At 35.9% G+C, this 72089-nt stretch overlaps 4 protein-coding genes across 5 annotated transcripts; 2 read left to right on the top strand and 2 right to left on the bottom strand.

Annotated features, from left to right (window-relative positions):
* Positions 1-36133: 36133 nt before the first annotated feature.
* Positions 36134-38846, top strand: LOC113288619 (acyl-CoA-binding domain-containing protein 3-like). Its single transcript, XM_026537710.1, has 4 exons — positions 36134-37038; positions 38116-38221; positions 38324-38436; positions 38518-38846. Exons 1-4 carry the CDS (start codon positions 36236-36238, stop codon positions 38579-38581), a joined length of 1086 nt encoding a protein of 361 aa, XP_026393495.1. The 5' UTR covers positions 36134-36235; the 3' UTR covers positions 38582-38846.
* A 533-nt stretch (positions 38847-39379) lies between these two features.
* Positions 39380-40195, bottom strand: LOC113285974 (thiol protease SEN102-like). 2 transcript variants are annotated; one of them, XM_026534707.1, is made up of 3 exons: positions 40088-40195; positions 39719-39972; positions 39380-39586 (listed from the first exon to the last, which is right to left on the bottom strand). In XM_026534707.1, exons 1-3 carry the CDS (start codon positions 40134-40136, stop codon positions 39584-39586), a joined length of 306 nt encoding a protein of 101 aa, XP_026390492.1. In that variant the 5' UTR covers positions 40137-40195; the 3' UTR covers positions 39380-39583. The 2 variants fall into 2 exon arrangements, with proteins under 2 accessions (XP_026390492.1, XP_026390491.1); XM_026534706.1 differs by having other exon boundaries at positions 39380-39972.
* A 358-nt stretch (positions 40196-40553) lies between these two features.
* LOC113288620 (molybdate-anion transporter-like) lies at positions 40554-44539 on the top strand. Its single transcript, XM_026537711.1, has 8 exons — positions 40554-40924; positions 41297-41465; positions 41972-42230; positions 42473-42561; positions 43149-43334; positions 43412-43497; positions 43587-43671; positions 43855-44539. The coding sequence occupies exons 1-8, from the start codon at positions 40554-40556 to the stop codon at positions 43987-43989; spliced, it is 1380 nt and encodes a 459-aa protein (XP_026393496.1). The 3' UTR covers positions 43990-44539.
* Positions 44540-44716: 177 nt separating this feature from the next.
* Positions 44717-48636, bottom strand: LOC113288621 (probable prolyl 4-hydroxylase 9). The gene is made up of 8 exons (XM_026537712.1): positions 48353-48636; positions 48092-48253; positions 47431-47588; positions 46404-46506; positions 45752-45847; positions 45254-45319; positions 45056-45175; positions 44717-44893 (listed from the first exon to the last, which is right to left on the bottom strand). The coding sequence occupies exons 1-8, from the start codon at positions 48476-48478 to the stop codon at positions 44807-44809; spliced, it is 918 nt and encodes a 305-aa protein (XP_026393497.1). The 5' UTR covers positions 48479-48636; the 3' UTR covers positions 44717-44806.
* Between the last annotated feature and the right edge of the window lie 23453 nt (positions 48637-72089).

Raw genomic sequence — 72089 nt, forward strand, 5'->3', positions numbered from 1 at the left:
TAGATTGAGTTTGACTGTCTAGTTGATTCTCTAAAAAGTATATTGGAGTTTGTCCATATAGATTGCTAAGCGAAATATTGGGTGTGGTTGTTGTACCCCCGCTTTTTCAGAGTTCACATACAATGTTTATATCGATTCAAGGTTATATATTATAAACTCTCATTTCAATCATTGAAACATTCTTAGAGGATGTTATATAGTGGTTATTCACACACTATTTTTCATCAAAGTGATTTTCAAGAGATTGAAATAATCAACATGACTTTCGTCACGAATAAAGACGAACTTGGCCAAAGCGAAAGCTTACCAACACATATTTCGAGAAATAGATAAGCGAGATAAACTAGGCTCTAAATAGCAAATGTGTATAATCGAAGTCTATATAGCAATACGACTTTTGTCTCAAGATAGCTGATAGAATAGATATACTTTTGAGTGATAGATAAGTTCAAGTCTCCACATACCTTTTTGTAGATGAAGATCCACCAATTCCTTGAGTATTTCTTCGTCTTTGCATGATGAACGCCGTGGAGTCTAGAGCTCAACTACACTTACTATCCTAGTCCGAGACTTAGTTATAATTATACTAGAAATCAAGACTTATAGTTTTGGCAACTAAACTTGACAAACAAGCCTGAGATAGCAACGTTTGCGAGTTCGGCCGAGCTGTGCTCTAACAATCTCCCTCTTTGTCAATTTTAGTGACAAAACTATCAATACATATGGAATACAAAATAAATAAACTTTGCAGCTTATCTTCCACATGTGTGATCACCTTGGTTCGTCAACATTACTCAAAATATTCGTCACTTTCAAGTACTCCAATGATTCCAAAGATACTCAAATCAGCATCACCGTTGTTGGAGATCCATAGCCATAACAATGAGAAAACAAAAGCTCTCAATCATTGTTACACAGTGTCATAGTATTATTACACAACATCAAAGTTCAATTGTATCACAACTTTGACAATAACACTATGGTGATATGTATCACTCCCTCTTAGTCAATACTTCATCTCACATGAAAACCACTCCCCCTTACATAATGAACCTAAAACCTTATGCATTTGTAGTGTGAACTACATATTAATTATCCCCCTTTTTGTTAATAAAATTGGCAAAGGTACGAAAACTAGTGGGATCCTAATGAAATATCCATAGAGACATTTCATGACCAAGAGAAAGTACATATCAATGATACAATCATATAGCCTAAACTAAATGCATTCATCAAGGATTTTATAAAGATACACGATAACCCCTATAATATTCCACAGCCGCACTCCCCACAAAGATTTGGCAATTAAGCACAAGTTTAATTAAGAACTCTCCCCCATAAAATGTCATTCCCGAAAGAACAACAAGAGCGACCTTACTTTCACAAGAAAAGAAGGATTTATTTGGACATTAACAAATCACATAAGAGTATGAATTTGTATCCAAAAAAATCAACTAAATTAACCACAAGAGAACCCATGATTAATTCAATCAGAAATGCTCACATAAGAAAACTTGCGGAGCCGCACAGTATATACATAAAAATATGGATCAGGTAAGATCAATACTGCGGAATAAACAAAGATTCATTCTATTCTTCATCACTATTTTGACAATGACATATAATATACTTAATCTTTGTAAACAAAAGCTCATTCTATCTTCCATCAATATTTCCATAATGACATAATAGACTTATCTTTTGTTTGTCAAAAGTTCATTCAATCTTTTATCAATACTTGCATATCGACATATGAAGGACTTAACTTTTGACCACGTACGGGACAATCATAGTTCAGGGACGCAAACACAGATATCCCATAACAAGTTGCAATATACGAAATCATAAAGATTAATACTGCAAAAACCATCTTCCAAACAAACTTTAGAATTTAAATAAATAAATCTAAAAACATTGAAGATGAAAATGTTGGACATAGCTATGTGTAATCACAATAATGGATATTCCAAAGCCTAGTAATCCTTCTTAAAAAACACAAGAATAAATTCTCGTAAGAAGTTTCCTAGACATTGACCATAAATTCCTTTATAATGGTCTTGTCTTATCTTATCCTTGGAAACTAACTTCTTTGACGAAGATAAAATCTTACATACCTCAGCGGTCTTTTGAACAAGTTTGAGCTTGTTTGCTAATCGATTTGCTCTTCATTGAAGTTTGTTGACATGCTTCAATTTGTTTTTATACATGAAACACTTTGACATTTCATGTACTTTGAGCGAATAATAAGAGCATGTCAACCTGGAATATGATTCAGGCATCTGAGATGTGCAAGCTGCTAGACATATAATAGAACCTGAAAAGTTAGATAGAGAGTTTCTAACGGAAAGGTCATCTTTTTCTTCCAGATTGGTTGAGTTCTCTTCTGAAAGAATATCAATATTGATGTATGTATTGCTACAATTGTCAAAATCAATATTTTCACAAAGAAGTGCAACACTTGATTTTTCGTCTTCATTGGAATCATAGTGATTAGAAATTTCATCAAGAGTTGCAGCAAGACCTTTGTTCCCAGTGTATTTTCTACGGTTCAGACACTCATTTGCAAAATGACCAAAACCTTTACACTTAAAGCAATGTGGCATATCCTCGTCATTAGTCTCGTCAATATCCCTGTTTTTAGGAGGAACACGATTGTGAGGTTTAACTGATGACCTAGGTTTATCTTTGGAGAACCTTTTACTTATCTTCAATAAAAGGTCTCTAAAATGTCTTGTGATCAAAGAGACTGGCTTGTCAAGATCTTCACCTGATGAATCAGTCTCAGAAAGATCATCTTCAGAGATGCAAAAACTTTTCCTTTTGTCAAGTAATTTAGTGTTTTTTTGTGCTTTGAAAGCAACATTCTTTCTAGATTTGGATGTATGCTCATGATCAAAGATCTTTAACTTCCCAACCAACGTATTTTTGGAGAGAGCATCAAGGTTATTTCCCTCAACGATGGCATGCTTCTTAGAATCGTATCTAGATGGCAGCGATCTGAGAATTCTCATCACAATGTCCTTTTCAGGAGTAGTCTTACCTAATGCAAAGGATGATTAACAATTTCAGACACTTTGTGATTAAACTCATCAAATGAATCTTCATCTACCATACGAAGGTTTTCCCAACCGAAATTTAGGTTTTAAAGCATGGCTTCCTTTTCACTGGTATTTCCTTCAAATACGGTTTCTAAGATATCCCAAGCATCTTTAGACCGAGTGCACGTAGTCACATGGTGCTGAAGATCTGGGGTAATGGCATGAATGATGGCATTCAAACCGTCGGAATTTTTATTTGTAGCAAGAATCTCATCAGGGTCATATACACCAATATCCTTTGGAACGGTCGCATCTCCTACTGCAACAACGGGAGCATCATAGCCATTAACAACACGTACCCATGTTTGAAAATCACGATCTTGAACAAAAGCACGCATAACGACTTTCCACCACAAGTAGTTTGAGCCAACGAAGACTGGTGGCACGTTTATGGGGATAAAATTTTTCTCCATAAATTCAGATCGCTGCAAACACAGACTTATAAGGTCTTTATACATGTTTGCCTGCTCTGATACCAATTGAAAAAGCGGGGGTCTAACTACCTCACCCAATATATCGGCTTAGCAATCTATATGGACTAACTCCAATATACTTTTAAGAGAATAAACTAGACATTCAGACTCAATCTTAATAAAAAGTATATCAAAGAGTTATATCTCAATCTCTCGATTAAATCCCAACTCAAAAATATAGAAATCTGCGAGTCTGATTGAATATAAGAGAAACAACTTAAACGGTACCAAATACCAATGTTCAAGGATCAATCAACTTCAATCAACAACCAAAGTTTGGATTTACCAATTTGATCGATACATTGCACAACCTGTGATATTTCAATTAAATAACAAAATATAATCTGGAAAAGAAATAACATTGTTAGAGCACTACTCGGTCGAACTCGCATGTGTTGCTATCTCAAGCATGTTTGTCAATGTAGTGATCAAAATTATAAGTCTTGATTTCTGACCTATTTATAGATGTCTCGGACTAGGACATAGTTTGTGTAGTTGAGCTTAGACTTCACGGCGTTTATCACTTGAAGACGAAGAACTACTAAGGAGAGCTTGTGGAACTTCATCGACAAAAGGTATGTGGAGACTTAAACTCATCTATCACTTGGAAAGTCTATTTCTACTCTATCTCCTATATTGAGACATAAGTTGTATTACGATATAGTTTTCTATATACACATTTGAGATTTCGAGTTGAGTATTTATCGCTTAAATATTTCTCGAAATATGTGTTGGTAAGCTTTTGCTTCGACCAAGCTCATCTTATATCATGAGAAAATTCCCGAGCAACATCTTACATGGTTAGTGTGATACAATCATTTGGTGTAAGACTTGGAATGTTTCGATAATGATTATTTCAATAACTTGAAAATTGCTTTGATGCTAATAGTGTGTGAAAACGGTTATTGTCAGTATAGAAGAATGTTTCAATGATTGAAATAAAGAGTTTAGAATCGTGTAACCTTCTTTGGATATAAGCATAGTGTGTTCGCACATTAGTGTATAAGTCCAAAACCGGGAACCTAAAGTATGCATACTTGTGTGTATACAAAAAGGTTGTAGGAGACTGGGTAAGTATGTGTACCCGTACACATACTGGCGGAAGTTCACGTCCATGATTTTCTGCTGATTTTAAAAACCAAAACAAAACTCATCCGGTTACCTAAGTACGCGTACCCGTACGCATACTGGCGGAAAGTTCACGTCCGTGAATTTCTGCTGAGTTTCTAAACTAAAAGAAACTCAAATCCGGTTACTTAAGTACGCATACCCGTACGCATACTTAAGTGGTTACCTTCTAAAATCGGTAGTGTACATGAACTTGAACATTTATCAATAAGGAATGTAATCTTTACAAACCGTGTCTATAATGTTCATGTATTGATTCGAGTGAATCAAACCGATTTTGCTTCAATTGTGTTCTTGTATAATTCTATGAGAATATAGCAACTGAACAACTCTTTATCTAGTTTGATTTGAGTCATTTGAACTAGTTATGGTTAAGATGAATAAGGTTGATATGAGAGTAATCATATGGCTAACCTCGGTTAACTATTTGTGAACCAACATGGAGTACACGTTTGGGTACGGTTACATAAACCTAAATGAGGATACATTTCATTTGTGTGTAACAAGCTAAGTTCGATCTAACGGTTGAAAGATATTAGCTTGGTTGAATCAGGTTTTTCATCTAACGGTGAATATTGAATGCTTTGTTACCATGGTAACTTGGATTGCAAACCCTAATTTGAAAACTATATAAAGGAGAACTCTAGCAACTGGGAAACCTAATCCCCACACCTCATGTGTGTTACTAGTTGCATAACTAGAGTCGATTCTCCTTTAACCTTAGGTTTCTTCTCAAGACCCTGTAGGTTAACGACTTGAAGACTTCATTGGGATTGTGAAGCCAGACCCAACTATTCTCTTTGTAGTTGTATGATCTGATCTTGCTGTTTTGATCGTGATTGAGTGCAATTGTAAAATTGTCTTGAGATTTATATTTCCGATAGGAAAGATAGAAAAGTAGTCACAAACACCTTCGTCTCATCGTTTGTGATTCTGCAATTACTTGTTTCGCTAGTCGATTAAGTTTATTGTGAAGTGATTAATAATACTAGGATGTTTTTCGGGAATATAAGTCCAGTTTATCAATTGGTTCCTGTTCACCTTGATTTATCAAAAGACAAAACAAAAACTCTTGGGTATTTCTGTGGGAGACAGATCTATTCAATCCTATAGACTTTTCTGTGTGAAACGAATTTGTTTATAAAGTGTTCGACTTTGGTTCGTAGAAACTCTTAGTTGTGGGTGAGACGTAAGGAGCGCAACTGTACCTTTAATCAGTGTGAGATTGATTAGGGTTCAACTACAGTCCAGTCCGAAGTTAATTGGTATTAGGCTAGTGTCTGTAGTGGCTTAATACAGTGCGGTGTTCAAACTGGACTAGGTCCCGGGGTTTTTCTGCATATGTGGTTTCCTCTTTAACAAAATTATGGTGTCTGTGTTATTTCTTTTATATATTATATTGTGTTATATAATTGAAATATCACAGGTTGTGCGTTGAGATCAATCAATTAGAATATCCAACCTTTGATTGTTGATTTACATTGATTGATACTTGAACATTGGTCTTTGGTACCGTTCAAGTAATTCCTTTTATATTCAATCGGGCTCGCAGATTTCTATTTGTTGATTCCGGATTAAATTACGAGTTAGAGATATTTAAACTATTTGATACACTTTATTCTAAATTGAGTCTGATTGTCTAGTTGATTCTCTAGAAAGTGTATTGGAGTAAGTCCTCTCAGATTGCCAAACGAATTGTTGAGTGTGGTTGTTAGACCCCCGCATTTTCAATTGGTATCCGAGCAGGCAAACACGTTTAAGACCTCATAAGTCTGTGTTTTTAGCGATCTGAATATGGACAGTAGTGTTATCTCAATAAATGCACCACCAGAACCAGGGATTTTAGAATTCTCTTTCATGAATGATTTAATGAAATCTGTAGAAGAAATTCTATCTAAACCTCCTCCACGTTTAAAATCCCTTGAAGCGTTTTTAGGGCTTGAAAAGAAACTTGAAAGCTTATCTTTTGATGTTGAGTTATACCTCCAGAAAGAACAAGAATCTCTTGACAAGCTAAATCAAGTTATGATGAATAATACTCATGTAGAGGCTGATATTAATTTACTAATTAGTGAGAGCAATGCTCTTCCTCTGTGTAATCCACTTGGTTGTAGTAAACTAAATGTATTATCAGAGGAGTTTAAATCTCATTCATCTGACGATATCACCTCAAAGCATGAATCAGTTCTTTGGTCAATTCCTGATACACTGTGTCATGATATGCTTACTGCTGTAAACATGTCAGGATGTCTTCTTACACCAAAATATTTTCCCTGCGCAGTAATAAACATTATTTGCATTTTAAAATGAGACATCAGGGACTCAAAGTTTTGTGTATCTCTCTAAAGTCTTTTGGAAAACTTGTAAAAACAGATTCTTGGATGTTTCTCAACTTTGTTGAATGCAAAAGTAGTTGGAAAGAAACTCTTTCTTGGTTTCATGGTGAGCAAGACATTGTTCACCTCAACACAACTTGATTGTGTTGATAGTGCATCCTCACCAAGTAATGCCCTGTTATGTATACGGTGAAGGAAGCAAAAGAATTGGGGCACACATATTATGTTGGGTATAATTTTGAATGTTTACTATCGTTTTAGAATTCGATCGGATTCTTCTAAAAAGGTATGTCTCTAAATTTGAGCAAGTTTTATGATGATCTATGTACCTTGTGTATCATTCATGTCTACCTAACTTGATTTGCGTTTAAGGTTCTTAAATGTTCCGGTTTGAAGATAGTTGTTCGGGATGTTTTGGCCTTCATGGTACACTTCAGGTATGCATACTAGTTTAAAATTATTTTTTGTAATAAAATCCAGGGAAATTCGTTTGCATACCAATTTGCATACTGAAAATCCGCTTGCATACCCGAATGCATATTGGCATGTAGGCGTCGATATTCGATAAACTTGTTTTGGTCGTATCTTCTTCGTCCGAACTCGGAATGACCTCATTATTTTTGCATTCTCTTCCTCTTTAAAATCTCTTCGAAATGGAAATCAGAATTATTGAATTTGGATGAGTTAAGATTGGTATTTGTCCTGTCTCTTGTTTTTGAATGTTTTGCTCTGTTTCGTCGCACTTGTTCCACTTCTCTTGGACTTTGACACTTGGATTCTTGGAGTAATACTCTTCTAAGATCATTTGTAGCTTTAACAAGAATGTTGTTGGTGAATCACAAAGATGGAAGTTCAAGAATGGGCAGTAGTACGCATTGTTATGGGATTCTTGAATGTTCACAATCATCTTATGTGAACTATGGTGCATGGTCATTAATGACTTTGTATGTTCTTCTTTATTAAGAAAATCTTTTTATATGTCTTTGGTAGCTATTCTTGGTGTAAATCCGTGCGAAAAAGATTGATTATACCCTCTAAGGACAAATCATCTTATATGTGCATTACGAGTTTGTCTTGATGTCTAGTAAATCTTCTTAGAGAATTTATTTATTATGTTTTTAGAAGAATAACTAGGGTTTGGAATAGCCATTATTGTGAGTACACATAGCTATGTCCAGCAATTTTCATCTTCAATGTTTTTTAGATTTATTTATTTAAATTCTAAGTTTTTTGGAAGATGATTTTTGCAATTATAATATTTATGATTTTATATATTGCAAATTGTTATGGGATATGTTGTTTACGTCCGTGAACCTGTGATTGTCCCATACTTGTTCAAAATTTATCTCTATTATGTCAGTATGAAAGTATTGATAGAAGATCAAATGAATTTTGACATTACAAAAGTTAAAGCCTTTTATGTCATTATTTTGATGGAAGAAAGGATAAAGCTTTTTTTCACAAGGATTAAGTCTATTAAATGTCATTGTGCAAATAGTGATGAAAAATAGAATGAATTCTTGTCTATTCCGCAGTATTGGTCAATCTCCGATCCACATTTTTGTGCATATACTGTGTTGCTCCATAAGTTTTCTTATGTTTGAGCATGAACAATTGAATTGATCATGCTCTTGTAGTCAGTTTAGTTGTTGCTCCATAAGTTCTCTTATGACAAGCATAACCAATTGAATTGATCACTTTCTTGTGGTTAATTTAGTTGTGTAATTCCGATTGAATTAGTCATGGGTTTTCTTGTGGTTAATTTATTTGTGCATTTCGATTGGATTAATCATGGATTCTCTCGTGGATAATTCAATTGAATATTTTGGATACAAATTCATGTTTTCATGTGATTTGGTTTTATCTAAAAGAAATTCTTCTTTTCTTGTAAAAGCAAGGTCGCCTTTGTTGTTCTTTCGGGAATGACATTTTATGGGGGAGAGTTCTTTTTGAACTTGTGCTTAATTTCCAAATCTTTGTGGGGAGTGCGGCTGTGGAATATTATAGAGGTTATCTTGTATCTTTATAAACTCCTTGATGAATGCATTTATCTTGGATCTATGATGGCATCTAAATAAGTTGATATGGTATTCTCTTTTGGTCATGAACTATCTCTATGAAAATTTCATGAGGATCCCACTAGTTTTCGTACCTTTTCCAATTTATATTGACAAAAAGGGGGAGAATTAATGTGCAGTGTGATACTACAAATACATATGGTTTACGGATCATTATGTAAGGCGAAACGGTTTTCATGTTGAGATTAACTATTGACTAAGGGGGAGCGATACATATCACCATAGTGTTATTGTCAAAGTTGTGATATAATTGAACTTTGATGATGTGTAATAATACTATGACATTGTATAACAATGATTGAGAGCACTTTGTTTTCTCATTGTTATCGCTACGGGTCTTCAGCTGACGATGGTGCCAAACTTACAACCTTTAGGATCATGGAGTCCTTGGAAGTGACGAAGATTTCGAGTCGCGTTGAAGATGCGAAGGAGATCAAGCATTTGGATGAGAAGCAACAGTTTTTATTTATTTTGTAATCCATATGTATTGATAGTTTTGTCACTAAAATTGACAAAGGGGGAGATTGTTAGAGCACTGCTCGGTCGAACTCGCATGCGTTGCTATCTCAAGCATGTTTGTCAATGTTAGTGATCAAAACTATAAGTCTTGATTTCTAGCATATTTATAGATGTCTCATACTAGGACATAGTTTGTGTAGTTGAGCTTAGACTTCACGGCGTTTAACACTTGAAGACGAAGAACTACTAAGGAGATCTTGTGGAACTTCATCGACAAAAGGTATGTGGAGACTTAAACTCATCTATCACTTGGAAAGTATATTTCTACTCTATCTCCTATATTGAGACATAAGTTGTATTACGATATAGTTTTCTATATACACATTTGAGATTTCGAGTTGAGTATTTATCGCTTAAATATTTCTCGAAATATGTGTTGGTAAGCTTTTGCTTCGACCAAGTTCATCTTATATCATGAGAAAATTCCCGAGCAACATCTTACATGGTTAGTGTGATACAATCATTTGGTGTAAGACTTGGAATGTTTCGATAATGATTATTTCAATATCTTGAAAATTGCTTTGTTACCAAGGTAACTTGGATTGCAAACCCTAATTTGAAAACTATATAAAGGAGAACTCTAACAACTGGAAACCTAATCCCCGCACCTCCTGTGTGTTACTAGTTGCATAACTAGAGTCGATTTTCCTTTAACCTTAGGTTTCTTCTCGAGACCCTGTAGGTTAACGACTTGAAGACTTCATTGGGATTGTGAAGCGAGACCCAACTATTCTCTTTGTAGTTGTGTGATCTGATCTTGCTGTTTCCATCGTGATTGAAGGCAATTGTAAAATTGTCTTGAGATTTATGTCTCTGTTAGGAAAGATAGAAGAGTAGTCACAAACACCTTCGTCTCATCATTTGTGATTCCACAATAACTTTTTTCGCTAGTCGATTAAGTTTATTGTGAGGTGATTGATAATACTAGGTTGTTCTTCGGGAATAGAAGTCCGGTTAATCGATTGGTTTCTGTTCACCTTGATTTATCAAAAGACGGAACAAAAACTCTTGGGTATTTTTGTGGGAGACAGATTTATTCAATTCTATAGACTTTTCTGTGTGATACAGATTTGTTCATCAAGTCTTCGACTTTGGGTCGTAGCAACTCTTAGTTGTGGGTGAGATCAGCTAAGGGAATCAAGTGCGTAGTATCCTGCTGGGATCAGAGACGAAGGAGCGCAACTGTACCTTGAATCAGTGTGAGATTGATTAGGGTTCAACTACAGTCCAGTCCGAAGTTAATTGGTAGTAGGCTAGTGTCTGTAGCGGCTTCATACAGTGTGGTATTCAAACTGGACTAGGTCCCGGGGTTTTTCTGTATTTGTGGTTTCCTCGTTGAAAAAGCGGGGGTACAACAACCACACTCAATATTTCGATTAGCAATCTGTATGGACTAACTCCAATATACTTTCAAGAGAATCAACTAGACTCAATATTAATAAAGTATATCAACGAATTCTAATATCTCTATTTCACAATGTAATCAGCAAATCGAACAGATAGAAATCCGTGAGCCTGATTATTTTGTGAAATAACTTGAATGGTACCAAAGACCAATGTTCAAGTGTCAATCAATGTAAATCAACAACCAAAGGTTGGATATTCTAATTGATTGATCTTAACGCACAACCTGTGATATTTCAATTATATAATAAAATATAATGCGGAAAAGAAATAACACAGACACTATAATTTTGTTAACGAGGAAACCGCAAATGCACAAAAACCCCGGGACCTAGTCCAGATTGAACACACACTATATTAAGCCGCTACAGACACTAGCCTACTACAAACTTACTTAGGTCTGGATTATAGTTGAACCCCAATTAATCTCACACTGATCCAAGGTACACTTGCGCTCCTTACGTCTCTGATCCCAGCATGATACTAAGCACTTGATTCCCTTAGCTGATCTCACCCACAACTAAGAGTTGCTACGACCCAAAGTCGAAGACTTTAATAAACAAATATGTATCACACAGAAAATTCTATGATAATAGATAAATTCGTCTCCCACAAAAATACCTACAAGTTTTGTTTCGTCTTCTGATAAATCAAGGTAAACAGGAACCAATTGATAACCCGGAATTATATTCCCGAAGAACATCCTAGTATTATCAATCTTCTCACAATAATCTTAATCGACGTGGCGAAATAAGATGTTTTGGAATCACAAACGATGAGACGAAGATGTTTGTGACTAATTTTATATGTTGCCTATCGGAGATAACAATCTCAAGCCAATCGTTGCGATTGTACTCAGCACGATAGAATTAGCAAGATCAGATCACACAACTACAAGAAAGTATTATCGGTCTGGCTTCATAATCCCAATGAAGTCTTCAATTCGTTAACCTACAGGGTCTCGAGAAGAAACCTAAGGTTATAGGAGAATCGACTCTAGCTTATACAGTTGCTAGAGTTGTCCCTTATATAGTCTTTGAAATCAGGGTTTGCAATCAATGTTAGCTTAGTAACAAAGCATTCAATATTCACCGTTAGATGAAAACCTGATTAGATTTAAGCTAATATCTTTCAACCGTTGGATCGAAAACTTAGCTTGTTACACACAAATGAAATGCACGATTTTATGTTTGTGTAACCGTACCCAAACATGTATATTTGTTGGTTCAACAGTAGTTAACCAAATGGTTATCCATATGAGCACTTTCATATCAACTGTATTCCTGTTCACCATAACTAGTTCGAATGACTCAAATGAACTAGTTAGAGAGTTGTTAAATTGTATAAATCTTATATAACTATACAAGACACAATCGAAGCAAAAACGATTTGATTTACTTGAATCGATTCATGAACTTTATAGGCACGGTTTGCAATTTTCATTCCTTAATTAATATAAATGTAAGTTCACAAATAATCGTCTTTAGATATAACCAACTCAAGTACGCGGACTTAGTTCGCGGACTTAAGTTCCCGGAAGGAGTTCACAAACTCCATCAGATATTCTCGGGATGAGAACCTCCGCCAATTCGCGGACTGAGTTCACAGCTCTTGTTCCGGTTTTCCTGATGAACAAAGTACGCATACTTTTGTTCAAAGAATAAGGACTTATACATATATGTGCTGCCACACAATGCTTATATCCAACATTGGTTATATAATATAAACTCTCATTTCAATCATTGAAACATTCTTAGGGGACGTTACATAGTTGTTATTCACAAACCATTTTTCGTCAAAGACATTTTCAAAGTGATTCTAACATAACATGACTTTCGTCACTAGGTAAAGATGAACTTGGCCTAAGCGAAAGCTTGTCAACATATATTTCGAGAAATAGATAAGCGAGATAAACTCGGCTCGAAATAACAAATGTGTATAATCAAAGTCTATATAGGAAAACGACTTTTATCTCAAGATAGGAGATAAAGTAGATAGACTTTTGAGTGATAGATAAGTTCAAGTGTCCACATACCTTTTAGCCGATGAAGTTCCACCAGTTCCTTGAGTAGTTCTTCATTTTGTATGATGATCGCCATGGAGTTCTTGAGCTCAACTACACTTTCTATCCTAGTCCGAGTCTTATCTATAGTAGAGAAGAAATCAAGACTTATAGTTTTGATCACTAACATTGACAAACATGTTTGAGATAGCAACGCATGCGATTTCGACCGAGCAGTGCTCTAACAATCTCCCCCTTTGTCAATTTTAGTGACAAAACTATCAATACATATGGAATACAAAAATAAATGAATAAACTTTTGTAGCTCCTATTCCACATTCCTAATCTTCAATATTACTCGAAATCTTCGTCACTTCCAAGCACTCCAATGATCCCAAAGGTTGTAAGTTCAGCATCATCGTTGTTGAAAATTCGTAGCTATAACAATGAGAAAACAAGTATTCTCAATCATTGTTATACAGTGTCATAGTATAATTATGCATCATCAAAGTTAAATTGTATCACAACTCCGACAACAATACTATGGTGATATGTATCACTCCCCCTTAGTCAATAGTCCATCTCACATGGAAACCACTCCCCCTTACATAATGATCCGAAAACCATATGTATTTGTAGTGTGAACTACGTATTAATTCTCCCATTTTTTGTCAATAAAATTGGAAAAGGTACGAAAACGGGATCCTAATGAAATTTCCAAAAGAGACATTTCATGACCAAAAGAAAGCACATATCAACTTTTTTAGATGCAATCATAAAGCCGAAACTAAATGCTTTCATCAAGGAGTTTATAAAGACACAAGATAACTCCTATAATATTCCACAACCGCACTCCCCACAAAGATTTGGCAATTAAACACAAGTTCAATTAAGAACTCTCTCCCATAATATGTCATTCCCGAAATAACAACAAGAGAGACCTTAATTTCAAAATAAAAGAAGGATTTTTTTTGGACATAACAAATCACATACGAATATGAATTTGAATCCAAAAGTACTCAATTAGATTAATCACAAGAGAACCCTTAATTAATCTAATCATAAATATACATCCAAATTAACCACAAAGAGTGATGAATTCAATTGATCATGCTCGACATAAGAGAACTTATGGAGCCTCATAGTATATACATAAAATTATGGATCAGCGAAGATCAATACTGCGGAATATACAAGGATTCATTCTATTTTCCATCACTATTCGCACAATGACATACAATAGACATAATCCTTGTCAACAAAATATTTTAACCTATCTTCCATCAATAAATGACATAATAGGCTTAACTTTTGTATTTGTCAAAAGTTCATTCATTCTTTTATCAATACATGCATATCGATATATGAAAGACTTAACTTTTGACAAGGTATGGGACAATCACAGTTCACGGATGCAAACACACATATCCCATAACAAATTGCAATATATAAAACCATAAAGATTAATACTGCAAAAATCATCTTCCAAACAATTTTAGAATTTAAACAAATAAACCTAAAAACATGAAGTTGAAAACGTTGGACATAGCTGTGTGTAATCACAATAATGGTTATTCCAAACTCTAGTTATTCTTCTAAACAAAACAAGAGAAAAGAATATTTACTATGCAAATAAAATCAAAAAGCTAAAAAACAAAACAGAACTGAACTGAAGCCGAACACGAACTGAAGTCAAATAGACGGTTCTAGATCCTCATGAGTCTTGAGATCTTTGAGCTTGTGATTGACAACATCCTTTGCATCTTCAGAGAATAGATTCTCTTTGAGAAGATCATTGATGTGAGATTTTATGAGACCAACCTTTTTCAACTCAGTTTTTAACACATCAAGACTTTTCAGAGCATCAACGAACTGCAGTTTTGAATCTGTAAAGTATTTAATAAAATCATGAACCACTTTTGCAGAAATCATATCCTATTTCTCAACATCCTCATGAGTATAGGCATAGTAACATGAGGCATTAGGATTATTTTCATCTACAAGGGTTATTTTCTTCCTTCCCTTGGACTCGAAACCAAAACCTTTCTCAAGAAATCCCCTTACAAAATCACCATAGCGAGATCAAGAAGAAGACATTCTTGATAACCCAGAAAAAAACCTAGAGTATGCGTACGTGACTTACGTAACTCAATAGGTCGGGTATTTAAAGGATTTATTAGGGAAGGAATTCTAGGGTTTCCTTAATTTATTCGCGCCAGTCACACGGGTAACCTGTACGATACCAATCTCGACCCAAGAGAAAAACAAGAGTCGTACGCACACTAGTTTGCAGAAAACTCTTTGTAATATGAACAAATAATAATGACTCCAAAAAAGTCTCAAAAGAGAAGCAATTTTGGAGTGCATGAGTGGCACCTTGTTTAACCAAACAATCAAAAAGAGCAAAAAAAATTACCACATCAAACACAAATACTTGTGCAAGTATTTTGAAAACATACTCATGCTAAAGAAGATAAGAAAATAGCTTGAGGATCCTAGAATACTATTGACACAAGTATACATGAGCATATCTTTCAACCAGGACTTTGTGTGAGAGATTTCAACCTTGTGATCAATTGGCACAAGTATGAGCTTTTATCTCATCAAATGAATATTGTTTTTGGTTAGACCCTTTTCTTATGTACTTATGAAGAGGCCTCTTAGTAAGGATTTTTACTATCATCAAACACATAGTAAGGATTTTTACTTGAAGAGTATTGTCTAGATGGAGTACACAGTTTGTTGATGATTTCCTTATATCCCTCAATAATCAATCTTAGTTTGTCATCCATCTGCTCATATCTGCATTCTTCACTTGATAAATGATTCACATTAGGATTAATATTATCTCCATTTCTGATAGGAGAGAGAACAGAAGTTCTTCTTGGACGATATTTGTTAACAAGTCTATTATGCTTTTGTGCATTTGAGGAACTCAACGTACTGACCTTCCTTGTAGGAAACACAGGATGTGAACTAAAACCAGTTGGTGTAGATATACGAATGTCAGTTACACCTTTAAGAATTAAATCTATGGTGTGTTGAAGTTGAATCAACGATTTGTTTTTCAACTTGGGTTTCCTTTTTTGCACTATATTCCCTTTTGAATCACAAAAAAGGCACACTTTATGATCGTGGGAGTGATTAGAGATTTCAGACTTAACATTATCGTTTGGAGATTTCTTTCTTCCAACTGATGTGTGAATCCCCTGCACATTAGTTTGAGTTGGAAGAGAATCGGGAATTACTTCTGAAACTGGAGCTCTTTCAGTTTGAGTAGAAGTAGATGGTATAACAGACTTTTCAGAACATCCTTGAATGAAGAGTTTACTCAAAAGATGTTCAATTTCTAAAGCATCCTTTTTAAGTTTTACCTCAAATAAGATACAAGTTGATCGAACTTCAGGATTTTTCTTATAAAAAGCCTTTTCACTGGAGCCACAGTCTTTTACTACACCAAGAAGGTTATTGACATATTTTCTTAACTGTTTGAATCTGTCAGCTTGAATTCTAACAAGATTTAGAATTAATTTACTCTCTCTAGTTGTTTTCCTCTTGACCGACAGAGTCAGATTCAATAGAAAAACACATGTCAGTGTTAGTCTGTTTCATTTGAACACAAGGTTCGTCTATAACAGAGATTGAAGGATCTTTCTAATTGATAGACTTAATAGAAACAGGGTCTTTATTTCTGGGGACGCGTTTATCAAAGATAGTACTCTTGTCCATAGAGGTAGATCACTACAAACACATACTTATAAGGTCTTTAAACGTGTTTGCCTACTCTGATACCAATTAAAAAAGCTGGGGTACAACAACCACACCCAATATTTCGATTAACAATTTGTATGGACTAACTCCAATATAATTCCAAGAGAATCAACTAGACTCAATCTTAATAAATTATATCAAAGAGTTCTAATATCTCTATTTCACAATGTAATCAGCAAATCGAATAGATAGAAATCCGTGAGCCTAATTATTATGTGAAATAACTTGAACGGTACCAAAGACCAATGTTCAATTGTAAATCAATGTAAATCAGCAATCTAAGGTTGGATATTCTAATTTATTGATCTTAAAGCACAACCTGTGATATTTCAATTATATAACAAAATATAATGCGGAAAAGAAATAACACAGACACCAGAATTTTGTTAACGAGGAAACCGCAAATGCAGAAAAACCCCGGTACCTAGTCCAGATTGAACACACACTGTATTAAGCCGCTACAGACACTAGCCTACTACAAACTAACTTCGGTCTGGACTGTAGTTGAACCCCAATCAATCTCACACTGATCCAAGGTACAGTTTTGCTCCTTACGTCTCTGATCCCAGCAGGATACTACGCACTTGATTCCCTTAGCTGATATAACCTACAACTAAGAGTTGCTACGACCCAAAGTCGAAGACTTTAATAAACAAATATGTATCACACAGAAAAGTCTACGATAATAGATAAATCTGTCTCCCACAGAAATACCTACAAGTTTTGTTCCGTCTTTTGATAAATCAAGGTGAACATGAACCAATTGATAACCCGGACTTATATTCCCGAAGAACAGCCTAGTATTATCAATCACCTCACAATAATCTTAATCGACCCGGCAAAAAGAAGATATTTTGGAATTTCAAACGATGAGACGAAGATGTTTGTGACTACTTTTATATCTTGCCTATCGGAGATTACAATCTCAAGCCAATCGTTACGATTGTACTCAACACGATAGAATCAGCAAGATCAGATCACACAACTACAAGAAAGTAGTATCGCTCTGGCTTCACAATCCCAATGAAGTCTTCAAGTCGTTAACATACAGGGTCTCGAGAAGAAACCTAAGGTTAAAGGATAATCGACTCTAGCTTATACAACTAGTATCAAAGAGGAGGTGTGGGGATAAGGTTTCCCAGTTGCTAGAGTTCTCCCTTATATAGTCTTTCAAATCAGGGTTTGCAATCAAGGTTAGCTTAGTAACAAAGCATTCAATATTCACTGTTAGATGAAAACCTGATTAGATTCAAGCTAATATCTTTCAACCGTTGGATCGAAAACTTAGCTTGTTACATACAAATGAAATGCACGATTTTAGGTTTGTGTAACCATACCCAAACATGTACATTTTTTGGTCCAACAATAGTAAACCAAATGGTTAGCCATATGAGCACTTTCATATCAACCATATTCTTCTTCACCATAACTAGTTAAAATGACTCAAATGAACTAGTTAGAGAGTTTTGCAATTGTATAAATCTTATATAACTATACAAGACACAATCGAAGAAAAAACGATTTGATTCACTCGAATAGATTCATGAACTTTATATCCACGGTTTGCAATTTGCATTCTTTATTTAATATAAATATAAGTTCACAAATAATCATCTTTAGATTTAACCAACTCAAGTACGCGGACTTAGTTCGCACACTTAAGTTCCCGGAAGGAGTTCACAAACTCCAGCAGATATTCTCGGGATGAGAACCGCCGCCAGTTCGCGGACTGAGTTCACAGCTCTTGTTCCTCTTTTCCTGATCAACAAAATACACATACTTTGGTTCAAGGAATAAGGACTTATACATATATGTGTTGCCACACAATGCTTATATCCAACATTGGTTATATAATCTAAACTCTCATTTGAATCATTGAAACATTCTTAGAGGATGTTATATAGTTGTTATTCACAAACCATTTTTCGTCAAAGCCATTTTCAAAATGATTAAAACATAACATGACTTTCGTCACTAGGTAAAGATGAACTTGGACAAAGTGAAAGCTTACCAACACATATTTCGAGAAATAGATAAGCGAGATAGCAAATGTGTATAATCAAAGTCAATATAGGAAAAGGACTTTTGTCTTAAGATAGGAGATAGAGTAGATAGACTTTTGAGTGATAGATAAGTTCAAGTCTCCACATACCTTTTTGTCGATGAAGATCCACCGGTTCCTTGAGTAGTTCTTCGTCTTTGCATGATGAACGACGTGGAGTCTAGAGCTCAACTACACTTACTATCCTAGTCTGAGACTTAGCTCTAAGTAGACTAGAAATCAAGACTTATAGTTTTGATCGCTAACATTGACAAACATGCTTGAGATAGCAACGAATGCGAGTTCGACTCGTTAATAAAATTTTGGTGTCTATGTTATTTCTTTTCCGCATTATATTTTGTTATATAATTGAAATATCACAGGTTTTGCATTAAGATCAATCAACTAGAATATCCAACCTTTGGTTGTTGAGTTACATTGATTGACACTTGAACATTGGTCTTTGGTACCATTCAAGTAATTCCTCATATATTCAATCGGGCTCGCAGATTTCTATTTGCTGATTGCGGATTGAATTAAGAGTTAGAGATATTAAACTCTTTGATATACTTTATTCTAGATTGAGTCTGACTGTCTAGTTGATTCTCTAGAAAGTGTATTGGAGTAAGTCCTCTCAGATTTCCAAACGAGTTGTTGGATGTGGTTGTTAGACCCCCGCATTTTCAAACACAAACACCAGAAGTTTTGTTAACGAGGAAACCGCAAATGCAAAAAAACCCCAGGACCTAGTCCAGATTGAACACACACTGTAGTAAGTCGCTACAGACACTAGCCTACTACAAACTAACTTCGGCTTGGACTATAGTTGAACCCCAATCAATCTCACACTGATCCAAGGTACAGTCGCGTTATTTACTCTTTGATCCCAGCAGGATACTACGCACTTGATTCCCTTAGTTGATCTCACCCACAACTAAGAGTTGCTACGACCCAAAGTCGAAGACTTTAATAAAAAAAATTGTATCACACAGAAAAGTCTACAAGAATAGATAAATATGTCTCCCATAGAAATACCTACGAGTTTTGTTCCGTATTTTGATAAATCAAGGTGAACATGAACCAATTGAGATACCGTACTTATATTCCCGAAGAACAGCCTAGAAATATCAATCACCTCACAATAATCTTAATCGACTAGCGGAATAAGATATTGTGGAATCACAAACGATGAGACGAAGAAATTTGTGACTACTTTTCTATCTTGCTTATCAGAGAAATTAATCTCAAGCCAGTCTTACGATTGTACTCAAATACGATAGAAACAGCAAGATCAGATCACACAACTACATAGAAAATAGTTGGGTCTGGCTTCACAATCCCAATGAAGTTTTCAAGTCGTTAGCCTACATGGTCTCGATAGAAACCTAAGGTTAAAGGAGAATCGACTCTAGCTTATACAATTAGTATCACATAGGAGGTGTGGGGATTAGGTTTCCCAGTTGCTAGAGTTCTCCTTTATATAGTCTCCAAATCAGGGTTTGCAATCTAAGTTACCTTGGTAACAAAGCATTCAACATGCATTGTTAGATGAAAACCTAATTAGATTCAAGATAATATCTTTCAACCGTTAGATCGAACTTAGCTTGTTATACACAAATGAAATGTAACTTCATTTAGGTTTGAGTAATCGTACCTAAACGTGTACACCTAGTTAGTTCAACAATAGTCAAGCAATGGTTATCCATATGAACACTTTCATATCAACCTTATTCATCTTCACAATAACTAGTTCAAATGACTCAAAAGAACTAGTTAGAGATTTGTTCAATTGCTTAGATCTCATAGAAGTATATAAGAACAAAAACGATTTTGATTCACTTGAATCGATTCATGAACATTATAGCCACGGTTTGCAAAGATTGCATTCCTTAGTTTATATATGTCTTAGTTCACGAATAAACCGTTTTTAGAAAATAACCCACTTAAGTATGCATACCGGTACGCATACTTAAGTACCCGGATTGATCTTGTTTTTAGTTCACAAACTCCAACAGAAATTCACGGGATGTGAACTTCTGGCAGTACGCGACTTAGCTCCGGACATCCTGAACCAGTAAAGTACGCGTACTTTGGTTCAAGGATTTTGGACTTACACAAGTATGAGTTCACATACAATGTTTATATCCATTCAAGGTTATATATTATAAACTCTCATTTCAATCATTGAAACATTCTTAGAGGATGTTATATAGTTTTTATTCACACACTATTTTTTATCAAAGCGATTTTCAAGAGATTGAAATAATCAACATGACTTTCGTCACGAGTAAAGACGAACTTGGCCAAAGCGAAAGCTTACCAACACATATTTCGAGAAATAGATAAGCGAGATAAACTCGGCTCGAAATAGCAAATGTGTATAATCGAAGTCTATATAGCAATACGACTTTTGTCTCAAGATAGCATATAGAATAGATATACTTTTAAGTGATAGATAAGTTCAAGTCTCCACATACCTTTTTGTCGATGAAGATCCACCAGTTCCTTGAGTAGTTCTTCGTCTTTGCATGATGAACGTCGTGGAGTCTAGAGCTCAACTACACTTACTCTCCTAGTTCGAGACTTAGCTATAAATAGACTAGAAATCAAGACTTATAGTTTTGGAAACTAAACTTGACAAACAAGCTTGAGATAGCAAAGATTGCGAGTTTGACCGAGCAGTGCTCTAACAAAGAACATATGTGAGATGATAGTGGTATTTCTGCATAAGAGAAATATTCAAGGCAATCATTTGATGGAGGCGGAATAAGAAGAGTAAAGGAATTAGGGTTAAAACCGTTGGATCCAGGTTCACTTCAGGTATCTTTGTAAACTTAATATTTGTATTTTAAAAAATTAATTAAAATTTGCAAACTTAATATTTGTATTTTAAAAAATTAAGTAAAATTTGGTCACAAACAGTCAAGGCGGCCAATGTCAATCTAAGTACCAAATGCAAAGCTGGACAAATGTTAGGCCAAACACTAAAACCGGTCATAATCTAAGTGCCAAATAACAATAACCCTTTAACTTGAGATGCATGAACATGTTATTCATTAACATAAATAAGATGCATATATTTAAACAGTTAAGTTGATGATACCTAAATATACAAAATAATATAAAATAGAATCAAATAAACTCACCCGACGAAAAAGGAATCTAGCATTATACCTTTTATTATTTATAAAATCCTCTTGCTTCACCATAGCCTATCTCCTTCTGATTCTCTTTAGCTTTTAGTTTTCTCCTCAGTTTTGTCATAAAACTTATATGGATGTAATTACCAATAGTCTCATATTTATTGTTTTATTTTATTTATTGTAATTATCTTTTAATTTTCCCTAACTTTATATTTATTTATGTTTTAGAACTATTATTGGTGACTAGCTTGTAGTTTTTCTTGGTACAACAACACCACCTAGGCAAGGAAACAACAACATAAATAACAAGGTTATTTAGGTCGGATAAAATCCAATCCGGAAAGGTAAATAAAAATATAGGGTATTACTCTGTTAAAGTACCCCTATTTTTTACTTTACATTAAAAAAATACCCCCGTTTTTTAGAAATTTGTTAAAGTATCCTTGCCTTGACCGTTTTATTCAGAAAACGGTAAACGACAGTTAACAGCCGTTAATGCTTAGGTGGCAGCGTCAAAAAGTTTAAAAAGCCCTTAGTATAGCTGAATCAACAGCTTTCTAACCCTTGATTGTACATATCCCTGCATCAATTCCTAACATACATCTAATTCACAGTTCAACTCTGTGAACTTCTTCTCGTTTCAACAACAGAACCCATGAATTTTATCCGTCTCTGTTTCAATTTGTCTCAATCCAGGTTCCAATCTGATTACAACTCCACCATGAGACAAGAATCAAGGTCATTGAGCCACACACTCCACTTCTGCAATAACATACCACATGACAGTACCACCAACACCTTACAGTCCTTCATCAGCACTAGTTGCACCCATTTCCGCTAAATACAAATCCCATAGTTCCATTGCAACCACCATCTTCTAAGCCTGCAACACAATCCCTTCCCGTTCTCTTCCAGTAGTACACAGATTCAGCACAACTCATTTCTTATATGACTGTGGTCCTAACATACATCTAAGATCATTATGTAGCTTCAATCATCCCCAGTTTCAGTTCCCTGCAACTACCAACAATTCAACTACATGACTGATAGGATTTAGGAAAACCTTATATGTAATAACCGCAATCGCACGGTGTCTAACTAGTAGACAGAGGCAAGTACGGGTCGAACCCACAGAGAGCGGTGGAAACACAATAATCAATATCTCTAAAATAAAATAGCAAGACGGAATATTTTTAGATTTTTAGAATTATAAAAACAAAGAAAATAAACTAATAAAATGAATCCAATGGAAAAGCCGGTAACCAGGGTTTTATGTATCCACCACTATTTCTATTCGATTACTGAAACGAAACATAACTCATGAATATTTATTTATCATTCGTTCTATCAACATCACCTATTATATGTATTAGACTCGCAAATATCACTGGGACGCTCTAAGCATGGCACATCAAAATACTAAACAAAAGCATGCACCATCAGATAGCATTAGCGAGAAAGTTATACGAGACTAAATATAGGTTCACAAATAATATTTGGCTATTCTAAGCATACCCCATCAAAGGAATTAACCCAAGCATGAAATATCAGACAATAAGACAAATATATTTGTTATCCTAACAATTATGCACAAAGTTTCTACAAAACCGGTGAAGTGACAACTTATATTTTGATAAGTCGATAAACAATATTAAGAATTAATCATATTCAAATCATAATAGTCTTTTTACTCAATTTTATTCAATTCAAAATAGCCTTAAACTCCGAGTGGTTTCAACATAAATCCTAGTCACGAAAATCTAGCAACACATGACTTTCTCAAAAGCCATAAACATATCAAAATGATTCACCGGATAATCAAGATGGAATGGAAAACACAAAACTTCAAACCCTTGTAGATGGCGCCGCCGCCAGCCTCTATTCCTTTCTCCTATTCTCGGATCTCTCAGCTGCGGCTTCAGTAGCCTGCTCGGCCTCCCTCCTCCTCCTTTTTTTTCTCTTCTCTTTCTCTTCGACTCTTAAAAGTGCCCTCCAAAGAATGCGATAGAAACCTAGTGAACTGCTCAAGCCCAGTCCAATGAACAGGACCCGAACAAATTGCAACATCCAGGCCATTCCAAAGTCAGGATAATGCCTGACTGTCCAACTCCTGACTCCATCATCTTCTTGCCACACTCAGCTACATCTCTATCTTTGTTGTACCAGTTCGTTGCTTCAGCCATCCAATACAATGCTCGCTGCTCTCTAAAATCTGATCACCAATTGCACATGCTCACAAACATGAACCCGTGATGACTGAATCACCATTCACGGCAACATTTTCCTCCATCGGTTTTAGCAGCTCGACCAACTAAATCCGTTTCCTTCTGCTTCTCTTTACTTCGCAGGCACGACATCCTAATTAAATATAGTGTCTCAATTAAACCCAACTGCACCACTGCTTCTTTATGAATTTACCCGTTTCAGACTACCCCCATTCATACATGTACAACATCACCAGCGCCGCTCTTCTGTCGGCCACGAATTCAGAGACCAGCACCACTAACTTCTATATTCGCACGGCGGCGGCAGAAACTATCCAGCTGATTTTCGGGCGTAAACTATCTTCTCCTTGTCGCTGCTGGCAGAGTACGTACTAAGAATCAAATGCAGCAGCACCATGTAACACCACCATTGCCTTCACTGTTGTGCATTTCTTCAACTTCATTTCCGCTTCAAATTTAAACCAGCTAACAACATACAGTCCATCTCCGAGTTCAATCACCACCAGTAATGCATGGCAGCAGCCAAAACTCCATCTCCATTCAGGTCTAATACTTCCCTTGCCTTTCTCGTCTTCGCTGCACCAGCTTCTTAGTTTCTTCCCATCTAACCACTGACTATCCTCCATCGACCGCACAGCTCAATGCCACTTCCCAAGTCCTTTGTAGATGTTGATCTTGCAGTGTGGCTACATAACGAAATAAATGGCCATCTAATAACCTCAAACATCCTTCCCCTGAGTGCTGGTTGCCATCTTCATTCACGTCCTTGCTGTATACTCGATTCTCGTCACAAACCCAAGCCAACCAACGCAGCACCATTCTCCATTATCATTCACCAAAATCGCATCTCCAACCAACACCAGCATGAGAAGTAGACCATTCTCCACTGCCGATTTACTGCGACGGCTTCTCGACTTGCAAAGACCTTCTGCCATGATGATGACTTACAAATCCAACTCATTTCCGAAACTGACCACTCCATTTTTTGACCCCTTTCTGACGTACTGAAACTTCATCTCCTTGCACGTTTGAAACACCAACTAAACAGCATCCATTCTTCAAGAGCAAATTATAATTGATTCTAGCATGCAGTCATGAGCATCTTCATTCTCCCCTTCAAATACGATGTCGTTCATAAGAAAAAGTACCATTCACTCTGGCATATAACTGCTTGCTTGAGAAATGCAAATTTCTTCTTGACTTGAACGAAATGATATGTGGTGGAAGATGTTGGAAAACGATTAATAAAAAAATAATTTTTTAAAGTTTTTAATAAAAAATTATAATTTATTGTTTTATTTTGTGAATGAAACTTTTTAGTCCCACGTCGTGGAGTTTCCAATTTTTAGTAGTTTTAAGAAACTATATAAACCTTTTAGTCCCACATCGGGGAGTTTTTCTTCTTAAGTTGTATTTGTCAATTATATAAAGAAATTCACTACTTTTGTAAAATCTATGGGAAAGGGGTTGCTCTATATTTTAGAGGGACCCCTAAGGGAAAATATTTTATAGCGGTTTTTAAGCATTCGCGATTTTCCTTAACGGTTTTTTCGGAGTTGCCAAGCTCAAGTTGAGCATCTACTACATATGCTAGTAGTAGGTGTATTAGGGTGTTTTATCCTGGAGATATCCGTCCTGTGAGGGCTATAGCATCACTCTTGAGTGTAGCCGGGCGTTAATGTCTTAAGGACAGCGTGTTGAACACGTGACTCACTCTATTTTCCAAAGTTTTGCCTTGTTGTTGTTGCGGAGATACGGGGAGCTTGTTCGTTTCGTCAAAGCAATCACTTCCATTATAAAGGAGCTAAGTATCAATAACTTTTGCTTATTTGATTTTTCTTTGTTTTTGATTATTGCACCCAACAATCTTAAGACATTATTATTTGTAATAATCGAAAACGATTGATTGGTTTGTGAATCATGGATGTTAATTGTGGAGTGAAAAACAAAAACGAATTTCTGGTCAGCTGTAGAGTTTCAATTTTATCTTTTAATCTAGAAGTAATTTCGATGAACCCTTTTGACACAACGTAGTAGACATCCTGATAGTTACCCGCCTAAAATTTCAGAATTTTTGGAGTTGTAAAAGTATTTTTTTGATATTTTACAAAACATAAAAACGTTTCTGAAAAATTCTGACGAGCAGAAAATTGTTGTTAACTAAATTAATTTTTGTGGGGTAACCATGAGTTTTTTGAAACGCTGATTCAAACGAAGTTTGTATATATAGATGTTATCTTCAAAACTCATATTTTACTTTCTGATTTGGAATTGTGATTTGTGAATAAAGGTGTCATCTCCGAGGGACATGGCTAATAGCCGCATGTGGTTGGAAACAAATCTTCCAAAGATGGCAAAGTTGAGAACATCGAACGCAACTCTAAGCATGGTCTTCATGATAAAGGTATATTTCGTAAACCTGAATCCGGAATTACTTTAGTTAAGGGTGAGTGTTATGTTTGTAAAATTTCTGGCCACGCGGCAGTAAATTGTAGACAACATAAAAACCTTAATAAGTAGAAAGTTAATGCTAATTTAGTTGAAACAAACTAGAACGAGTTTGGTGGCATGATGTCGGAAGTTATTTTAATAACCAATGTGAGAGACCAGTAGGTGGACTCTGGAGCCACCAAGAATGTTTGTTGAAACAGAGACCTATTCACCTCCTATCATAGGATAGGGGATGTCGAGAAACTCTTATTGAGTAACTCATATGCAATAGAGGTTGCATAAAAGGAAAAGGTCGAGCAGAAGCTCATATCTGTAATATTCTCACATTGAATGAAGTTTTCATGTTCCGAGCATATGCGAAAATCTTGTATCTTGTTCTGTTGTAGATGGAAAAATATTTAAGATCTTAATTGAATCTGGAAAACTTGTTGTAACTAGGCAGTGATTTTTTAAGCAAGAGTTATAGGACTTTGGGTCTATATAAGCTTAACGGAAAAACTGATGATGTGAACGTAGTTGATTCTTGTGATATCTTTGTGTGATTGATTGTTTTACGTGGTAGACTTGGAACCGTAAACTTATAAGTCAATGCTTAACTGGCTAGCATAGGCTTCGTACCCAAATTTAGTTTGGATTTTGAACACAAAAGTGAAATCTGTGAAGAATCAAAATATGCTATAAAATCTTTTAGCACAAATGTTCAGAGTAATAAGCCTTTAGAATTAATTCAGTTAGGCCTAGTTGACATGAGTTCAACCCAAAACCACTGTGGTAAAAGATGGTTATAACTTCCGTAGATGATTGTACGAGGTACTATCTTGTATACTTGCTTAGGATAAGGATGACGCCTTAGAAGCCTTAAGATGTATAAACTTGAAGTTGGAAACCAATTAGAAGCCTTGAACATAACAACCGTATCCTTAAGGAGATGATAATTTCCATGTTGATTAGTTCAGGATTACCTGCGGCCTTGTGGGGGGAGGCAGTCCTCTTAACTAGTATATCCTGAATAAAGTACCCTTTTAAGAATCAGATGAAACTCCATATGGTTTATGGAACGGTAGATGACCTTCTTATGAATGTGTCAAAGTGTGGGGGCGTTTGACTAAGATTGTAATTCCTCTTCCTAAAAGAACTAGATTGAAACCAAAAATGTTGATTGTGTTTTCGTATAGGGTATATTGAGTATACTTCTACAAATAGATTTTTGGTTGTGTGTTCTGATTTTTTCTGACATTGGTGTGAATATTATTACGGAATCTAGGGATGCTGAGTTCTTTGAACATGTTTATTCTAAACCTGTACCTCATTAGAGATGTGTTGTTGATCCCCTAGATTTATCTTCAAATAGTCAGAACTTATTTTAAAGGAAGATGAAGTTGATGTTGAGCCTAAGAGAAGTAAAATAATTAGACTTGAGACTTCTTATGAAACCGACTTCATAACATGCCTAGCTTAGTCTGAGCCACAGACTTGTAAAGAAGCCTTAATATCTACTGAAACCCCATTCTGGTAAGAAGCTTCATTTAGTGAAATGGACTCAGTCCGTTGGAACCAGACTTGGGAGCTTGCTAGTTTACCTCCAGGTTGTAAGACCATGGGATGTAAATGAGTCTTTAAGAGGAAACGATAGGTAGATGAAACTGTGGAAAAATATTAAGCTAAGTTGGTAGCTAAAGGCTATAAACTAAAAGAAGGTGTAGATTTCCTTGATTCTAATTCAATTGTGACGGAAATTACTTCCGTTGAGATACTAATTGTTATTGCTGCCATAAAGAACGTAGAGATACATCAGATGGATGTTAAGACAGCTTTTTCTAAAACCGTGAATTAGGTAAAGAAATTTACATAGATCAACCTGAAGACTTTGTAGTGAAAGGTTGTGAATACAAAGTTTGTAATTTGAAAAATCTTTGTATGGTTTTCAAATAAGCACGTAAACAGTGACATGGAAAATTTAATCATGTGATAATGGATAGTGGATTTAAATTAATGAATCTGACAAGTATGTCTACAAGTAACTTGTTAAGGGTCTGTGTAATTGTATGCTTGTATGTTGATGATATGCTTGATACAAACATAGATGTGATCAATTCCACTAAAAACATGCACTGAATGAGAACATTGACTTGAAAGACTTGGGCCCTTTTGATGTAATCTTAGGGATGAGGATTAGAAGATAATCAAACATTTATAAGTCTTAGTCGTTCTCATTATGTTGAGTTGTGCTTAAGAGATACAATCAGTCTGATTGTAAACCTGCTTGTACTTCGTACGATTATTCTTGTAGTCTCAAGAAAAATAAGGGTAGTGGAGTATCTTAACTTGAATACTCAAAAGTTATAGGATGTCTGATGAATTTAATGAACTGTAAGAGTCCAGACATTGCCCTATTGTGAGTAAGTTAAGTGGATTAATTGTAGTCCAGAGCAAGAGAATTCAGATGCACTGAGTAGAGTATTATGGTACCTAAAATACTCTTTTGATTTATGAAAGGAATCTTGTTGTCCTTGGGAATTTATGATGCAAACTGGATAGTTAACTCAGAGGAGTCTAAGTCTACGAGTGGATATGGTTTCACTCTAACATGTGGGTTTGTTGTTGGAAGATTTCCAAACAAACATATCGCTCAATTCATTATGGAATCTGAGAGTATTGCGTTAGATAAAGCATGAGAGGGGGACGAGTGCCTAAGATGCTTTTTAGAAGACATTCCTCTTTGGCATAGGCCTGTGCCAGCTATATCTATACATTGTGTTAGCCAATCTATAATAGTTAAAGCTAAGAAATAACTAATCTCAATCGGCGTTTTTTCATTGATTGGATAAAGTCCAAGGAGAATATCGCGCAATCTTTGACGAAAGGTTTGTACAAAGAGATAGTTAAAAATGCATCGAGGGGGTTGGGGCTTAAGCTCATATATTAAACTTTCCATGAAGGATACTCAACCTTGCTGACTGGAGATCCCATGATCAAGGTTTCGAATGAGACAACTAATTTGTGGTGGGTAAAGGTAAACACTATCAGAGATTTTCATTCTCTGTCCCTTCCCTATGGTGTAGACGTGATAGTGTGACTGCATGTGGAGGATGACTTTTTAATAAGTCTTAATGAGTTCTATAGTTTCAATTTAAGATTGAAGTGGGGTGTAGCAGTAACACTCTTTATGGAAACTCACCTATCTGAATGAGGAAGTGGGTCGCTTCCTGTGAGAATATGAGCTGATTCTCTAGAGCATTCTGAGAAACAGGATACGTCCAGGGCCAAAACGGACAAAACGGCACGAGCTTGGCAGCAATCTTGGAGATATCACCCGTGGTTGTTATCACGAATTACATCAAATGCTAGCAGTTCAAGACATAGTTCACTGTCTCTAGCAAGTAATTCTGGTAATATCTCACTAAGCAAAGGTTCAAGACCTCATGGACACCTCTGCCTAAAATGGTATTTCCTGCGTTTTTTATGTGATTTTCATTTTGATGGTTTTGGTATTACTGGAACTTAGGACCTAAAGGTCACTAAGGGTTCACTAGTTCATGCTTTTTCACTTTGGTGAAAGATACCTATAGTCTCACCATGTGAGAATTAAAGATGAAAGCTCTCAATACTATTATGATTTATACAATCCATAGTATGACCCTGGGGTAAACACACTTTTGTGTGAGGGAGAGGACGTAGAAATAACTAGTATGATTTCAACACTTGCACGATCAGTCTGTTTGGATCGTGAGGTTGGGATGTTTATTTACCAAGATCTATCTGTGTTTTCATGTTTTATTGAGTTTTCATTCATGTGGGGGATTGTTGGAAAACGATTAATAAAAAAATAATTTTTTAAAGTTTTTAATAAAAAATTATAATTTATTGTTTTATTTTGTGAATGAAACTTTTTAGTCCCACGTCGTGGAGTTTCCAATTTTTAGTAGTTTTAAGAAACTATATAAACCTTTTAGTCCCACATCGGGGAGTTTTTCTTCTTAAGTTGTATTTGTCAATTATATAAAGAAATTCACTACTTTTGTAAAATCTATGGGAAAGGGGTTGCTCTATATTTTAGAGGGACCCCTAAGGGAAAATATTTTATAGCGGTTTTTAAGCATTCGCGATTTTCCTTAACGGTTTTTTCGGAGTTGCCAAGCTCAAGTTGAGCATCTACTACATATGCTAGTAGTAGGTGTATTAGGGTGTTTTATCCTGGAGATATCCGTCCTGTGAGGGCTATAGCATCACTCTTGAGTGTAGCCGGACGCTAATGTCTTAAGGACAGCGTGTTGAACACGTGACTCACTCTATTTTCCAAAGTTTTGCCTTGTTGTTGTTGCGGAGATACGGGGAGCTTGTTCGTTTCGTCAAAGCAATCACTTCCATTATAAAGGAGCTAAGTATCAATAACTTTTGCTTATTTGATTTTTCTTTGTTTTTGATTATTGCACCCAACAGAAGACACCACAAAATAAGCCACGTCTCACTTTTCTGTTAACTCCAGATGGTCCTGACACGTTCCAACTGGCAAAGACATATTGAGTGGTGCTGATACATAAATACTAGGCCAGCCACATTTAAATAAGTGTGTTTGGAGCTGTGAGCAGGAGTGTTGACAATATTCAGTCGCAAACACCAATTTAGCTTCTAGTCATGCCATTGGTTTCGGAATGAGCCAAATTCACTTGTACTTTTTACAAAAGCACTAAAATGGTATTGTTAGCCAAAATATCGAGTCCTAACTAATATAAATATGAATATAAAATGTAGCATTTACGTGCTTATGAAGGACCAACAACTCAACCTCCATTTACAGCAACATAATATTCATGGCCACAACCAACAACTAATTCAACCTAGACCCACTCTTTAATTCATAACCAGCTTCTGAATCTTTTTAACATCAGCTCCATCTTTCGATACCACCACTGCTTTACCACCAACACCACTGTGGATCCAAATTCTTCTCAAAACGAAATCAAACAAATACCCACCACCAAATCAAGACTGTAACCAACACCAATTCCATCTCAATCGAACCCATACTTCATTTTCCACCAGCAAAACCTTTTCCCTTAAATTAGAGCAACATAACTCAAATCCAAACCAAATTAACACTAATTCAAGCTTGCTGTGTTATTCTATGTGAATCTCAAATCCTAGTTTTCTTCTCTTCACCATCATATTCAATAGAAATCCCTAGAATTATTTTTGTTTCTTAAAAATCCCCAAATCCAAAACCCTAAAATTATTTGTGCAATATGAGAATCTTCTTTAGTTGGTTTTTATTGATTTACCAACTTTTTCAACTGCAACTTCTTCTTCTGTTAGCGAACCCAAATCATGTTCTCCCGATATAATATTTGCAACATCATAAATTCTTTCTGCAAAAAATCAGATCCATCAAGCCCTAATTTTCCATTTTTTCTCAAACTAAACAAGCCTTAATAGAAGAAATTATAGGAGAAGATGAACTTGAAATTATTGAATGATTTGAAGAAGTTAAAGGAAAAGATGAAACTTGATTCTCACTTTCTCATTACGCTTCCAGGGAAGAAGGAGAAGAAAACAGAGGGGGTCGATGAAGATTTTGGGGAATGAAAGGATTTGAGACATTTATGTTTCGGTATGGGCTTTAGCGTAATTTCTATATACAATTTTGACTGGGTAAACTAGTCTTGACCAATCAATGTGGGTTCAAGACGGAAAACCAAACAGAAGAGCACTTTAGAAAAGTTCTAAATGTCGGGGGAATTAATTTTTCGGGTATCAAAAAATGGAGGTACTTTATCAAAATTCCCATTCATAATCTCAATATATCTGTAGCACATGAGCAAACTACCCAATATTATCATTACTATAATATCTCTTTCTCCAACAAAAAGTCTCACACTGATTAGAAATTTTGAAAATTCAAATATCAATAGACATTAATAAATGGTTGACCGAAAAACATGTCAAAATTGTAGCCTTTCAAATTTATGCATCGCGTTTCTACAAGTACTATGCACTAGCTTCCATAGCCACACCACGACGAACATTTTAGATGACTTATAATGATGTACTACCAAACAACACTCTGACATACATCATTGACAAGAAACGATAGATCACAATATCTAGCTTCTCCATCAGAAAGAGTACAAGAGAAACTCCAAAATATTATTCTTTAACTACACCATGTCAAAAAAAACATACAAACTGTGTCCGCCAACAAATATTCTTATATAATAACAAGAAACCGTATCTCCACCACAACGAATATCACATCTCAGCGAACAATCACTGTCCTGCAACTTATTGGTAGCGACACGCTTCAGATACTCTAACTAAAATCAAATTATTCATAACTGCAACATATCAAACCCTGACAATCGGCCAACACTTCCAAAAAGAAACCTACAACAATATTTCCCCAAATCCTCATTACAATGAACAACTAAGGAAGACCGTGTATGAACTCATCTTAACATTCTTCAACTTCAGGTTAATTACAATCAGAAACACAATCCAATTGATGACGATTGATAACCAAATTGTTTACCTTGGACTGAAACAATAATAATGAGAGTTTGACATGTTGACATCTCCATCTTTAGTTCCACCAACCAAAATTTGTATCCCAATATCATCAGTCTTGTAAAAGAAATTGAAGAAAAAGAACCTCAAAGTGACCAAAATTTAATCCCAATATCACAACTATGAAAACTATTTTAAGTATGAACTTTCATAAACTAGGAAACCCAATTATGCCATTCAGTTTTGTAATCCCCAATCATAGTAACCTTGTAAAATATATATGGAACTGAGGCAATTATCGGTTCATGTCATATTTTTATACTAGTACTAGTCTAATACAAATGTAGTTATCGGATGTTAATTCGTTCCAGTTGCCCTTGTTATGTTTTTGAATTGGGCCACCTGCATTCGTGCCGTTTGCAATACCAAATTAAACAAGACAACAAAATAGATAAGATTAGATGACTGGTACATCATTGGGGGACGACCAAATATTCTAACGAATACAATTGGAAGTAATTTTAACTGAAATTTTTTTACTACACTTTTTTCGTTCCTGATTTATTTAACAACGATTACAGATGTCACTAAGTCAAGAAAGTTCTTTATGTTTGGAGCTGACTTTGCTCTTCAAAATATACAAAAACCATACCCAGTCGGTGGACCATTTCTTTTTCGCCCACGTTTAGACCTGCGAGTGCCCATTTTCTGGGTAAAAAATTTGAATATAAAAAATCTTCGATCACTGATCAAACTTCTTCAAATTTTTTTAAATCCATATCACTTACGACAATTATCATCAGTCTAGTGAAAGAAATTTGAAGAAAAACAAGCTCACATTGATCAAAATCGGAAAATGAAAATTATAGGAAAACTCTTTTTAAATTTCAATCTCGAAATTGTAGGATCATAGACAAAGTCTTCGAAATTTCTATTAATTTGTAAGAGCTTCAGCGATTAAGAGTTCTCCAGTGCCAAAATTTCGAAAAATTAAATAAATGATCCGTCGATCAATGTTAGAAAATATTTACTTAAAAAAAGACCCAATTTTCGGACCACAAAGTATAACAGACAGATTACACTTAAGTAACCATATAAAAGGTCTTCTAAAGTCGGGCAATTAGATGAAATATTTCTTGTACATAAGATTATACATATCAACAAATTAACCGAGAGAAAAACAGAAAAGATCATATAAGCGAGAGTAGAATGAATGATAACAAAATCGTTGATTTCTAAAAAAAATTGTTTGATTTGATTAAATGAAGGATGATAATCATATTTTAGTTTCTATAATTTGTTTTGGACTTTTTGGTATCATAGACAAAAATAAAATAAAATAAATCATAAATAGAAACCACAAAAAAAAAAAAAATAATATGATGCTTCCAAAATCATTTTTTATAGAAACTGGAAACCGCGGCCCTTACATAGGCCGCTTATATACTTCTCATCTTGTATTAAAAAGTGGCCCTTGGACCTTATATGGCCCTGGGCAATCTGAAATTTGTTGCACTTGAACGTTTGACGACATCCATGTAGTAGGCGTGATATTTTGGACTCACGTAACACGGTTTGGACCGTTCGGTAGTAAGTAAGCACAATAAACTTTCACGTCAGTACTACTAGTTTCCAAATTTTCGTGTCAAAGAAGACCACGAGACAACAAAACCAAGGATGGGAACTCTCGCGTAGTCTTTATCCAAATCCAAACAAACGGAATAAACTCCACGTCATCCCATATCCATTCATCTTTTTGGATCTCATAAATGATGATTCGGATAACCAAACAAACACATGGTGGTTCATTGTCCCGGGTCCAACTCTGACCTGTTCCTCCTACTATTTTCCCATATACTACTCCCTACATCCCATTATTAAGTGATATATTTCAAGTTTCCACAGTGTTTAAGGAAAGCAAGGGAAATGAGTATATTTAAGCATTTTTTACAATTATACCCTTATGGATAATAAATAGTGAAATTTTGAAATGATTTCTCCCTCAAACTACACCACGGATGTTCGCAAATTTTATACCATTGAAAAGTATTTTAAAACACCTACGTAACGAATATAAACATGCCCATCAAATTATGCATATTTCTTATATTTCTTATAATCAATTAAAAGGATAATTTTAGAAATATCTCATTGTTTAGTGATATAGGTCATTTAATAGTGCGACAAAATCTAAAAGTAAATAGGTCACTTAATAATGGGACGGAGAGAGTATTATTACTTGCTTTATCCAACAAGTTACATGATTTATCCTCCATATCAGATTTGGAAAAACAGAAAAGTCACAAGTTATTTTGGGTACATAATTTGTGAATGGATCCTAAAAGTAAAAAAATTAACTTGTTGTGAAGTAAAAATTTTTTGCTTCTGATTTTTGTTTCTGGTATCCAAACAAGCTATAACTAGATTTTCTTGAAATTTTTAATTTGACACAGAAGAAGGAGGATGAGTTGAATTCATTGCGATTCAAGAAGTGCAAGTGTAGTCAATCATCATAAAATATGAAAAGATATAGGCATTCCGATACGATATGTTGTGCTGTATGGACGTTGATGTTCATTATTCTCCTCCAATATACAATTCCAATCATGCATTCAAAAATTAATATCCATCACAAATATCAAAGAATTGGTATTGTCAAGAATCTGGATAACTTGGTAGCATGTTTTTCCACTCTCATACAACACAACAATCCTTCCATAAACCACCAAACTGTTAGGCGAGAAATTGCCAAAAATAAGTTGAAACCGAAAAACATTAATGAGATAAGAAAACGACACAAGAAATCGAAAAAGTGTTTATCATCAACTGTTCATAGTACCTGGTGGGATAACTTAAAAACGTCGCTCAATTTTGTACTCTAGTTTTATTTACCCCCTTTTTTTTTATCATTGCCCTAAAACGTGGACCCCACCGATTTATAAATCAATCAGGAATATGCTTTGCTCTTCTCTTTGAAAATCCTCTTTACCCTTCTTTAATTTTCTTTCCCCATTCCACCATTACAGAGAAGAAACAAAAGAAAACCTAAAGAAGATAAGAAATCAATGGATATCTTTAAGGAATTTATCTTGACTGTTTTGATTTCTATGTGTTTAGCTTTCTTAATCGCCAAGTTAGTTTCAGGAGCTTCTTCATCTTCTACTAGTAGTAAACAGGAAAGTATTGCTGCTGCTGCTGCTGCTGCTGCTCCAGTAAAATCAGAGAAGAAGAGGAGTAAGAAGAAGAAAGACAAGGAGATTGTTGATAAGGAGAAGTTAGTTATTGGGGAAAGGAGTTTCGTTAGTAGTGAATTGAAGAATACAGGGTTACAAATTGAAAACAAAGTTGAAGAATCTGTTGAGGTTAATGATGTTTTAGTTGATAAAATTGATTTGATTACTAAAGAATTGTCTGATGAGGAGGTTAGGGGAGAGAATTTGAATAAATTTGTTGAGATTGTCGGTGAAGAGGAAAAAGAGGTGATCCAGGTGAAGGAGGATGAAGAAGATAAAGAGGTGGTAGAGAATCTGGTTGCGGAAACGTCTGGGAGAGATGAAATTGGTGTGGAATTGGAAAATACTAGTGATGTGGTGGTTGAGAAAGAAAGTGGGTTAAAGGAGGAGGAGAAAACTCGAATTGATTGTTTGGTTAGTGATGATGAAGAATGGGAAGGTATAGAAAGAAGTGAGGTTGAGAATTACTTTGCTACTGCTTCCACATTTGTTACTTCTGGTGTTAACAATCAAGTTTTGTCAAAGCTGAGTAGTGATGTTCAGATGCAATTATATGGACTTCGTAAAGTGGCTACTGAAGGACCTTGTTATGAACCTCAACCCATGGCATTGATGGTTTCTGCTCGTGCAAAGTGGTAAACTTCTATTTCTTATCTTTCTTTATTGATTAGCCAGGGTTTGTTGAATTTATTGGTGCTTGCATGTTTGATCAAGTATCTAAATCGATTCGCTACTTAAGGCCTATATGCAGATAATGTGTGAATTTAGTTTTAATTTTCAAGTATCTAGGATTGGTTTTATTGGGTACTGAGTTGTTTAAGATATTGCAAGATGATCAATTGAATTCAAACCCATATCATCATTACTTGGGAAACTAAGAAGAGAAAGAAAATACAAGTATTGTTGTTGTTTTTTTGTAAGTGAAGCTATTGGATTAGTGGAATGTTGGTAATGGTGTCAGGAGAAGTAGGGGGAAATGGGGGAATGGATAACCAAAACCTCATCAGTTGTAGTTTTGGATATTTAACCCCAACGATGCATAACTAGAATTATAATCTGCAAATGGTTTTTCATGTTCCTTTTTCCCAAAAATAATAAAATGACAATGGATGGTTTCAAACTTGAATATAGAAGGAAGGGTGATGTGGGCAAAAAGTTGAAAATAAATGTCACTATCTAATGCCGCAGATGGCAGTTGATAGATGGGAATCTTGCACCAAATGGTGGATTAATAGCTAGTAACATCCAATAAATTTCTTAAGGACTTAGCCAGCTGGTCCGCATAAACCTTATTAGGAAAGAACCATAGCCAAACATCAAGGTTGAGATCCTAAACTCATGAGTGTGCGAGTCAAGTTGGTCCTAGTGGACCCAGAACCCCACGGTTAAGGTATGCTGTGGTTCCCTGCAAGCAACAATTTTGCGAGCCATATAGCATCTTTCATTCTTCGAGTGTATATTCAAAGTGAAGCAATGAGCTTGCCTAATCTGTGTTGCTTGTTAGTTTCTTTCATGTATCCATGTGGCAATACCATGTACTTCATTTTGGTATACACAAGTCATCATCTTAGGTCTTTGTTTATGGCTTTATGCATATCGATGTAAGGTCTAAATTTTGGTGCATGGTTAAGATACTCTTTATGTTTAGATACCTCTCTAGAATAACATGGTTAAGGAGCTACCATGTATGACTATTTCTTATGTTTTGCAAGGCATGCTTGGCAACGGCTAGGAAACATGAGTCCGGAGGTGGCTATGGAGCAGTATACAGCTCTTCTTACAGAGAGCGTCCCTGGGTGGACAGGCAGAAATGTGGAAGTATGTCCTGTGCTTCTAAGCTTTAATGAGATGGTGTCTTCATTAATTCCCATTCATATTTTGGAAGACTCATGTATTGGTCTTGGATAATGCTTATTACAGGGACAGAGTAAACATGACCAAAGTAGTGATTCTCCAGGAACAGAGGTATCAGGAGTGAAACACCACAAGATAACTTCATCGCAAGATTATCAACCTGTTTTGGAAGATGAAAGGTAGACGTAAAAAAAACAACTTACTTTTCCTTTTTGGGTGTATTCAGTTTACCAATGTGGTGGTTCTTTGATTTTCCCCAGGAAACCAGGAGATAGCTCATCTGCTGAAAGAAGTGATGGTACTGGGGGCGCAAAAATTCTCTAACTACGCTACATGATTATTCGCAGCTCCGTTTTTCTTTTCTAATTTCTGTGTATATCCTGGTTGTCGAACTTTAGGTTTCTCTGTGCCCGAAAATCTGTTGTGGTTATATTAGTCCAAACTCGTATATATAAAAAGGGTACATGGTATTGCAGTAGTTGAAAAGTGAGAAAATTTGATGCAGAGAGAGAAAGAAAAAACAAGTCTCTATAGAAAAGCTTGGGCATCCATCTACTAGGCTCCATACATGCAGATTTTATTATGCGTATGTGATCTGTGTTGTTTTGATCTTTCCCCGCAGACCAGCTTCATATGTTTTAATACCATACCAAAATCATCATAACCCAAACAGACTACTTCTGAGCATTAATGAATTTTAAGCATTCAATGTTGGAACGCTAGTGATACGCACAAGAAAAGCAACTGAAGCTAATAATTTTTGTTCTCTCCCAAATAATGCTGAGTTTCAGAGATACACCAATAGAACCTAGCTTCTTCAGTTATTATTTGAAAGTAAAGTTAATAGTTCTTGATGACAAACCATAATCCCTTTTTTTGGTTACATTCTTCATAGGACGAGTCTGCAAAACAGTTAGTTGAGCGGAGCTGAAACACTTGAAAGCGACTATGCTTCTCCTCGTCGTTTCTGTAGATACTCTCTTCTTAGAAATCAGATCTCCTTAATGAGCGTTAATCTAACAATCATATATTTTTTCCTCAGCAAAGACTATAAATTGAAGAACACACAAGCCAGTGTGCAAGCGATTACAACTTAAAAAGTCTTGAGCAAAAACAGCCTAACAAGAAAAATCTAAAGATACATGGGGACATTTCAGACCAGCAAAAATCATAAGGACATGACTGCCAACAAAACAAAAGCACGTTTCAGATCAGCAAAAATCACAAGTCGCAGAAATGCTCGCAATATTCTTCCTCTATGATTATCGGCAAGATTATTAAAAATAAGTTTACTAGACCCCAGAGATGGAGCATGCCCATACAACATCACTGCAACAAGAAAACACCGATATGTTAGTCACAACTCACAAGTCGACATAAGAAGGAGCAATTAAAGCTAATAGTTTTGGTACTGATAGGAGCAAATAACACTGAGTTTCAGAGATGCACTTCTTAAGTTACCTCATTTTTGGGAGCAGGCAACCTAGCTCTTGACGTTACAAAATCCCATCTTTTTATTAGTCTTTTACTGAACTCTGCATCGGACATGTCTGCAAAGGCTGAGCGGAATCGTCTCACACAGTCCTGGAACACTTGAAAGCGTCTATTCTTCTCCTCGCCGTTTCTGCAAATCTGGTAATGTTCCATCCACCTTTCGTATAAACTCATCATACTTTCCTCTGATTCCATATCCTCGTATTTCACTACGAATCCCCCTGCAAGCAATCATTATTATGCACACAATATACTACTAATGTCAGTGGCTTTTCCGTTGACAAATTCGCATAACACAACAGATGATTCTGTTTTTAAGAGTAAAAAATTCATTACTTGGTTGCGTATTTGATGATGTGGTAGTGGCACAGCTCCTTACCGTCATCTTGGTCTGATTGATGATTGATCTATTAATGATGCTTGATGATGAAGCTGAAGCCGACACAAAACCCTTCATCGTGTACATTATTAGGACTTCGATCCGAAAGAAACACTAAGAAAATCCGAAATTACAGCCCAAGATATTTTCAGCCCATTGACTTTGTCAATAAAAGTCAAATTGTTTTTCTTAGGGGTTGTCCAAACAAGCCAGGATTCAGATCCGGAGTCAGATAGCGGCCCGCAGTTCTCCAGTGTATACCACTACCAGTTTCTGATTACACCTTCTATACATTCTCCGCCAAAATTTTCTTCTTACCACGATATCACTCGATCCTTCTTACTTCTGGGTTTCTATAACATCTTCTTAAATGGAGATCTTAATCAAATTCCTATTGTAATTATCTTGTTCGTCTTCTTCAAAATGGGGATCGTAATAGAGAATGAAATCTGGGAACCTAAACCCTCACTATATGTATTTCTCTTTTTCTCTTCATTCTTATCAATCTTCATTCTTCCTTACTTTTCTAATAACCCTAATAGATCTTCACCTTCACCTGATCTCCCTGGTGGTACTCTCTCTTCATTAACCAAATCTTCATTTCTTCGTTTCCAAAGAAGTTTTTTGTTACTCTATTCTTTGGCTTCAGTAATTCAAGGTCTGCAATCTGTATTTGGGGAGTTTGAATATGCTTATTATGGTGTTAGTAGAGATGAAATGGTGGTTACTCTTTGTATTGGGTCTGTTGCTGCTATTCTTATTGGTACTTTCTTGGGCATGATTTCTGATATAATGTAAGTTTTACTAATTTAACTATCCGTGGCGTTTGTTTTAATTGTTAAGGGTATTAAATTTCAGAATAAATGTTGATTGCTATATAAGGTAAAATATGAAATTGGCACTGGTATAACTAAAGAACTTTATTTACTGAACATCAATACTCTATCCCAATGGCCAATGTTTGGTTTATGAATAAACTACATCGAAAATGGTTATGACACATGGTAATCTTCTTATGGAAACTCTTTGGCTTAAAGATTACATTGGCTAAGGCAAAGATATTTTTGTGAATTGATTTACGAGGGGGTCAAAGATTTGCTTTGTAGTTGATTTTATTGGGATCAAATTGATTATGTGGATTAACACTTGTGTTGTGTTATACGTAGAGGTCAAAAGAAAGTATGTGTGTTGTTTGGAATGCTTCACATTTTTGTTGGTATTTGGAAGAAGTTCACAATGCACCCTAGCGCTTGGATAGTAAGCATATGTACAGCTCTTGCTTCTTCTGTATTCTCATTCAGCTTTGAGACATGGACTGTTACCGAACATGATAAGGTATGTGTAAGAATCACTATTCTCAACTTTGTGTGACTTTGGAGTGCATCAAAAAACTGAATAGTGATTAAGTTCGATAAAGTCATTGAGTAGGCACATACGCACCAAGGGTTAGAAATGACATTGTACTTATTGATGGTGTTGAGAAAAAACATAAGGACCAAAAAAATCTAAAATGAGAGTTGAAATTCATTATTGGCTCTGAATTGCAGTTTCAGGATAATAGATTCAGTTACCACCCTATATCTGGAGGAGATTTCTGATTTTGTTTCTATGAAAGCTCGATAAATTGTGAAAACGGAGTTCTAAGGACTGATTTTTGCTCCCTTGAAATCTCTTATTACATGTGAAGGCTTTAAATAATTGAATGACATTTCATCTTGTAACTGAAAATAGACTAGGCAAACAGGGAAGACTGTAGAATGATATTTTGTTCCACTTTGTGCCATCCAACTTATTTTTACATACCAGATCATTATTTATAAACAATACATTCTTTGCTGCAGTTGGGGCATAGGCAGGATTTACTGAGTGAGACATTTTGGCTGATGGCATTCTTTGAATCTGTATCTCTTATTGGAAGCCAAATGATTGGAAATTTTCTTGTTGATATGGATCCCAAGAATGGAACTGGTTTCCCTTCGGCGGCGATTGCATTTCTTGCATTTGTGTGCATTATTTATATCGCTAGAGAATGGAAAGAGAGTTCACGGACAGCTGGCTATGGGGACTACAAGGTGGCCTTCTCGGCGGTCATTCTTGGTGGTAAGAATCACTTTCCATCTAAAACCGTGCCATGTCTCCTTGATCAAAGCAAAACTGAAATCTCAAGTGCATTCTTGCATGAATGCTGTATGCAAACAGGAGATAGTGAACTCAAAATAGTGCATGTAATTTTTAAATACATGATGCAGGAGGTGTGAGGATCTATTAATGAGATGCCTAGACTGTTGACCTTTCTCTCCAGGCCTTTTATCTCATTTACTGAGTTGCTTATTTCTTGGCAGATAAAAGAATATGGCTATTGTCATGTGCACAAGCATGTATTCATTTCTCAATCGCAATATTTTGGCTTCTTTGGGCACCAACAATAGTGGTATGTTCCTTTCTGCAATTGGTATCCAATTATAATTCTCACTCTTTTTTTTTGTAGTGAACATAAGTTTATAATATCTTCTCATTGTCACTCGTAATTTCATACTTGCTTTCCTGGCGCTGCATGAAGGACACATTAGGGTAATAGATTTCGAATTATGAAAAAAACTGCTGTAGGTTAATTAGATGTACATTCTGGATACAAAGACAGGGGTCAAAGTCCAAGTCTTACTGTTGGATCATCTTCAGAGCAAGTTGTTTTACATAAAACTATGAAAACAACTGATTCTTAGTTGAATGGGTATGATGGAGTTATATTGCACGTGCATCTGGAAACTGCTTTAGTGACGTTGGAGTCTCTATACTGGAGTCGTTCAGATAAAAACATTTTAGTGCGATTTTTGGGTTCTAACTTCTGATGTTGCTACTTGATAATCCAGTGGTGGCGTAGATGCAACTGAAAAGTTCAAATGCAACCTAGTGATATAAAAAATAAATTGAATACCTGCATTAATTTTTAAACTTCGTCAGTTGTCAGCTTCTTAAAATCGTTTAAGGACTTTAAAGAGATTATTTGCGTGGTTTCAGGCAGATGGACGTGAGGTCAATCTAGGACTGATATACCCATGCTTGCTGGGTGCAAGAATGCTTGGAAGCACAGCAGTTCCGTGGTTCCTTAGCAGTGGGCCATCACCAGTTCGAACAGAGGATTGCCTCATTGCAGCGTTCATTATTGCAGGATTGACCTTGTCTATAGTTGCATTTGATTATCAGGTACTGTGGCTGTGAACCAAAGCTAATTTGAAGCTATGAGGATTAGTAAATCGAAACCTAAAATGTTCTAATTTCAGGAAATTGGAGTGCTAGTGACTCTATTTTGCTTGTTCCATTCCTGTGTGGGGCTAATTTTGCCCTCGCTTGCAAGATTAAGAATAACGTAAGCACACCACTGTTTACTCCTTTCTTAACTGTAGTGTAGCTGTTGTGAAGATTAAACTGATTATTACTAATATACTACTTATGCAGGTATGTGCCAAATCAGTTGCGTGGGGGAATGATTAGTCTGTCTCTAGCTCCGGCAAATGCAGCAGTTCTTTTTGTTCTTATTCAGGTAATATGCTTCACGTATAGGATGGATTGAAAGAATCTTTACTATCTTGAAATCTCATACACATGGCACATGCCCAATCATGGCATCATTTCAGAAAATATTGTTATCAGTTTACTGTTGAATTTTCTATATATTGGAAGGCATTCTAAGCCTTAATATTCCATTGTTCTCTTGTGATTACAGGGAGGCTACAGTCGTAACCTTGAGAATTCAACAATTATTGCTTTCGCAGCATTAGGCCTCTTCGTAGCGGCATTTTGCATGCACATGTTGAAGCGTAGTGGAAAACAACCCTACCAAAATTGGCATGATTTGTAAGTTTGAAGGGGACAAGTATTTGGCCTCTTTTTTCCCATAGTTCTTTTCTTTCGATAGTAAACAGTCGACATCAATGATAATCAATGAGGAAAACAGCAAATTTTAGCTTATTTTTTAGAAGTATACAGTTAGTGGAGCAGCAGCTACACAATGATCAGATGCAGATGTAAAGACATTTGGCTGTTACTGGTGAAGACTCGTCGAAATGCCAAGGTTTGGGAGAAACTGAACTGCAACCCCTGCGACCCGGGAACTTGCACCAAGTAGGAATTAGCGTCTTCATTCCATCAACAGGTGAACAGTTCCTCGTAATTTTGATTTTTGGTAAAAGAACTGCTATAGGAATGTAAAGAAAAGTGAATGTATATGGAGTTTTTGTATTTTTCACTGCTTATAACTGAATGGTGGTAGAACTGGGGTCTTTCTTAGACCATATTTTGAAAATGAAAGTTTCTGAATGTGGTGAATGTGACTATTGGAACTGAAATGACTTGTAATAGAAATTTTGGAACTGGTCTTTATGTTGAAATCTGTGAAATTTTGTTCGAAATTGGGTCTATGATTTCTGATTAGTAACTGGTAATTTGGTGATTGAATTCTTATCTCATGAAGGGTCTCTCCCCTATGCTGTCGCCTGTCTATTTAGAACTGTGCAGCAATTTTTGTTTTTCCTATATTGATAAATAAACTTAAGAATACTAACTGCAAGTATATGGCTTAACTTTGTATCGGTACAGATGCAATCTGGAAATGGATTATGAAGAAAAAACAAAATTCATTCTGTAATTTCCCCTTTTTTATTAGGTGCACATAAAAATCAATCATTTGTTTCTTGATCTCTGATCCATTTTGTAGCCACCCATTTCTGTCCAACGATCACCGGACAACTCCCATGCAGTGACATCTGCACAAACATGAAAGTGGAAACATTAGAGAATATTCAAATGAGAACATTTTATGTAGGTGTCTTTAAACAGCAAGTCTCTTGTAAGTTGTAAGAGAAATTAACATAAGCAGAAAGACCACTGGGAAGACATGACATATGACTAGGTGCAGAACCTGTTACCTGATCAATTTTACCATTCGGATATAACGAGTAAAAGAGTAGACCATCCCCTCGACGAGGCTTCACTTTTAAGCCAATACACTCCTCGTAATCATAGCCGATATTCATATTCTGACCGTTCTGCATTTCCACATGTAAGACGTTGAAGTTAGTTACTAGAAATAGTTGAAAAAAATAAAAGCTTCTTGATTATCATACCTCAAAAGGAAACATCGTTTCACCACCTTCTTCCACATCAGAAAGATATAATAAAAAAGAAGCTACCTGCATGATAAGTTTGAAGAAATGAGCTAACAATTTTCACAACCAAAGGCATACCCATGATTTAAAATAGGAGTCCTTATATAAATCTTGGGATATTCAAGTGCATGGTTAAGATCTTCAGATCAAGCTGATGTATTGGATCGATATACATAAGATTTAAATTAAAAAAAACATCATTTCCGCTTCCTCTTTTTTCCATCAGTAATCCCATTCCTATGGAGACAACCTAAGGGATTACCTTTGACATTCAAGCAGCTCGTAATGTAGGTTTCGGGCGTTTAACATTCATGGATTACAGTATAAACTTATGAAGCCCCTATCAAGTAAAGGTTACACTATTCTGCTGATATCAAAAGAAAGAAACCTATTGTTGCTTGATGAAAGAAACAAATACTGGAAGTAATACAAAAAATATGTGAACACAGATGATACCCTTTGGCTCTTTTGTGGTCCATACTCAGTCGGGTTGAATGCATCATGATGAGATAGATATCTCTGCCCAATCTCATAACGCAGAACATTAAATGCCTGCAACATGGTGATATCCTCGGATTACTCAGACTATTTTAGAATTCCCTGAAATAAAAGGTAGCTAATTCAAAATACATCTGAAAAATCTATAACAACAGCAAACCAATCAGCCTTGAGCACAAAAGGAATGCAGAAAGTGCAAATTTTGAAACCTCTGATTCCATTTTCAAATACACCATCATTTAACTTGAGATTATGTTGAAAGCAGTGAAGTGAAGCTAAAGTTATCTAAAACAGATTTGCAAGTTGCTGAAATCTTTATGACAGCACTTCAGACAGAAAAATTCAACTATTCAGGGTTGTAAGAAGATTTGACAGATTGCTTATTCAAGTTGAAATCCAGCAATAGGCTTCAACACCTGGCTGAATTGTTAGTTAACACCTTAAGTAATGATGTTACTTGGAGATAGTCTCCTGTGAGGTAAATTGTAGAGTTATTTTCATTTAAGCTTAATGGTTTCTTCTTGCTGATTTAAGCATATGCCGGTGCTAACATACACGCTAAAACAACCAGAATATGAACTGCAGAAGGGAAAGAAAATTTTAAGTGTACCTCTCCATGGCTTCTCGGAATCATTGTAGCCTTGGCGATCTTTTCCTCAATGTGGCCTAAGGTTCCAGACGGGTCTTCTGATGCACTGATAAATGTGCCTGAACTGTTTTATAGAAATGTAAAGAAAAGGTTAATTTAAAGGATGCTCCAAGTCAGACTATGAGAAACACACAAGTATAGAAGCATCCTGTCATTAGGCTGTCAAGTGTAATTGCATTGCCACATACCACAACAAAAATTCAGAATTTACTGTTAAACCTATACTGAGAAATATAACAGACACATAAGAATGCGAACATTAGAAATTGGCCCTTGGAGTAGTAAGTACAGTAGTTGAAGTGGCTTTCAATTAATAATTCAAGAAACCAAAAAGGACGAGGGAGATCGTCGGCATAAAACGCTATACTTCACAAGACCAAAATGTTGATCAAAGAAAATGCGCAATCTTCTGTATGTTCTTGTAAAGATCGATTACTAACCAAGTCATTTCTTTTCTAAAAACTAACCATCTCCAAAAGTTCAACGCAGTATATAAGTAATATCCCACGTTGCATGGGGAGGGGTGTTTAGCTTGCTCCATGGTCCTGCTTGGACCAAACATGTCCTCCAGACATTCCCGGAGAGCTATATCTGCGCCAGTGACAGGTCTCTCGCCAGAATAAAACCCAGACCGTGATAATACGACAGTCAAAGTGGGGATGATGTTGGAGAACATGTGGGTCGGGTCATGTATCAGAGAACGGACACCTTTGGCTATAGGAGCTGAGATTGCAAAATCCAACATTGCTTAGAGTGAAGCATTCAGTTCGGTCCTTTAGATCCGCCTCGAACTTTACATGTTGCCAAGGCTTAGGAGACCAGTGCCCTCACCAAACCAAGACCTTGAACCGTGAGATTATGATGGTCTAAGGGGGACAGTACTGGTGGATATGAAGGTTTTGTTGTGACACTATGAAATGCTTACTTCCCTGTAGCTGCTTTGATTACCTTCAAAGTACAAGTGCTAAGAGAAAAAGAAAATAGTTACCTTGTTCTTATTCCCTTGGTGTTCTCAGCAGTTTCTCCTTTCCGCAACGCCAAACTTGATGGTCTAAGATTTGCCTTGGCCTTTTTAATTATGTGGTCACATTGTTCCGCACTTGCAAAACCAGGAAAATACGCAGCACGAGGTTTCCAGCTCAAAACCTGCAATGGAAATTAGAATTTATAAACCCAGAGTACTAGAATCAAAAGTTAACAAACAAAGGCAATGGTCATGAAAAATTGCAATATGCATCAATGGCAATAAGTCTATGACTAGCAGAAACTACTTCAATCCTACATCTGGTGCAACACAGTGCCAAATAAAATCCGCCAATAGAATGTCAAAAACCTAAAAGAAATGTCAAAACATAAATAAACCTAGTCTACTTTCCACTGCAGTTTCTTTCGCAACACTGTGTGGTGGCAGTAGTACAGTTCTTCAATTCTTGTACATTATCAGCCAATCCAGGTTGTCTTAAACTTGTATCCCAGAAATTTTACTGGCAATCATTCAGAGGTAGTGATGCTTCAAAACTCAATTTCACATATTCATGGATATTGGTCTATTATGTGTGCATCAGAAATCAATTAAAGTTCCATATCGTATTCATTTCTAAACTGAATCTAATAAAATAGCCTAAAAAAAAAAGTTGACAATCAAAAACCTGGAAAGGAATAGAAGAAACAAAAGAATCCCCAGTATCTCCATTAGGAATTGCTTCAAACACTTTATCCACTTTTTCTTCTTCAAACACTTTATCCTCTTTTTCTTCTACTACAGATTCAAGTATCCTCGATCTACTTACATCTCCATCAATATCCTGGAACTATCTTACAAAAACAAATTCATCAAAAAATCAAACAGTAAAACTAACACAAATTTTTTTTATAAGAAACAAACAAACAAACAAAAAAAATCAAGTTACCTGAGAAAGTAGAGTGGATCCAAAAAAACCAGCTATAAAGAAAACAGAGCATGATAACAAAACAATAGGTAATCTTAGCTTTGTTCTAAATAATCCCCTCCAACTTCCTCTACTCCTTATTTTCATTCTGATTTATATCTCTTCTTCTTCTTTGATCAAATCAGGTCAGGTCAAATTGGGTTTGGTGAATGATTGTCTGAAAAAAAAAAAATCACAAACGCGGGAGTTGTTATGTTTGTTTCACTGAAGTGGGGAACCACAATTGACCTTAAAATATTTAAGATTCAAAGTTGGTTTATCAAAAGTTTTTAACTTCACCTAGGAACAAATCTACGAAGGACCAGGTATTATAATAAATAAATTACTTAATTTTTATATGGTACAGTACTACTTCCTCCGTTCCTTTTTAATAGGCTGTTTTTTATAAATAAAAGTTTCAAAAAGATAGTTTGTTTCCTAATTGGTACCGTCAATTGTTATAATTTTTTGGGAGTACTTTTTTCTTAATTTCTTTTAATGAAAAGTATCATGTAGACATTTCATTTTACTTCTTTTGTTGACAAGTGTCATGGGGACCATTTCACTTCACTTCTTTTAATGACAAGTGTCATGAGGATCACTTTCAATGATTAATTCTCTTAATTTCATTAAATTTCTCTAAAACCAAAAGCAAACTATTAAAAACAAACGGAGGGAGTACTATTCTTGATGTGATTATTAATGGTAAGATACGGAGATTTGCAGAACTAATCGTTGGTGACGGGGTAGGCACCCAACCCAAGCAAGATACTCTGCCATATTCGAACAAGGTCCAAACATTTGCAGCACAGATGCCGCATAGGCGCATACTGTAAGGCTTGTTTGGTCAACCGACAATTGACTTTTATCGACAAAGTCAATGTATGGGGTTTGTATATAAACTGTAATTTTGGAACTCTCGCCTTAAACAGGATTGAAGCCCTAATAATGTTAAGGATGTACACGATGAAGGGTTTTGTTTCGGCTTTAGCTTCATCATCAAGCATCATTAATAGATCGATCATCAATCAGATCAAGATGACCTACGGTAAGGAGCTGTGGTTTCTTGACCTTTCTATAGTGGCGTTCTGTGGACCGACCTTGCTGTGGTGATGTTATATGGGCTTGCTCAATATCTGTTGTCTAGAAAACTACTAGCAGTTATTTTTTTAACTATTATTGAGCTAGGTTCTTTACTCCCAAAAATAAGGTAACTGAAGAAGCTAGGTTCTATCAAAATATATATCTCTGAAACTCTGTGTTATTGCTTTTATCATTATCTTCTGGAGATAACGAAAATTATTAGCTTTAGTTGCTTCTTCTTATGTGGACTTGTGGCTAACAACATGTTGGTGATTTCTTGTTGCAGTGACCTTTCTATAGTGGCACTCTGTGGATCGACCTTGATGTGGTGATGTTGTATGGTCATGCCCAATATCTGCTGTCTACTAGTAGTTCTTTTTTAACTTGTCACATTATATTAAATATATATTTCCCATATTGAGGACGCGGTACTTATTATAGCAGGATGTTTTGTGGTGTGGTATGTAAGGTTATAACATGCTCTGTTAGTTGGTATGTTTGATGGGTTCAGTAGCAACATTTTAATTAGAATAATATGTGAAAGCTGCAGTAGTTGATCTGGTTTTAGTGATAAAAAAATAAAGAACGTCTGATTTAACAAACAGTTCCGCATAGGGTTAAAGGACAAAATGTCCCAAAATCGACCCCCTAGGTTTGAAAATGCCCCATTCCGTTAGTTTTCTCTATTTTGGTCAAAATGGGGCATTTTGATTTCCTTTGACTAGTCAACTGTTAGGTGAAATGTCTTTTTTTCCCTTTATCCCAACGAAGCGTGTAAGTCTCTTTGACACGTGTGCCCCAAAATCGATGACACGTGGGCATCCAAGGTCCCGACACGTGCACCTTAGTCGACATCTGTTCCACCCGTGTGGTTCGTACGTGTGCACCAGATCTTATCTTCCTCCTGTCGAACCTAAACCACACAGACCAGAGATAGAGAGAGAGGCTGAGAAAAACAGGCGAGTGAGGAGAGAACCCATGAGAGATTGAGAGGGTGGAAGAAGAAGAGAAGATCTTGCTCGATTAGACGGATTGGATGCAAGGCAAGGTGTTCGTGGACAGGTGAAGAACAGGTAAAAGTTAACCTAACTTTTGTTTTGTATTTTGATTACGAGTAAGGGTTTTCACCATTGTTTTTCAACGTTTCAGAGAGAGATTGATAGACAGGACGGCGATGAGCTTCAGGAAGACGATGTACACAGGAAGACGGTGAGAGACAGGAAGACAGTGAGAGATTGAGAGACAGGAAGACGAATTGGGTAACTTCCTTCAATTTTTTTTGGTTTTACGATTTAGGGTTTGGGTTCTGTAGGATGGGTTTCTCGATTTACGAATTTTTTTGGGGTTTTATGATTTAGGGTTTCTGTAGTAGAGGAAAATTAGGGTTTGACGAATTTGGGGGTTTTCAATTTTTAGGGGATAATTGAATTTGGGGATTACTGTAAAAGCCCCATTTGTAATTTTATTAGGGAACAAAATTAAAATTGCAGAGCTATTATTACTGTATAAGCATGAGCTATTTGAGATAAAATGGAAATTATTACTGTGATGGTGTAAAAGCATGAGCTATTTGAGCTATTATAACTGTAAAATTGATTGATTGTGTGGTGATGTTGAACTGTGTTGTAGTCAGGGTGGAGCAATTGGTTTACTGTATAAGCATGAGCTTCTTGAGCTATTATTACTCTTTTCAATATCACTGTGATTTTGAACTGTGTTAACTAGAATGGAAATGGACATTAGCATAGTTGGGTGATGTGTTACACTGTCATCTGCATTGCCATTTGTAATGGACTTGTAAATTTTATACAAGAGCATTGACATTTGTATTAGATAATGTATATGCCATTTTAATTGATTTGTTTCATTATTGTTAACTGTTTCAGAATGGGGAGTGAGGATAGGAATTTCTGGTTAACAGATATAGGTGGCAGGTTTAAAGACTTGTATTTTCTTGGTTGTAAAGCTGGTACCAGTGGACATGCTTTTATGGCTATGGTAAAGAGACAGCTGGTGAATGCACATGGTATGAATTTTGCACTTGAACTGTTTTTATTTAATGATGAAGAAGGGAATGCATGTGATAAGTGTGAATCAGAGGAAATGTTTATTTCATCTTGGAACAAAGATAAACCAAATAAAGATGATTTGGTAAGACTGTGGTTCACTCCAATCATTCCTACTCGTACAGTTAGAGAATGGGGTTATGTTTCTGATGTTGCCAGTGTTAGTGGGGTAAGTGGTGTGACTAATTTTACCAGTCCAGTGAGGAAGAAAACAGTTAGTAAAAAGGTTGAGGTTAGGAGGAGTCCAAGACTTAATAAAAATTCTACTATTAGTGGGGTTAGTGATAAGAGACCAACAAGACTTGATTTTGAGCATGAAGAGCAAGTGGCATTGACACAAGCATCTGTTGCAGACAACCATGATCATGAATCTCAAAATATTCCTACACAGGAATCTGTTGCAGCCAACCATGTACAGGGGTATGAAGATGACCAGGTGAATTTGCCTAATGTACATCAAGATGAGTGTCATCCTGATGACATGCCTGACTTTCTCTTCAAGGACTATGATGAGGAAGAGGATGGTGAAGATGAAGGTGAGGATGAGAGTGGAGATGATAGTGAAGAAGAAGAAACACAAGAACAGATGAATTATGAAGATTGGGTTTCTATGTGTGCTAGGGGTATAGATGTTGGTAATGACCCTGATGATTGTAATGAAGATTTCAATGTAGGTGGCTTTTATGAAGAGCAGAGTGCACCAGTGAATGCATCTTCAGATGAAGATCTTCCCAGCCAAGAAGTCACTCAAGAGGAAGAAACTAAGTGGGAAGAAGATTTTGGTCAGCATTTAAATGAACCACAACGTCTAGAAATGATAAATGAAGATGCTCCTGAGGTCATACCTGGTGAAATAAGTACTGGTATGGATTTTGGAAGTATGCAAGCTTATAAGGATCATTTAAGAGAATATGCAGTGTTGAAACATAGGGATTTTAACGTGAAGAAAGGAGATAAAATCAGACAATATTCTTATTGTGCTTACAGGGATGCCCAAAACTGTGCTTGGATGGTGAATGCAAGAAAGGTACCAGAGAAAGATGATATGACAGTCACAGTCAGAGAATGCAACATAGAACACACTTGTAAAAATCCCAATGAAGACTACAGCAGAAAATGCAATGCAAAATTTGTAGCTAAGTATTTGTTGAAGACGATGGATGTTGCTTCACCAGTGGACAAGGCAGATGATATATCTAAGAAAATCATTAGACCTCAGTTGCAAACTGAAATACCAAAATGGGTTGCTCGTCATGCAAGGGTATCATTTTCATGCTTTGATTTTGCTACCTTTTGTTTGTTTATTTAATAAATTTTGGTATATTTGAATTGCTAATTTTTTATTTGTGTGTGTACACAGAGATTGGTGCTAGCAGAAAGGGATGGAAAATTTGAGACTTGTTACAAAAAAACACCACAACTGGTCATAGCTGCTACCTAATTGAACCCAAGGAGCATAGGTCATTTCAGCTGGTCCAAAGATGATAAAGATAACAGATTTGAGAGTCTCATTTTGGCGTATAATGCACAGATAAAAGGTTTTATGAATGGTTGTAGAATGGTTATTGGGTTAGATGGAGCTCACCTAACTGGTAAGTTTGGTGGTGTGATGCTTTCAGCAACAGGTATAGATGCTCAGAATGGGGTATTTCCTTTATGTATGATGATCTGTATGAGTGAAACTGAAGAAAATTGGTTTATGATGTTAAAAGAATTGAGAAAAAGGATACCAGATATGGATGGACTGACCTTTATTTCTGATAGAATGAAGGGAATTCTTGAATCAGTAAAAAGATTGTATCCTTTGTCAAATCATAGATACTGCCTAACGTACATTTAGTTTTGACTGGTAATTTTGTTTAATAATTTTTAAAGATAACAAATTTTTTTTAACAGTGAAATTTATTAATATTTGTCCTTGTTTATTATCTATTTTTTTTCAGGCACCTATTCAAGAATTTCTTGACCAAAGGATTCAGAAATCCAAGACTTGCACAGCTTCTTTGGCAGGCTGCAAAGGCATACAAATATCATCATTGGGAGGTAAGAAATGTTTGATTATATTGAATGTTCATTTTTTTAGTCAAGCCTTATTACATCATATTATTTAACTTAGACACCTATTTGTAGGAGGCCATGCAAGAAATAGCAGAGATATCTCCAGATGCATACAAATACCTGATTGATGCAGAACCGAAGTCTTGGGCAAGGTCATGGTTTCCTTATGATGTTGCTTGTGAGCACATCTACACCAACTTATCAGAAAGTTTTAACAACATGGCCCTGAAATTCAGAGGCAAGCCTCTCACTCAGTTGGTTGATATGTACACACATATCGTGATGGTGTTATTTTCAAAAAGAACAAAGCTTTCCGCAACTTGGCAATCTGGTGACCTTGTTCCTGCTGGTAAAGATATCATTGAGGTAATGTGCAATCTTAGAGGTAACTACGAATGTGATCCTTCTGTAGAGCACAAAGTGTATGAGGTGACCAACAAAGCTACTGGCAAAGTTTTTGTGGTAAAAGTAGAAGAAAAAAAATGTACATGTAGACAGTGGCAATTGAGGCAGTTCCCTTGCTTGCATGGTGTAGTTGCATTGTTTAAATTGAATCCTAATTGGTCCAAGTGAGTAAATCTACTACACCTACATAGTTGAATGTGGTTATGCAATAAATGAATGATGACTGATTCTATCAATTATTTGTGCAGGTACTGCAGTAAGTACTACACTGTAGATTACTATAGGACAGCCTACCAATGGTCAATAACACCTTTGGGAGACATTGATGAGTATCTGAATAAGGTTTGATAATCAAAAGGACAGCCTACTTTAACTTTTAGCCCTTAACTTTTTCAAAAGTCTTTACTTTTTCAAAAGTCTTTACTTTTTCCATTGTCTGATTTCAAAAAAAAATTTGTTTTGAGAATCTTTTCATTGAATAATATTATCTACTTTTTTATTTTTACTTTATTGTATTATTATTATGGATTTTCTTTATTCTCTAAATCTGTGCATTTAAAGTTTACTAACCCTAACTTCTATTTTGTTTGCAGACTGGTATCAACATTATACATCCACACAGATTGAGAGATAAGGGAAGACCTTGTGTCAAGAGAAAGAAGTCTTGGTATGAGAAGAACAAGCATCCCAAAAGAGTAACAAAGTGCAGTGTATGTAAAGGTCTTGATCATAACATCCTTACCTGTCAAGGTCCTCCAGTTGGTTCTAATCCAAAGAAGAAAGGAGTTAGAATGGAATGTTCTGTTAATGGAGATGAGTTTTGTATTACTGCTGCACCAACAAAGAAGATGAGGAAGGCCTTGTCTGCACCAACTACTGCAACAACATCTGCATCAAAGACTGCTACTGCTGATGTACCACCATTTTCAAAGGACAAGGCAGCTTCTACTACACCATCTTCTTCTACAGCTGGTTCCCAGAAAAAGTGTAAGACAACTGCACCATCCTCCTCCACTGCAGTTGATGTTGGATCTAAAAGGAAGGTACCATCTACTTCTTCTACACCTTCTAGTGCCTGTTTTAACCAGATTTTTAATGGTACTGTTAACATTTCTAGCCAAACAATCAACATTACCGAACCATCATCAAAAAGGGTTAGAAAGCCTAGCTCCAAGTATCAACAATAGAAATGCAGGATTCCTATTTTATGTCTTTTTATGTCTTTTTTATGCCTTTTAGCATTTATAGACCTATGTCTTTTAATGGCAGACATACTACTAGTTAGTTTCTGTTGAAAGTTTTAGCAGACTATTATTTATGAATCTATGGGTTTAAAAAGTATGGACACAATCATGGTTTTATTTCTTAATTCAGCTCATTACATTGAGGAATACTTCCAATATGATATCATTACATTAACCTTTTCTGACATGAGTTTTGGTTGTGCTTTATCTTCTATTGTGTACTAAATCTTTTAGTTGTGCAAAAATTTGATCTTCAATATTATCTAATTGCTTTTGTTTCTTCATAAAGATTGCATCAGAAACCCATTGGAAATCTTCACATTCTAGGCATTTTAGGTAGCCAACACCATAATTCCATGATATTTGAGCTATGTTTAAAGTCCTCACCTTTGTTGAATTGCATTTGGGGTTGATACATCTAGTCTGTGACCAAGGACAATCAGAAAATTTGTGATCACCAACACAAGCTTTACAACCTCCATTGTATTGAGGTGCAATGGATTTAATTGCATCATCAAACCATTCGAAGTATGAACACATGGGATTAGAGCAAGAGAAGAATTTCTTCCCTGAATTAGCACCATCTTTGACCTTTAAAAGTTTACGAATACCATTACAAGGAACTAATTTACACCTTGTGTAGATTCAATGACAATCAATTGATCGATGATTTCTTTTGTTGCACATCTCACATTCCTGGCTTGATGTAGCAGCCATTATGCAATAAAAAATTTTTTTACTGATTTTTGGTTGGATCATCTTCACAATTTATAAGTCAGGGGAGACAAAAAAAAAATGACCTTTGGGTTTTACAACGATCGGAATCTCACAACGGTCAGAAAATCTAGCCGTTGATTAGCTAGGATGTTCCACGTGTCGCGAACCTAGCTAATAGGACACCGTGGTCATTTAAAAAAAAATCGGTAAATGTAAAACCCAAAATCTCTCGCCGTCCATTTTTGTAATCGACACGTGTCGCAATCTCAGTAAATGACGAAAATACGACCCTAAATTTTCATCTTGGTGGACAGAAGGGTACAAATGTCAATCAATTTCCACATGCGGGCCACATGCTTACGCATTTGACCACTCTGAAACGGAAAACATAACAGAATGGGGCATTTTGATACGATTTTGGGGCATTTTGATTTCTTGCCTAATGTCCGGGGCATTTTCAAACCCAGGAGATCGATTTTGGGACATTTTGTCCTTTAACCCTTCCGCATACTATAGGCAGTATGAGCTCATTTCCCTGTTTGTGGTCGAGTATGGAAAATGCTGCTAGATTGGTGATGTCCCTGAGTTGAATTTTTCGGAATGGTTTCCAACAAATTTGTTGTTGCAGCAAATCATCCGGGTATTGCCCCGATTCCTTTGTTATGCCATCAGCTTTTGGCATCTGCCCCCAGAGCCAGCTCCACACGTGGCTTCCAGGTGAATGAAAAACAAAGAAAATTCAAAGTTGTTGACTTTCTCTGTTTGTCCATCCTTCTTCTGCTTTCTTATTTTGTTTCTTCCATGGTACTTGAATAAATAGAAATGTGTTTGTCAGATTTTTCTTATTTTTCATTTCATTACCATAAATTGTTACTAACATCAAAGTTAGTTTTGTTTATTAGTGCGTAAGAGAGCTGGCTGTGCGGGCTAGCTAATTCAGCGGTTCAAATATCATTTTCGTGGCATAAAGATCTTTAGCATTGATCAATTCTTCTGAAAATATGTTAAATTTATTTCCAAATCGACAGCTAGTGTTTTCCTTGAATAGTCTTCCACGAATGAATCATATCCATAGAAAGGAAACATTTTGGCTTGACTTCTCAAAAGCCATGGAAGAATTTGATCAGTTGCACATTTTCTGAGCCTTGTTACATTTATGATTCCATTGAATGGACTCGGACTCCCAATGACATTGTAATTCGGTGAGAACGGTGTTTACCCTAACTAAGACATGCCTCTCCAAAAGTGTTGTAATATCACAGACTCACGTAACCAGAAGTGACATTTGATATTAGGAAATGAAAATAATTTGTATGAAGACGTAGGCTAGTGGCTTATACAGTGCTACTATGCAAGTAGTTAATTAAATGAGAACAACAAAAGAGGAGGAGAAATGTTATTCGGTTCCCTTCAAATTTTCGTACACTGAAACTACTCATTTACAAGCTACCACAACGAGTATTTATAGCCTACAAAATATGATAAGTAATGAACAATTACAAGACACGTTTGTAGCTGACGTGTCATCATTATCTGACCACTAGCTCTTCACGTTCGTTTATCTCTGTTTGATTAAGTTGGTTGGTTAAGTCGGCCACTAACTTCACTGGAGTAGTTTAGGCACTATACGGTGGGCCAACCGTAATCAGCATACAACACTCCCCCTTGAATGGTCCACCGTTCAAGAACGTTGCCTTATTGATACTTTGTCAGAAAAATCCGGTGGGATAAAAACTGGTTGAAGGAAAAAGAATACGACATTTATAGCCCTTAGTGTGATGATGGTTGTCACGAATCGTCCCCTCTTATCAGAGATGCTTCAGGAAAATCATTTGGGACGGAACCTGAATGTTCACAACAATATTGTTGATGCAGCTCGCTTTAGCTCATGTAAAACTTATCAGGAAAAACCATGTGTGGCAAAAACCTGACTTAGTAGTAAAGTGTGATAATCCGATCACTAATTCTGCCAAAAAAAAAATCTATGGATATCAATCTCTTTTCATGATGCTCACTGTTCTAAGTTGTTATCTCATTAAAAACCTCGTTAGGAAAACTCAGAGGGACAAAACCTGAGCGTAGGAAAACATGAGTTCTCAGAACAATGATAAACCCGCAGATGTTGCCTCGTTAGAACCTTGCCTGGAAAAACCAGGACGAAGGAAAAAGAGTACAACATTTCGAACTGCAGATAACAGTGGACTCGCATGCCTCATTAAAACCTTGACAAGGAAAATCCCAGTGGGACAAAACCTTGACTAAGGAAAAAGAGTACACGACGTAATGTCCAACATACCCAATATCCATAGTATTCTGTGGATTTACTCCCCCTGATGAGGAGCCTTCTCAGTTTATCATTGTGCCTAATAATTTTGCATAGAGATCACGAACCATCTTCTAATGTCTTCAGTAGTTTCAGCTTCCTTTAGTTAAGAAACTTGTCCTGATCTATCTTTGTGCAATTTCTTAATGATCATCTTCTTGTGCCATCCTTTCATTCTCCACTAGCTTTGTCTGAACAATCATAATCGATCGGAGGATGAACAAGTACCTTATATTACCAGACTATTAGCTGGGAAAATGTTTAGTTGCTCTAACAAATCTGCCAAAAACCAAAACTTAAACAGTCTGATTAGCTTTTCTCTGTGGGAGACATTCAACGATCTTTCATGCAAAGATCAAGCTTAATGGTACTACGAAGATGGAGGAGATTTCTTCGGACCAATGTCTCGATATTGGTGCTGTGTGTAACGAGGCTTACATGTTTACTACAAACCCAATATCATGTATTTATAACATATTTCAGCTAATATACCGATTACACATCTTTTGTGCAATTAATACAAGCCACAGATTAATACAACTCCTTTGTTGAGATGTAATCCAATCAATCTTAAAAATAAGAGATCGCGTAGCTGCAATTGTGCCCGCTTGTCCATTTGAACATGTCTATACCCATAAGATTGCCGAAATAAATGGACTTCCATCTACAATGCTCAACCAACATATTGAGACCTTGTTTTACCGAGAATTCATCTCGAACTCATGCTTTAAGCATTTTTGTGCTTTGGAGAACTTTCCAGGAGTTCCAATAAAGTAGATGTTGTATTTACCAAATCTAGTAAATGCACAATATATGAGCATATAAGATGGTTCACATATCCCTGGATAATATAAGCATTCACTTAGACGACTGACAACTTTCTTCCTTATTGAGTAAATGCATCTGACATGGTAATTTTACTGAAAAACTTCAGGAATTTACATGCAGTTCTCTGCATCTAGTTTTTCATACAGATCCGCGGTAACCACATCAATTAGATGCATATCGAGTCCTTAAAGACTTCCAGAAAAATACCAAGAAGGTAGATGCATCCATAGTAGGAAATATGTTACAAAAAAATCCATCTCAGGTTCCTGTAAAAGACTTTTTGCCATTAGTTGACTTTACTTTTCTCACTATGCACATACACCCACCTGTAGCCACTAGGGGTTACATTATCGGATGTCGGAACTGCAAACACCTGTTTGTGGCCAAGAGTAGCTCACATTATCGAGTGTTCTGGATGCAATACCAAATTTATGCATTTTTGCGAGAAACTATTATTCTGCTTTGATCACTCCTGGTTTAACCAATCATACCTTTGATGACATTCCCATAGAGAGTGGTTTAAACCAACAACACCTACGGTAGTATCAGTGGATACTTTGACTATGTCATCAACAATCATTGGATTACGATCGCAAATTTCTCTATTGCATGCATGCCTTATGGATCCTCTCATTTTGAGGTTTCACGGCCTTTGTAGAGACATTCTCTTGTTAGGAGAACTATACTCAGAGAAATTAGATCTTCCACTGATAGTCTCTTTGAGGGCACTATCTTTCAATGATTGTGACTGACTCTTCCTTTTTAAGAGGTGCAGAATATTTTAAGTCAACTAGTCATCCACTCTCAAGGTGTGTTCTAAGTGACACACTTGCTACTACATTTACATCTTCTCAAGGAAACAATTTGATTTGCAATCTCTGAAGATGTCAAATCTTCGGCATGTCTTTCAGTGATGAAAACATCAAGATAAGATACATCCTGGTTTATATTTGTGCAAACCGGGATACTTCACGACGTTTTTCAGGCGATAGCCTTTCCTCCCCAAAACGGTGGGAAGACTTTCTCATCAAATTTGCAAATCTTGTAATAGAGTAGTAACAGCAGTGGAATATAGCACATCTCAAACAGAAAAACATGACGATGGTTACATGAGTAATAAGTTCAAAGTTCACAAGAACATCAACTTTGCTCACCATCAATGCCCAAAGCATTACTAGGATGATACAAAATCAACGGATGACAAACAAGAGTTTCATTTAAAATCTATATGAGTATAGATACACGGTTATCACTAGGTGAGATGTCGAGTCAATTATGACTACCAGACCATACTTCCATCAACCTAGTTAGTGTTTGTGGAAACTCACTTTCAAGGGGTGGCGTTGCATAACAAGCGACCTCAATTAGTTTTCTCACTATGCTTTCACATAAACATCAAATTTGTGACTGATGCTAAGACTAAGTTTCAAGAGCGTACACAAGGGAGAAAACACATTAATATGGACTGAGGTCCATATCTGCCAATCATATAAACTTTGTCGATAATTCCTTTGCAAAGGAGAATATATATCCACAACAATTTCAGTAGCTACTCTGAACATTATCGACAACCAGTTCATAATCAGCTAGTTAGCGATCTTACATCATTCTCAAGAGCATGAGGATATTTTAATCCATTGGTACCAGATTTAAGTACGCGGATATTCTTCACCAAGGGACATCAACGCAACTTTTGTGGATATGCTCCTCGTCAGGAGAGATATCAACTCATCACTCAAAGAGAATATGGACGTTATTAGATTAGATTGGCATACCTCATACAAGAGGTTTTCGTCTATGCTTCTAAGCATATTTTCAGATGAAACAATCACTGCGATTACATGGCAAGCCTTACAAGGACTTTAGTATATGCCGAATCAAGCAAGCGTACTCTTGCTAAATATAGCAACATTTCCAACACCTCGGGCATTTCTCGGTGTGAGAATTTGGATGAGACATAATTGGAATTAACCAATGTCGTCGATGATTCTCCCCCTGATCCTTAGGCGGGAATGTCTCATCAGTAGAAATTCAGTTCTGCGTGACTCTACATATCAAGGGAGCAACTGGGTGCAGAAAACAACAATAACAGGCAACCCAGGAGAGATAACTGATCGGGTTTTCTCTCTCGTTTACCGTCCAGCTGGTATTCAAATAAAGGAATTTGCATCGCTATGCAAAATCAACAGTTAACTGAAAAATAAATTTTGTGAACGTAGACTTTATCTCAATATCAGTTCCAGTCCTGCCAAGACGACTGACAGATATTAACAATAATGAATGGCATTTCAGATGCACATATTGTGTCTATCACAGCGATAGCAGAGCTCTTCCAGACTCAAAGACGGCTTTATTCAAACCAATCATTATGCTACCGTCCCATATTTCTCCACTTCTGGTGGTACGGGGTTTACCAGGTTCTCAATCCTGATAACTATTGTGGTTCCCATATTCAAATATGCCTGCCACAATTGTATTTTCCATCTTTGCCAAAGATAGACTTATTTGGTACTGTTGCAAATTTAATTCACCAAATTTGTAATTTTAGGTAATAGCTCAGGCGACGAGAATAAATGATATTAACTCTAAATATCATTTAAAGAAATGCGGCACTCATTACTGCTCGATGTTTGTATATCTACGAGGTGCAATTAAAATTTGCAACTCTCGTTATTGTTGTAACAACATATACAAAAGTGCAAATTTATACACTAGCCTTTTCAATCCTGTCGATGCATATAATAGGCGCATATTATGCATGCCATAAAGCTTGGAAACACATAAGGGCGCAGAATATGTCGCTCTCTTTATTGCTCAACGCAACATTTTACACGATGCATACATCTTCTCTATAATCAAGCTGAACTTTTTACCAAAAAAATCAATGATGAAACAAGAAATAAAACATTCAAAATGAAATATATACGGTTATAGCATAATACTGACAAATCTCCAATTTCGTCCATTAGGCTCGACGAAATATTAATTTATCAAAGATGAAATATGAACACATTCTTTATCTTAAAAGAAATCGTCTCGATATCAATTGTAGGTCATTTCAAGGACCGTTGATAGTGACTGGCTAACCGTGTTAACCCGGTGTCCATTTTCATCGCATTCCTACAATAGGTGGAACGATTTTGAATTCTGGAGATTATTATAGCGAAGGAATATCAAAATTTTGCTATCTCCCAGGATGCAACAATTCCTCGCTCTGCCGATATTAGAACCGTTTAACAACACGAAAATCATTGGTGTACCAACAAAGATGATTTTACTCTCTACGCTATCCAAAAGGACGCGGAAAACCTTCTGTTGGTTGGCTAAAGCGAAAAACAAAAAAACGCCACAAAACTCAAATATTTGGTAAAATTCGAAAATCGAATAATACCACAAATATGAGTCGTCGCTATACATACCTATTTTTGGATATCTCTTCATATACTGCATAATTATCTGTGCCCCGAATAGCACAAACAAAACACAGTAAGATGTCCAATTTTCTCTTTAACAAGTCCTAATATAAATAGGAAACAAAGTTAGATACTATACAAATTTAAACGTAAAACTACTCAACAGTAGTTGAATAAAGTATGGGAGGATTGAAGAAAATTATCCTTTCATATCACCGACCGTCGTGTCAATTATCATAGAGCAATTCGTGCTATAACGTATTGTAAATTACCGACCGACCGTCGTGTCAATTATCCTTTCATATCACCGACCGTCGTGTCAATTATGAAAGAAAATTATCCTTTCATATCACCGACCGTCTTGTCAATTATCAAGGGAATCAACCAATTTGATCTCTTGATAGCTAGTCACTATTCATTTACTACCTAAAGCTTTCATAAATAACCCGATTGAATGAATTGATAAACCCATCTTGAAAAACCTAATTTTAGATTTATGAGCTTTTTCTACATTGAAAGAAAGTATATACAGTAGTAGCAAAATAAAGGAGGTACCTTCTTTGGGTAACGAAAGAAACTGATGACGGACTAATGGAGGGGCCGGACAAATGATTGATTTAAGAAAGAAGGTATTCAAGTATTTTCTTATACACATCCAGTCAACAAATCATTCGTGGTTTTCAGAACTCGTCAAAGTTATGATTTATTGGTTTTGTTTGTGCAGATATTCTTGATTGAAATGGAACTTCATCGCTAGTCGCTATTTTATCTGTTTTTTTCTTTTTCTTTCAGAAACCCTTAATTAGCTTTTGATTATCTACTAACATAGTTCTAGTCTCTAATATTAGTATTACTTTTCTGGATTTTCTTTTTTTTTTTGGATTTTGATTAAAGATTTTTTATGGTTTTGATTACGTTGATCTCAAACCTAAGATCACTAGGTTTTGAAGTGATGATAATCTGGTGCTGAAGAATTTTTTTTTGGTTTCTTTATTGGTCGTCACTGGTGTTCATGGTGGTGGACATATTTGGAGACTGGGCATGAGTTACATATGCAGTCAGTGGGCGTATTTAGAACAGGTATTAAAGTCCGAGTTAGAAAGATTATGCTGATTAGGTCGTAATACTGAGTTGACTACCATTTTTGCACTGCTCGGATCTCTTTTTTCTCTCCCTTTAACAAAAATCTTTGCAATTATCATATAGTGTGGGATGCAGAGATGAGAAAACCCAAAAGAAATAACTGTTGCTTAATGTTGTAGCCAAATGCTGAAACTAGCTAGAAGGGGAGAGAAAAACCTAACACATTACACATCATCTAGGTACCAGGTCGTCAATTTGGGTGAACTCTAGGATTGAAGCTGTTCAGAAAATATTTACATATTGGAATACACTGTTAGAGCAGCAAAACTATGCACCCTAGCAAGGTTGTTAGCTTCCCCGGATGATTCCAAGGCCGCAGTTGTATCATTATCGATATTTTTTGGATTCAGAGAGCTTCAAAGTTACCTGACTGCAGGAGCAGTCGCATTAAGATGGAGTGGGAAAGAGGATCTCAACTGCAAAGCAACAACCATTTTCGAACCATTTTAGTTGGTGACAGCTCGAACGACAAAATGATACAAAGAGACAACAGATGATATAGACTTAAGACCCAGGATCATGAAGAAAGTCTAAATAAAGCTTTCTCCTTTACTCCCATTTGATCCTCACATGCACACGTCATCTTCTTTTATGACCTCCACCCTAGTGTTAGAGATGAAAAGTTGATAGACAAAGTCTTAAATCCTATATGTCATATCAATTTTAGACCTTGACTCCTAGGATTGGAGATGCTCTAACAGTTAAAGTTTAACTATTCCTATCATTGAGTGCTTAAAACAAGAGACCAAGTAACGGCTCTAATGATAAATATAGAATTAAAAAGGGGTTTATTTTTATGGATAACGGTCAAATGATAAATAAAAAAGTCCCAGTCAAACCTTGAAACCCTGGTGATTTTTTTGGAAATGTTTTGGAACAGAAAAATTTCCCTGGCCATGAAAAGGTTACGAAGTAGGACAGCAGCAGCAAATAAACTAGTGATCTGTTCCTAGGAATTAATATTTGATACCGTATGGAGGGAGTATACTCCCTGTTCTCATCGTAGGTGGACCGTATTGAATCTTTGAAATCAGAAATGTTAGTCCAATATTATTCTTTTTATGGGTCCAAATCCAGTCCAATATTATTCTTTTTATTGTTAATCGCCGATCGTTAATATTTTTTTATTTTTTTGGCCTGAAGCAGTGTCCAATCCAAGACCTCCACCTCCAGCAGGTTCCCAACTTTATCCTAATCCCTCACTGCTCGTCCCGCCAAGAGTCATTTAAAGACGACACGTGGCCCTTTGGGAAGAAAAGAGAGTTACGGTCAAGGACGGATCCAGGAAGGCTAAATTTCCTTGTAAGGCCCGGGCTAGAAGTCTTGGTGGAGTAGAATTTTTTTTTTTGACTTGTGGATTGGGAGGACTACCCGGGCTAAAGCCCCCTTTAGCCCAGCTGTAGGCCCGTCGGTGGTTACGGTCCTCATAACACGGCAGCAGAAGAAAAATGAAGGAGATCTGTAATACAACAAAAGGTAAGTTTTTCTCTTGGAATCTATCTATGATTCATTCTTTTTCTGAACAACAAATACTCACCCTAACTTTATTTCAGATTATCTTAGAACTGGCTAGATTCGATGTTATTGTGAACAACATATATTTATCCTAACTTTTGCTTTCCAGATCCATCTTAGAAACGACTAGTTTAGTATTATTGTGGACAACAAATATTTGCCCTAACTTTTATTTTCCAGATCCATCTTAGAACTGGCTGGATTATATTTTAAATTTTAGTGTGAAGAACAAATATTTACCCTAGTTTTATTGTGAATAACAAATACCCTAACTTTTTGTTAAATATTATTTTAAAACTGGCTATAGATTGAAGTTTAGATCAATTTCATTATGTTGATAGATCAGTTTCACTATGCTGATGCATGACCTAATTCATCTCCGGTATAGTATTAGCATACATATTTAGTTCTCTTTTTTTGTACAAAATGAAAAACTGAAATTCGAAATTTTTTCTCCAAATAGGATCAAGGGCTTTTTGATAAAGTACCTCTACTTTTAACTTTACACTAAAAAAATTCCCTTGTTTTTTTAAACTTTCTAAAATGCCCTTGGTTTGACCGTTTTATACAATAAACGGTAAACGGCAGTTAATAGCCGTTATTGCTTAGGTGGCAGCGCAATAAAAGTCTAAAAGGCCCTTTGAACTAAATAGAGTTGAATCTACTTGAATCGCCGAGTTGAAACGCTGACTCAACTCGAGTCAATAAGAAACACGTGGCATTCATCTAACCATCCATGTAAAAGAAAAATCAACGACCCACAATAAGATCTAATCTCCCAACGGTCTTATTCCCAATTCCATCTTCTTCAACCTGTATATATACAGATGATCTTCCATATGTTTCTGCAACTCAAAAAAATTCACTATAAGCTAAGAAAACTCAGAAACAATGAATGGTGGAGGTGCAAAAGACTCTCCAGGTAGTAGTAGTAGCAGCAGCAACAACAACCATAAGGTGAGAATGAAAAAAATCATCACTCATTGTGCTATGTGTGAACAAGGTAATCATGACACAAAAGTGTGTTCTTGGCTATATTCTAGGTGCAAGCATGTTCCCTGTAATGGTGTAAGAGCATTGCTTCAATCTATAACAAATGAAAACTATGGGAAAATGTTTTTAAAGTGCACAATACCTACCTGCAATTATTTTGAATGGTTTGAAGATGCTTCTAACCATTGTAAATCCAAGTTGGTGTCGTTACCTTCAGATAAAAGTTTCCAAGATTGTGGAGTAGATGATCACTGCTTTGAAATTTGTCCACTGCACCATCAACTTTGCTTCTCTTCAGCCTGAAATTCCAGAATGTACCTGAAGATATGCAACAATCAACACAACAAGGGAATAGCTTACCTTACCTGCCAAAAATGTGATGCATTTAGATGGGCTACAGATGTTATCTTCCTTGCTGCAAAGGAGAGAGTTAGAGATTCAACACAACAAATGATTGATTTAGTTATAAAATTAGGAAAAGGCCTTAACATGTAAACCTGCTTCATTTCATATGTAATACACGATTTAAAAAGTACTATTTCATACATAAAGTTGTTCCAAAATAACAATGTTGTCCAAAATAAAAATGGTCCAAAATAACATTGTTCTAAAAAGTCATAACCCTAACTACTGCAAGCCACATACTGCCATTCACTTCTTTGTCTGACTCATGTTCTTCTTCTTTGAAGTTGTAGAAGCTTTATCAGGAGCTTTCTTAGCTTTAGAAGAAGATGCAGCTGCTATTTTTCTAATACCAGATGGTTGAGATGATTGCTTCTTCTGAGGAGCAGGTCTGTCAAAAGATGTGAAGGTAGCACCATCTACTTGGGTTCTCTGCCTCTTAGCTTTTGGATTCTTGCCAACATCACCACCTTGACATGTAGTTTTGTTATGACCAGTTGATTTACATCTTGTACATGAATATACCTTTGTAGGTACTTTTGGTTCATCCCATGCTCTCCTCCTCTTAATTCTAGGCCTTCTTGATTTCCTGATCTTGATAGCAGATTCCAATTCAACATTTTCATGTTCTTCCAACTACAAAAATAACAATGAGTTACAAAATGGAATTACATTTAATAAGGTCTAAGGGAGCCCAAGGTCTAAATACACATGCATTTGAGTTACAAAATGACTGAAAGTACCTCAGGCCAATCTTCTTGAGGAGGAAATGGAAAGACAACTTGAGCATATGTGGCTCTGTATGCAGCAACTGAGTAATAATGAGAGTAATACCTGCAAAAAAAAAACAAGGCAGTTATAGTTGACAGCATACAAACTTAGTAAAGCTGAGATGCAAAAAAACAAATTCTGGTAAAGTATATACTTACTTTGTCCAAACAGGTCTGAATGGCTCCAAACAACAAACATCATGTTGACAAACAAACCCTATGAGTTTCCATTGTAGACAACTGCACTGCTTTTCTTCCAAGTTCACAATAAAAACTTCCTTGTTACCCTCATTTGTAACTTCATACAATTTACCACTCACACATGGGTCTACTTTAAAAGCACAAACCAACTTACACAATTTACCAATCAGTTTCATAGCAGTAGGAACCAACCCATTTGGATTCCATTTTGTACTTTCTTTTCTTCTTTTGTGAAACAAACTCATAAGCAACTGATTATAAAGAATTCCTAGTCTACATATTGGTTTGTCCCTAAGTTTTTTTTCCATGGAATTAAATGACTCACTAAAGTTGTTATTTAGGTGTTCACACTTACTAGTATCATCAAAAAGGGCCCTAGACCATGACTCAAAACCAGCCTTTTCAAGGTACACCACAACAGCTGGATTCTCCTTCTTCATATCTTCCATATGTTTCTACATACAACAAACAGAAACCATAAACAAATTAGCAGGTTATCACACATATACAAACCATAAACATATCAACAGTAAGAAATATTTCTGAGTTATTACATAGAAATGTTTCTTCTTGTAGCATTTGGATGCATTCCACAGTATGCTATACAACTTTTGTCCCTTAAAGTGTTGCTTGAAATTGTTATACAAGCGCCTGAAATAACAAAAACTTATAGTTAGATAGCACACTCTAAGTAACACAACAAACACCTAATGATCAAAGCAAATAAAGTTAAGAGAAGCTCAACTCCAACAATATCTGTGATATGAGTCTGGGAACACAGCAGGAACAGCTTCAAGAAGCCCTTTTTTCCTATCTGAAATGAATGTCAATGGCTTTTCATGGCTTAAGAGTAATGTCTTCAAGTCAGTGAGGAACATAGTCCAATTCTCAATTGTTTCAGCAGGAAAAACACCAATTCCTAATATGACTAAACCATTTTGACCATCTAACCCAGTTGCAGCCATCAACACACCACCACACTTACCATTTGGATGAAAAGCATCTAACCCAACAACTGATCTACACCCTTCCTTCCATCCTTTGATAGCTCCAGAAAAGCTTATTGTCATTGACTCAAAAGCCATGTCAGTATTACAAAATGAAAAAGTTCCAACTAAATCCTTGTTGGAGTCACACACCATCTTACAAGACTGAGAAACTAGTTTGTAACTCTCTTCATAACTTCCATACTTAGCTTCCATCACTAAGTTCCTAGCCTTCCATGTTGTATGATAAGTAATATCAATGAGATGAGAAGCCTTGAAATCCTCTTGAATTTGTCTTGGTCTTGGAATAACTTTTCCAGAGCCATTCTTCAACTGCTCTTGTATAACTTCAGCTACTAATGGAGGGTCTGCAGATCTATTGGGAATCTTGTCTTCTATAATCCTTCCCTTGCAAGTATGGGTTAAGTTCACAGACCCAACCTTAAATGTAGACTGCTTTGGTAGTATTGAAGCAAACACAAACCACTCACACTCAACCTTTCCTCTATGGTCAAACCTATTTTCACACCAAACCCTAAGTCTTTTCTTGTCACTCTTTCGAGCCTTAAATTCACATTCATTTTTAACATAGAATAACTTAAGATGTCTTTTGAAAGCATCTTTATCAGGAAAGGTAGTACCTACTATCATTTGTGAAGGATCAAGTGGTTTAACAAAATCTGACTCATCAAAAAGCTCACCAGGTTCATCTTCAAACTCAGGGTTATCATCTTGGAAATCCTTGTAATACTGTGGGTCTTCTTCACCCTCTTTACCTAAACAAATACAAAAAAAAAACTCTAGTTAGTTCTACACCTTCATCACTCATATAAACAAGCCATAACAAAACAAAAACAATAATGGGAGCCCAAAAATAATATGCTACAACCATAAAAGCAAGAACATTAAAGTGCCATGTCAGTCTTCAACCTTGGTCATTTATTTCTGCACCATCATCAATTGCATCATCATTATCTACATAAGAATAACTTGAATCAGTTAGTACAACAATAACTAATGCATCAGTAAATATTAAATGCACAAAAGTACAAAACAGTAACTGAAGTGTTTAGGTTATAAGCACCTTCAACTGCATTTTCACTTTCAGCATCACTTGAATCTTCATTGTCTTCATCACTATTATAAGCAGCTGCAGCTTCAGGATCTTCTACAGGATGACATTCATCCAGTTCTTTGTTCTCAAGTTGAATTACAGCCTCATCTAGTTGTTTTTCTTTCGTTTTCTTTAACCAATATTCATCATCAAAAAAGTCATCATCAAATAAAAGTGGTTCCTCATATACTTGAATTGGTGTACTACTTGATCCTTCTCTCAAATTATCACCAACAACACTTGCTTGAGTAGGTTGTGAACTGCCCTGCCCAAACAACTTCCTAGCAGTGCCACCACCATCACTTTTGTTCTTATCACCTCCAAGTCTTGGGCTTCTTCTCACTTGAGGTGACTTTGATACTGATTTCTTAGGTGTGACATCCCATTCTGGATTTTTAATCTTGACTACCAACTGAAAGAAACCATTGCTATTTACCACAGCATTGTCCCAAAACCAAAAAAAAACACTGATCATTCTTTAGAGTCCATGGATGTCCATTGTCTGATATCCACATTAAAATAACTTCATCTATATCTTCCAAACACAACTTCATGTGAACCATTTGCTGAAACATCCTCATATTCATATTATCTCTTTGTAACTTTTTAAAAGCAAACTTAATCTTACTGTCAGTACAATAACAACTTATGTCTCTAAATTTGCTTTTTCCCTTATCAATGTTGCCACTGAAATATACAGAAATACAAAACAACATTATAAGGCATTCATACAAATACAAACCAAATACAGACTCAATACACATACAAATACAAACCCAACACACATACAAATACAGACACAAATTCTAACAAAATTAAACAATTAAAAAAAATTAAATAAAAGACTTTCATCAGATTCAACTGCAGATTCTTCAAATCATCATTTGTTTTCAATTTTAAGTGACAGACAAAAACAAAAGGAAGATTCCCTTTGTTTTTCACAGACAAAACAAAACAAACAGATAAAAAATGACGAAAAAGTGAGGGTTTCAAAAAAAAAGTTATGGGTTTCACTTTATATTAATCGAAAAGTCTTCCAAATCATTTGGTTTAATCATGCAAGTACAGATCTAATAAAATCAAAACTTAGGGTTTCAAAATATCTTACCTGAACATCACCTTTTCCTTTCCAGTCGTCGCCGTCGATGAAACCATTCAATTTAATCTTCAATAGACTGATAAATCAAACCAAAAACATCAATCAATTCAATTGAATCGCCAAACTTTTTTTTCTTCTATGAGACGAAGAAAGAGAGACAGAAGAGAGGAAGAAATAGAGGGTCGGGTGAAGATATTTCTCACCCTTTTAGATAAGTGATGGGTTTTTAGTAATTTGACCCAGTTTTTGACTAGGTAAACGCCCATTGACTCCATTATGCGGGCCAAAGTGGTGAAAGTAAACGGTGAGGGCATTTTAGAAAGTTTGAAAAAAACGGGGGCATTAATTTTATGGGTTTAAAAAAACGGGGGTACTTTATCAAAATTCCCTAGGATCAAAGCCCTAATAATGCTGAGGATGTACAAGATGAAGGGTTATGTTTCGGCTTTAGCTTCAACATCAAGCTTCATTAATAGATCAATCATGAATCAGACCAAGATGACGGTTAGGGGTTGTGCAACATCATCAGATGATCAAGGTAGTAATGAATTTTTTATGCTTAAAAATCAGGTGTTCTGCGAATTTGTGAACGCAAACATTGACATTAGTAGTGTATAATAATGATTGCTTTCATGGGATTTCGTAGTAAAACCCGAGGATATGGAAACAGATGAGAATATGATGAGTTTATACGAAAGGTGGATGGAATACCAGGAGATCTATAGACACGAGGAGGAGAAGCATAGACGCTTTCCAGTGTTTCAGGAACGTGTGAAACGATTCGGCACACCTAACTGTTTTGCAGACTGGTTTAAATATGAGATAAATAAAAGAGTAATAAAATTGGGATTGTCATTTGAAAAGACACCAATATCTCGAGGATTGAGGTAATTGTTGAAGCTAAGTTCCATCCTTGTATATCTGAAAGTCAATGTTATCAATACTTTTTAGAAGATGACCAAAATCATAAGCTTTAGTTGCTTATTCTTATGTGGACTTGCGACTAACATAATAACAAATTTATGTTTTCTTATTGCAGTGACCTTGTTGTGTTGGCGTTATATGGACTCACCTTGCTGTGGTGATGTTGTATGGGCATGCTCAATATCTGCGGTCTAGAAAACTACTAGCAGTTCTTTTTTTATCTTATCTCATTATATTAATTAGGTAATGACTATATACTTTCCCATTTTGAGGTGGTATTTGTTATAGCAGGATGTTATGTGGTGTGGTATGTAAGGTTACAATATGCTCTGTTAGTATGTTTGACAGGTTCAGTAGCAACATTTTTAATTTAAGACAATGTGTGAGCTGCAATAGCAGTACTTCTAATGTCGTGTTGAATTTGGTTTTAATTAT

The sequence above is a fragment of the Papaver somniferum genome, chromosome 6 (assembly GCF_003573695.1).
Source record: "Papaver somniferum cultivar HN1 chromosome 6, ASM357369v1, whole genome shotgun sequence".
NCBI classification, from domain to species: Eukaryota; Viridiplantae; Streptophyta; class Magnoliopsida; order Ranunculales; family Papaveraceae; genus Papaver; species Papaver somniferum.

Coding starts and splice junctions, on each gene's coding strand:
- LOC113285974 (XM_026534706.1), bottom strand. CDS start 40,136: ATGACGGTAAGGAGCTGTGCCACTACCACATCATCAAATACGCAACCA. Junction 39,973..40,087: donor ATCATCAAATACGCAACCAA/GTAATGAATTTT, acceptor GATTGCTTGCAG/GGGGATTCGTAGTGAAATAC.
- LOC113288619 (XM_026537710.1), top strand. CDS start 36,236: ATGGATATCTTTAAGGAATTTATCTTGACTGTTTTGATTTCTATGTGT. Junction 37,039..38,115: donor GTTTCTGCTCGTGCAAAGTG/GTAAACTTCTAT, acceptor ATGTTTTGCAAG/GCATGCTTGGCAACGGCTAG. Junction 38,437..38,517: donor CCTGTTTTGGAAGATGAAAG/GTAGACGTAAAA, acceptor GATTTTCCCCAG/GAAACCAGGAGATAGCTCAT.
- LOC113288620 (XM_026537711.1), top strand. CDS start 40,554: ATGGGGATCGTAATAGAGAATGAAATCTGGGAACCTAAACCCTCACTA. Junction 42,231..42,472: donor CTCGGCGGTCATTCTTGGTG/GTAAGAATCACT, acceptor ATTTCTTGGCAG/ATAAAAGAATATGGCTATTG. Junction 43,672..43,854: donor TTCTTTTTGTTCTTATTCAG/GTAATATGCTTC, acceptor TTGTGATTACAG/GGAGGCTACAGTCGTAACCT.
- LOC113288621 (XM_026537712.1), bottom strand. CDS start 48,478: ATGAAAATAAGGAGTAGAGGAAGTTGGAGGGGATTATTTAGAACAAAG. Junction 47,589..48,091: donor TTTCTTCTATTCCTTTCCAG/GTTTTTGATTGT, acceptor TTTCCATTGCAG/GTTTTGAGCTGGAAACCTCG. Junction 45,176..45,253: donor AAACGATGTTTCCTTTTGAG/GTATGATAATCA, acceptor GTGGAAATGCAG/AACGGTCAGAATATGAATAT.